We start from the raw sequence: 70,026 nt of genomic DNA, 5'->3' as shown, positions 1-70,026 counted from the left end.
CTGCCATTGTGGGGCTCCCGCTACCCAGCTGTTGACAGAGCCACTGCTTACCCCAGGTATAGACCATGTGGAGGGTGGAATCCCATGTGTGGGTCCAGTACCCACATGTCCTGACCTCAGGAGCACATGACTGTCTTGGGCCCCCAGCATCCAAGAGACACCTGGATAAGGGCCAGGAGGTGCATGGCACGGGCTCCCTGGGAGGCATTTGGTTTTCATTAGTAAAGAGCAGCCAGGAGGAACCTGGAGCTCCCACCGCAGTGGACTTCATGGCATTCTCTGCAGTGTCACGTGTCCTGGGGTGGGGAGCCCAGCTTGCCCCCTGCCCGCCTCAGCCCCGGGCTTGCAGCCGCAGCGCTCCTCTGATCTCCGCCTTCAGCTGCGCATGGCTTCTCCCTCATGTGTCTGTGTCTCTCTTCTCATGGGGACACCAGTCACATCGGGTCAGGGTTTATCCTATTCTAGTGTAAGCTCATCTTAATTTAACTATTTCCATCTGCAAAGACCCGACTTTCAAGTAAGGTCATGTTCACTGGTGCCAGAGTCAGGGCATCCACATATTTTTCTTGGGGGGAGGCAGGGGACCTGTAACAGACGGCAAGGCAGCCCCTCCCTTTAGGAGCAGGACTCAGCCGAAACGCAAGGGAGGCCATGAGGATGTGGAGGTACCGCCCCGACCAGTGACCATGGGGGTTTGTGGGAACCGTTTCTCACCAGCAGGCCCTGGGAACGTAAATGCAGGCCGTCTGGGAGATCGCCAGGCCTGCCCCCTCTGCATCTTTCTGAGGACAAAGGACATTTGCAGCCGTGGTGCTGGGGAGCCAAGGAGACGCCGGCCTGCAGCCACCCTGGGTCCTGCAGGGGTGTGCACGTGCCGCTTTGTGAGCGAGTGAAGAGGGGATGGGTGAGTCCACGCACAGCAAGGGGAGAAAGAAGTCCCCACTCACATGGACACCGAAAGACCCCGCCCAGTCACCACTGCCAGGCCAGGAGTGGGGACCTGCAGTGCCCAGGTCCCCGTCCAGTCCATAGGGCAGCTGGATGGGGTGGGGCAGGGAAACTGTCAAAGTACAGCAGTGCAAACCTGGCCAGAGCCCACCGTGCGAATGCCCATTGGGACTTCGTGGGCCTCTGTGGCCTGAGGCTCAGTGGAAGAGAATTAAGACTTTTCTCAAAGTAGAAAAAGAAGAGGAGAATTCCTTTCCTTTTCCTCCTCCGGGGGGTGGAGTCATAAAGGGACCTCCAGGCAGGCACGGCTGAGGGCCACGCATGCACCCTTCATTCCTCCACCAGCTGACGGTGTGTGCATGAGCGTGGATGGAGCGAGTGCCGTCCTCCATGTAGGGGAGCCCTCCCAAGAGAACCCCACCAGCCAGGGAGCCCCAACCAGCCCCCAGCGGAAGGGTCTGGGATCAGGTCCCGGGTGAGCATGCTGTGTCTCCCGGAGCATTTGTTTGGGGTGGCCTGACGGACAGGCATGGGGAAGAAGTGAGCCGATTCTCAGAACTATCCCCCATCGTCCAGAGGCGTGCAGGACAAGGCGCCCCTCCACCCCCACCAGCCCCACCCAGCAGCCCCCAAAGACAGTATCAGGCACCCCAAGGATGGGGTTGACTGCTGAATCTGCAGTGGTGACAGCTTGGTCTTCCAGCAAAATCTCCAGGTCCCAGGGAGTTCCAGCAGTGTCCTAAGACCCCTAGTGCAGCGTGCCTGCCCTTCCCCCGTGATGCCCTGCTTGTCAAGGGGGTGAGGCCAGCCCACTGTCACCCATGGCAGTGCCTCCATGGGAACACACTCATGGGGAATTAAAGACAGTTGTCACGTGCTCCCAGTCGGGCCAGGATGGAAAGGGTCTTCTCGTCTGTACAGTGGGTGCAAAGCCAGTCAATTTCGACAGGAGCAGGTGCTCAGGAAGCAAGAGCAGCGCCGGCCCAGGAGGGCCTGGTGATGTGTACGGTTATTATTGGAAGTGTGATGGCAGTTGGGAGTGCAGGGCCATGAGTCACACCCAAGGTGACCTTGAGTCATGCATCTACCCGGCTCCTGGGCCTCAGGCTAACCAGCTCCCCGCCTCCTCTCCACACAGGAGGCCACAGAGAGGTTTGCCGAGCCCGGCTGCCCAACCAAGTGTCTGGGGCCAGCGGCTCCCGGCGTTCTCCTAAGCCTGTGGCTTCCCTGGGGATCCCTGGGACTCGCTGTCCCAGACAGAGCCTCACCCACTTTGGAGCTGGTTCTCCCAAGTGCAGGGCCCGAGGGTATCGTGGCTGCCAGGGCGGGGCAGGAGCAGAAACTGAACAGGCTGTACCCAAGAATGCAAACGGCGTGAGAACAGGGAAGGGCGCTGGCCACAGCAACACTGGCAGCTGCGTCCTGCCCACACAGCTGGCATGGGAATTCCCTGCCTGGAGCCCGCGTTGCTCATGTCTTCGTTGAAGAAGGGATAAGGGGCTAAGTAGGGGGTGTCCCTGACCAATGGGACCTAGGGTCTAACTTGACCCACAGGATGGCTGCTCTGTCCACCCCAGCCCTGTGGATATCTCTTGCCCACCCAGCCACGGCAAAAATGAGGCGCCCCCCACCATGGTGACCCTGTCTGCCAGCCCCAAATTTAAGACTCAGAGTTGGACAGGCCAGAGTGCGGAGGAACACCAGCCCCCTGGAAGCCCCTGGAATACGAAGCCGTCACCGCTGAGATCATCCGTAAGTGCCTGCTGATCACCCCTTCCGCCTCCAGATGGAAGGAAATCCTACAAAGGAAACACACATATCAGACTTTCTAGACTCTCTCTCACCATGGGCTAACACCGCAGAATGACTTTACCGTTCTAGAAACATGGACATCCGCCCCGAGGCTTTGATTGGGGAACGGAGCCCCTGCTTTTCTAGAGTGAATTTTTTGAGCAGCTTGCAACCTCCGCCAGTAATTTGTCTGTTATTCCAGAGGGTGCCAGGCACGAGGAGACCGTGGGCTTCCTGCTGATCCAGGCCCACCCTCTGCGGATAAGATGAGGCCTTCCCTGCCAGTGGGAGCCAGGCTTATGGGGGTGGGGGACAGCCTGGGCCCTCCCAGGGACTCTAGAGGAGGAGGATGTGCTGGAAGGACCGCACCCCAGCCCGAAAGGACACCCCCAGGGCAGCCAGGCCTCCTGCTGCAGGTGACCCCTATGCCCCACACAGAAAGCACCCTGTTTATCAGGGCTTCTCATGGGCAGAGTAACCCCGGAGCCCCTGGAATAAAACTCATGCGTTTATGAAGTAAGACCAGGATTAAGGATCTAATGAGATTGTGTTGGTGGAAAAGGTCGGGAAAGAGGGCGTGAGCTTGGTGCTGTGCTGGTGAAGGAACGACCTGCCCAGAATTACTGGGGGCCACACAGGCCGGGTGAGCAAAGCCAGAGGCGTTTCCAGATCCCCTCCGGCTGGGTCCCTGTGGAGGGCGAGGGGTGGGAGGGACAGGGGGGCCTGCAGGGAGCGTCTCCGAGTGAGACGCTTGGCCAGGTCGCAGACCCAGGCAGCTGGCGCTTTTACTTTACTTATCTCTTCTCTCCTTTTTTTTTTTTTTCTGTTTAAAGTTTTTCTAACATTTTTCTGTTTACTTTCAACAAGTTAAAGAACTTCTTGCTTTATTTATTTATTTATTTTCCTGTGGTGAAATATGCATAAGATAACATTTACCATTTCAGCCACTTTTAGGTGTGCAATTCAGTGGCATGAAGCATATCCACATTGTTGTCAGTCATCGCCACCACCCATCCCCAGAACTTCCCATCCTCCCAGACTGAAAGCCCGTCCCCTTTGAACGCTGCCTCCCCACACCCCTCCTCAGTCCCCAGCACTCACCATTCCACCTCCTGTCTCTACGAACCGGACGCCGCTAGGGACCTCATACAAGTGGAACCACCCGGTGTCGGTCCCTGTGTGCCTGGCTTATTTCACTCAGCATCAGGTTCTCAAGGTCCGTCCATGTTGTGGCGCGTGTCAGGATGTCCTTGCTTTCTGAGGCCAGATCCTATGTGGCCTGCATAGACCATCTTTCACTTGCTCACGCCTCCATCCACGGGCGCTCCAGTGGCTTCCATCTGTCGGCTGCTGTGAATAAACCTGCTGTGAACACGAGTGTACAAATATCTCTTTGCATCTCTGCTTTCAATTCTTTTGGGTATATACCCAGAGAAGAAATTGCTGGATCACGTGGTAATTCGATGTTTAATTGTTTTGAGGAGCTGCCATACTTAATAATTTTTGAAGGTTTAGGATTTCTTTGGGAGTTTCCTTCATATTTTTTATAATAATGTCACAGAACTAATTTTGATGAAAAATGCTTATTCTCTATCTTCTCATTCTGGGGGAATAAACTAGTGTGATTTGAATATAATGTAATTGCGTACAAACCCAGCCACAAAACCGGGCGCTGTGCTCCAGCAGAGGTTCAGGAGTTATGCCACTTTGCTAGGGAGGGTATGTTTCCATGATATGCCAGTGGTGGGTCCTCTTAAAAGGGTGTGTATTCTCTTGCTGACTGTTTAGAATTGGCAGGATGTGGTAATAATAGTTGGTTTTACTATCATTTTTAGATTCTTTACAGGCATCACACTCCCAGTCGTCTTGTTCCCTCCTATTACACTACCCACCTGCTATACCACTGATCATAGCTGTAGGTGCCTAGGACTGTAATGCTGATACAGCAACAAAGCTACAAATGGCTCCAGGCCCAGACAATTCCACCACACTGTTAAGGAACTGATAATATTTAAATGGATGCAAAGCATAAATAAGGAAAGAAAATTTCCAAGTTCTCTTTATGAAGCTACCATAAGAATGATACCAAAACCCAAGGAGACAAGCACAGAAAGAAAATCATAAGCCAATCTTATGAATGAATAGCAATATAAAAATGTCAATTAAATTGTCTAAAAACTGTAAGCCATGACCTAGGAGACTTGAAGATGGTTTGATATTAGGAAATATCTTAAAATAGATCTTTGCATTCATAGAGCCTATAAAATTGCAGTAATTGGGACATGGACCCACTAGTCAGAGAGCAAAGAAATTAGGCAGAAGAACCAGAAATGGATCCAAACACACCCAGGTAGTTAGGAAAGGTGATTTTGTCTATCGGTGTGATGAATTCCAGTTGTTCAGAAGACCCCAACTGAACAACAACCAAACTACAACTAGTTTTCTAAAAAAAAAATAAAATCGCATTCCTACTTTACTCCCTAAGCCCTCCATATGTTATAGTTACAGCAGATATTTTTATAAAATTAGAAACCATAAACATACTAGAAGAAAGGAGAGAGCCATTTCCTTTAGTAGTTTTAGAAGGAGGAAGATCTTCTGAAATAGAACACAAACTCAGAAGTCACAAAAATGGATAAAAAGAAATAATAATAAAGTTAAAAATGTTTGCCTGGTGAAAAACAACCACCATAAACAAAGACAGGTGAGAAATGAGACAGAATCTGCAATGCAAGGCACAGGAAAAGCTTCATTTGGCTCCTACATAAAGAAGTTCTAGAAATCAATGCAATGAAGACCAGTCAAGTGATAGAAAATGGGCAAAGTACAAAAACAGTTCACAAAAGGGAAATATGAAAGCTGTTAAACGTATGGAAAGATACATGCACTAATGGGAAAAAAAAGAAATAATGCAAGTTAAAATTAGAATGTAAGACCGTTTTTAATCTATCCGATTGCCAATGACAAAATGTGAGAACCCTCCATCGGTGAGGAGTAGGAGAGAGGCATCCTAACCGATTACTGGTGTGAGCAACGTGCGATGCTTTCTTTGAAACAGGTATAGAAACGTACAGTGCACACACCCAGCAGGTCTGCAGATACATGCACACAAATGCTGAATGACATCTGCACCAGGCTACTGACACAGCTTTACCTGCAAGTAGTCAAAAGCTGGAAACTGCTCCAACGTGCCCGGATAAGAGCCTGGAGAAATAAATCATGCTACATGACAGTGGGATTCGTGACAGGCAGCCGTTAAAAAGCGGGAGGTGGCTTTATGTGCAGCAATGCACAAACTACTGCTGAAGGCAGGAAACCAGGTGTAGCGTGCGGAACGCTTCCTGGGCAGCAGCACCTCTGGAAAGGTGCGTGAGCGCCCGGGGCTGCCATAACCAAGCACCACAGACCGCCTGGCTTAAAACCTGTCTGTCCTCTCACAGTGCTGGGGCCAGAAGTCCAAAGTCATGGTGGCAGTCGCACTGCCCTTCCTCTGAGGCCTCCCAGGGAGAACCCTTTGCTTCTTCCAGCTCCTGGTGGCTCCAGTGGCCTCTGCCTGCATCTGCACGTGACTCCTCCCTATGTGTGTCTTCTCCCCGTCTCTTCTCTTCTGAGACCATTGTCATTGGATCCGGGCCCGCTCCAATTCAGGATGACCTCACCGGGAGGTCCTTAATGACATCTGCACAGATCTTTTCTCCAAATTCAGTCACATTTATAGATTCTGGGTGGACACATCTTTTAGGGGCTCACTATTGTCCCCCTAAAAGGAAGAAGCTGAGGCAGAATTAATCTAAGTGGAGAGTTTCTTTGGGCCAAGCTTGAGGATTGCCACAGATGCCAGTCGCCCTGGATCTACACGCCGATGGGCAGCAGTTCATATGGTTTGGAAGGAAAGTGGGGGTCAGGGAGGCAGCTGATACCACGTTTTCTATCAGGAATTCTCGTGAGTTTACAGAAATAGCATTGATGAGTGATCAGCTGTACAATGTTAAGCTATAGGGTGTGGGTTACAGGGGCCAGTGCGGCATTACTGGGTTAATCCATAGCTACTCATGGCAACTGCAAGCAGTTTCCAGACATGAACACACAGCTCAAAGCAGGGAGCGGGGTGCGAGCGCTGTCTCATTTGAAGGTCTCTCTGGGCCTGATAATGACAAGCACTCACATTCCTCAGACAAAGGGTTTTTTCTCACCATTTAAACCACCACTGCCGGAAACAGAGGTAAGGAAGATATCATGGCCTGCCCTCTGAGATTTTACACCATGCCTGGAATGACCTCTTATCAAAATAAGTATTTAGAGCTATTCCATGGCAGTGAGGAGGTCTGTGCATAAACTGTCTCCCAGTGGAGGACCGGCCACACCCAAACCCTCCCATGCTAAGGACAGGCCCAGAGCCCTTGAGGGGCAGCTTGATTGATATATATATATGTATAAATAAATTAATTGTCTTATTTCTATCAACACAAAATTCTTTATTAATGCCGACACTTTTCCACTTTATGGTAACTCACTCATCTATTGTTTTAGTTGGCCGCCCCACTCCATCAACACACACACAGGTGCGCTGGCCGGGTGGGGAAGCCACAGGCAGTAGCAGGTGTGGAGACAGGCAGCCAGAAGGTGGGGCAGGTGCCCTCCTCCCTCCGTAACAGGAACAGCCAGGCGAGTCCAGGAACAGCTATGCTTTTCTGGCTCCCACTCAACTCCCCCACCCCCCAGCGTCCCCAGCAAAGGCTTCTCCCTTCCCCACAGGGCCCCACAGATTTGCATGTGAGTGATCCAAAGCTAGGTCAGTCATAGGCAAACGGGCCTATGCAGATATTCTGTGTTAGCCAGATTGCTTCTGCCAACTCAGGGTTTTCCGGTGTAGCCGTCTCCTTCCTGTGCCTTCTGTGAACTCAGGGTTTTCTGGTGTAGCCGTCTCCTTCCTGGGCCCTTTGGTCTGCTCTCCATTTGTCCTGAGAACAAAACCTGCTGCCCCGCCCCCCACCCCCAGTGCCCCCCCTGCCCCCCAGCACCTCCTCCTGATTCACTGAAGTTGGTGTTGCACAAAGTTCTCTGCCTGTGAACCCGCATCCCTAAGCGTGCGGCCTTTGAACCTGCGTCCCTAAGCACACAGCCTGGGATGTGGAGGGGAACCTGGGGAAGTTTACACATTTTCCCAGCCAGACCCGCAGTATCAGTGGTTCTCAACCAGGAGTGGTCTAGACCCTGGGACATCCGGTGAGATCTGCACACACTCTGGGTTGCCACACTTAGCAGGGGAGGGGTGCCATTCAGCATCCTGCAGTCCACAGGACGGCCCCCACCAGAAGGAATTTTCCAGCCCCAGATGTGAGCCACACGAGCCAGGGTCTGAGTGTCGGGGCTGGTGGTAAAGGTATCCTGGGCAGAGAGGGTAAAATTCTTCCGGAGGAATCCAGAGGCTCCTGTGACTTCTCTGTGAGGAGCGTGTCCCTCTTCGAGACAACCCTCCCAAGAGACAGGCGGGGGTCCGTTCTTGTTGATCATCTCACAGAGTTGGAGAACTACAGTTATCCTGGAGGCCAGATTGGAGGTGTCTCTGCACCCAGGCAGTGGCCCGGCTCACCTGCTGCCCAGGGAGGGTGCTCTCATGCGTGGCCTTGGGGCCTGTTCTGCCGGGACCTTAACCCCATGGTGAGCCCATCTGGGTTTTCCTTGCCCTTCTCTGGACTCAGTGGTCCCAGCCCCTTTGAACTTCCCCTGTTATCTTCTTGGGACTTACCAGTTCCATTCTGAGTCCCACATGGTGGCTGGAGAGACTCGTATTGGGTGGAGCTTCAAAGCTGGTGTGACCCTGGGACTGAGGAGGGTTCTGAGGACTTTGCAGTTATGGAGACAGCCAGAAAGCCACAGTCCCTTCTCTCTACACACTGAGGAGGTGCCCACTTGGTGGAAGACATGGCCCTTCCTGCCAATGTGCACCTCCCCTGAGCTCCTGCAACACCAGCAGTGGTGAAGGTACCCCCTCCAGGAACCCTGGCCTGATGGCCTCGGGGCATCCATCACCAGTGAGGTCCTTTCCCCAGTTTTGAGAACACACATGACTTTACATCCAGCCCAGCAGCCCCCATATGCCCCCAGGAAGGATCCCCCATTGGAGCCTTCAGAGGGAGCACAGCCCTGCTGGCATCTTGGATTTCTGGTCTCTAAAACTGTGTGAGAATAAATTTATGTTGTTGGTTTTGTTTTGTTTTGTTTTGAAGCAGGACCTCACCCTGTAGCGCAGGCTGGAGTGCAGTGGTTCAATCACAGCTCATTGCAGCCTCCACCTCCCGGACTCAAGCAATCCTCCCACTTCAGCCTCCTGAGTACCTGCGACCACAAGCACACACCACCACACCCGGTTAGTTTGTGTGTATGTGTAGTTTTTGTAGAGATGGGGTCTTGCTATGTTGTCCAGGCTGGTCTCAAACTCCTGGATGCCAGGAGCAGCCATCCGCCCGCTTTGGCCTCCCGATGTGCTGGGATTACAGGCGGGAGCCACCGCACCCAGCCAATTTCTGTTGTGTTAAGCTGTGGGTGTGATAATATGTTAGGGTGGCCTCAGGAAACACCCACCTAATTTGGGAAGATGAGAACAGGGAAATATATATCAGCTTGTGGGTGAGAATTTTTAGGCACAATAATTACTCAGATGTTCTTTCACTGGCAATCAAAGCAGAAGACATTCGAATGTTCAGGTTTAGATGTAGGTTCTGTCCCTGAATGTACTGCAAATCCGAGACAAACGTGCAGGGCGATCTGGCCCAGCCAGAACAACAGCTGGTTCCTTGCGCTGCTCTATCATCAGCTCTCTGTGGACCCAGGTGGCTGCTTGGGCACTTCAGCCAGCAGGAAAGAGGAGGGGATGAAGGAAGGACGTCATTGGCCCCAGCTGCTGTAACAGAACACCGTAGGCGGTGGCTCGAGCCACAGGCATTTCTTTCTCCAGCTCTGGAGGCTAGAAGTCTGAGATCTGGGCCGGCGAGGTTGTATTCTGGGGAGGGTTCTCGAACTGGCTTGCAGATGGTCATTGTCTTGTGTATCCTCAGATGGCAGAGAGAGAGAGAGAGCCCTGGTGCCTCTTCCTCTTCTGAAAGGGCACTAATCTCATCACAAGGGCCCCCTCATGACCTCATCTAAATCTAATTATCTCCCAGAGGCCCCATCTCCAAATGACACCACATGGGAAGTTTGGGCTCCAATGTGAATTTACTGGGGACACAGTTCAGTGCACAGCAGAGGGCGTGGTCCTGCCCATTGAGGATGCTTTCTGGAGGTTGCACACAATACTTCTGCTTAAAATTCGGGTGCCAAAATTTAGGCACATGGTCACATCTGTCTGTGAGGCAGATGGGAATTGTATCCAGCCAAAATTAAGGATTTCATATTACAACGTGATCTGATGAGAGTGGGGACTCAGACTTTCTCCACGTCCCTTCATTGCTTCATGCCTCTTCACAGTCCTTCATATCGATCCTGCCATCTCATGGTCCAATGTGGCTGCTGGACTGCCTGTCATCACCTCTGCATTCCAGCCAACAGACTACACCTCACTTAGTCCTGATATAGCGTGAGGAATGCAGCCTTTTATCTGAATGCAGTGTGTCCAGTGAAAAGCTGGGGTTCTTGTTATTCAGGAAGAAGGATGGAAGGGCTGGGGGTAGTCAGCAGAATTTTGCCCACAGCCCTTATTGCCCCAAGGACCTTGGGTACAACACTGACATGTAAACCGCCCTCCTGTTTGATCATTAGCTGCTCAGATTCCATCCCTGCAAAGCCCACACCAGAAACTCCCCAAGTGCATGAGTCACGACTTTTCTTCTTCTTGTTCCTAGGGTCTAGGCTGCTGCCAGGCACGTCCCAGGAGGGTTAGCTGGGCATGCGCTGGCCAAGCTGAAGCTGGGCTGTACTGAGCAGAGCCTCGCGATGGGGAAGCAGCGCCTGCAGTGGCTGCTGACCTCCAGGTAACCCGCCGTGTGCCCGATGCTGGGAACCTCCCCAGAGCGCTCTCGGTTCAGGCTTTCTGCACCTGGCTTCCCCACCCCAGGTACTTTCCACCCGCACCCTCTGCAAGGCTTCAGAGCTCTTTCTAACAAACCCCAGGGGGAGGCAGCGTGTTTCCCTGCAGCCAGACACGCTCAGTGACATTCTAGAATCAAGGTCTGTTCAGCGCTTGGCAAAGGCCCATTCCATAAAGGACAGATGCCCAGCCTTGGGAGGTTACAGGAATGGGGAGCAGGGCGACAGGACTCTCAGCAAGTCTGTGCGCCCAGGGGTTCCAGCCAGCGTGGCTTGCCATGCTCCAGGCTGGGCTCAGAGGCTCCGGCTTCCCGTCCCTCTGAGAGCGTCTCTCTGCGCACACAGAGCGGGTGGGGGCCAGGCCTCTTGTCTGCTCCGGGCGATGTGACTCAGCTCGGACGATGACGACATGATCTTGAGCGTGACGGGGTGGGAAGCATTTCCTCCTTCTCCAGGGCCTGCAAACCCTGGAAACGCGTCCACGATGCAAATAGCGACAGGCATCATTAGCGGACGCATCCTTTCTGTTTGAGCTGGAAATGCTCAGGGCTGCAAGGCCCTTTTCTGGGAGGAGTGGTTCCTGCCGTCATCCTCCTCGGCACCGCGGCGTCTGATTCCCGGGAGGGACAGCCCTGCAGGTATAAAAGGCTCTTGCATGACAGGCCTAGAGGAATTAGAAATATAATTTTTCAGGCGCTTCCAAAAAATCAAGTAATTAGAGCTCATGCACGTAAAAAGGCCCGCCATGAGATTTGTGGATTGTTTTTTAAAGGAATCAATTTACATATTAAAACAATAAAATATGTCCAGGAGAGCACGAGCTTCTCAATGCTTTCAGTGTCCTCTCAGTGCGGTTCCAGAAAACTCTGCCCCAGAGGAAACCAAGGACGGTGTTCCCTGGGCCCTTCCTAGGGGTATGTGGGGGCTGCTGGGCTGGATGTAAAGTCATGTGTATTCTCAAGACCGGGGAAAGGACCTCACTGCTGCTGCTGACCCCAGCAATGTGTTCACTTGAATCAGTTCAGTGTAAAACAGAAAGAAAAAAACAACGTTCTTGTCCTTGCAGGTCCTAATGTAGAAAGCGAAATGGTAGAAAAGATTTGATGTTAAATTTCCAGCTCGTAAAAGCAGATGCAAGTTCATGCTTGTGTATGGCCGTGGGGAGGCCAAGGCTGGGAGGGTGGGGCCCATCCTGCAGGCGCAAGGTTAACCTCTCGCTGCCCACAGGGGCCTGCAGCTTCCCCCCCTCCCCTAGATGATGGCTTGAATGGTATTCCCCACAAAAGGTGCTGAAGTCCAATCCCCAATACCTGTGAGTGGGACCTTCATTGGAAACAGAGTCCTGGCAGATCAGGTTAAGATGAGGTCACAGGTTGGACCCAACAAGACTGGCTTTACTGAAAGGGGCGATTCGGACATAGAGAGACATGTCCAGGGAGGACAAACTGAAGACACAGGGAGAAGACGGTCATCTCCAGGAACACCTCAGGCCACCAGAAGCTGGCAGAGACCAGGACCAGAGGCTGCCTCACAGCCCCAGGAGGAGCCGGCCCTGACCACCCCTACATTGCAGACTTCTGGCTTCCAGGGCTGTGAGGTCAGGGATCAGACTTCTGGCTTCCAGGGCTGTGAGGTCAGGGATCAGACTTCTGGCTTCCAGGGCTGTGAGGTCAGGGATTTCTGAGGTTCGAGCCCCCCAGCATGGTGGTGCTTTGTCACGTAGGCTGAGCTGACTCATACACCCCGACGAATGAAATGTTTCACCATCAGTTTCAGTTGTGAGCTGGTCACCTGGCCCCAAGAGAGCCCAGGCACCACGGCCCACTGTCCACCCCGGGTTTCTGCACACACCGATGGCTCCTGCGTCACCATGGCCAGGTGGGGGCACTTCCTCCACTCAGCCCTGGGTCACATGACAATTCCCTGTTCTCACTGTCCCCGTGACCCCCTCAGGGTCAGCGCTCCCACAGCCCTGCTGCCCAGCATTTCTGATCCCTCTGTTGAGGATGGGGGCCCCTGGGTCCTGGAGCTCCCAGTACCCAATCCCAGCCGAGGCCACTGCCTGGGCTCCTTCCTCCCAGAGGCTGAGCTGGTCCTTGCCCCCCTGCCCTGGCACTGTGCTGGCTGTGCTCTCTGAGCTCATTTTTCTTGGTGGAGGCCAGGAGTTGGCTTCAGGGTACCCTTGTGGTTTCTCCTCCAAGGCCTGGGGACATGATCACAAATCCCTCCCAGGGGCCCTTCTGATGCCTGAATAGTGAGTCACGGAGGGCCCCCGAGCCTGGGGCCCAGGCCGGGTAAGACAGATTGTCCGCCGTCTCCTCTCCTCCCCTCACTGCCTTGAGAGAGGAGCGTCCTTCTCAGCTGTTTCTCTACATGGAGCACAGAGGCCACCAGGCCTCACCGTCCTGAGAGCCATCCCAGGCACCACCCTCAGAACTGGCCATGTGGCTCCAGCGTGGGTCCAGGCTTCAGTGGATTCGGGCCCATGAGGCCAGGGGAATGCCCAGTGGGAGGACTGTCCCTCCTTCCCAACCCTCCCCTGACCACATCTGGCCTCTGTGTGGGGGCTTCCGGGTTTGTCTCCTCTTCTGGAGCCTGAGGGGGCCCTGGGTGGAGCTCAGATGTGCCGCTGGGAGAGCCATGCAGGGCAACGCCCCTGGGTGGGAGATGGAGCTGGGTGGGCCAAAAGGGGGTGCCTGTGGGTGGGGCCTGCACCTGCACAGTGGCCTCAGCAGGTGTGACTCAGGCAACTGAACCTGGCTGAGGCTCAGGGACCCCCGAAACCTTGCTGTTGGATTGGAGACGTTTTCGAAACGAGCCCTTGGTGGCAACCCCAGGTTGGCTCCACAGAGCCCCACGATCTGTCTTCCGGGTGCTTCCAAAGCAGGGGCTGAGGCCGGTGGGGCACCTCGACCCTCGCTGGATGCTTCTACCACCCTCCCCTGGTCTGCTCCCTCTGGAGAGGGGCATGGGCCTGGAACCACAGCCTATGAGCCCATCCACAGACCTTGTTTCCACTCATGGCGGCATTTCTTATCAATGCTCATGGAAACCACGCGGGAGGTGGCTCTGCCCCCTGGCTCTACTCAAGGGGTCATAATACATCTCAGAGCCAGTCTTATCTCCACTGCTTTATAGGAGTCAAAAAATACAGTGTCTTCAATATAAGGACAGCCCGGCAGACCCACAAAGTCACAGGGCACAGAGCTGCCCAGCACCCTTTCTCCCCCAGCCCAGCCTGTGCCGGCCACGTTGCCCCGACAGGTGCCACATGAAGGCCTTCACCGTTGGAAATGGTGCTGTGTGGCAAGGGCACCTGGGCCGGTGATGACAGCCGAGAGTGGCGGGAGGACCCATCACCGAGGCTCCACGCGCAGCCCCATGCTGCAGGCAGAGCCCTGGGCCCAGCCAGAAACCAAGCGGTGTGGAGGCTGAAAGTTCTTGGAGACTGTCTGCCCGGCTTCCTCCTTTCTCCAGACAGCAAGACCCAGGATGGGCCTGGGGTTGTCCAAGGCCACAAAGCTGGTTTACGGAGGGCTGGCCTGGGGACCAGGCTCCTGGTGCCTGGTTCAGAGCCTTTCAATCTCCATGTTGCCACACCTGAGCCAGTGCGAAACTCAGCTGCAGTGGCCAGACTGTGAGCCCAGGGCCACTGAGAGGCAGATGCCAAGACAGGATGACGGGCAGGAGGATTTCATCGGGAGATCAGCAGTGTGGGAGGAAATGGGGAGGGAGCCAGGAGGCTGGGAAGGCCGCAGGACAGAAATAAGAGTCTGACTGCCAGAGAGGTGGGGAGGGGAGGGAGCAAAATGGCGGGTGCAGGCTGTAGGGAGCCCTGGAGACATGGCCGGGGCAGAGAGGTCCCAGTGGGGGACAGGAGTGTGGCTGATTCTCAGCTGTGTCCCCAGTACCTTGGACAGTGCCTGGCATATAGTAAATGCTCATTGTAGGTTTGATGAGTGAGTGAATGAATGCATGGCTGGCGATGGGCTAGTGGAGGAAACGGGAGAGACTTGCGCATGGGAAGGGCTCTTGGAGCCTTCTGCCAAGCAGAGCGGAGCCTGAAACAGTCCAGAGCGTCTAAGTCCTCTCCAGACCGTGACCCCTCGGCCGCCCCGACTCAGCCCTATCTGCTCCCTGCCATGGAGGTCTTAGACATGCCGTCCCGGGCTGCAACCTGCTGAGCAGGACCTTGAGAATGAATGTGCTGCCTGAAGTGCATGGCCGGCCTCCTTTGGCGCCAGCCCGCTGGCCCTGGTTGCGGGGAAATGCCTTCTGTATTGCTTCGTAATGGCCTGCTTTGTTCAGCCAGCTTTGCACTTGCAGCCAGCCAGCTTGGCAGCCGAACGGCCACATGTCGGTCATTCAGGCAGCAGGTCGGCCGTGGAGCTGGGTGGCTTCCAGCTGCCCGTGGGACCCGGCCTGAGACAAACCTCCTCCCTCCTTCTGAGAAGGGGCCGGGCACGCAGGATGCGGCCTGGCTGCATTTTCAGTCATTTCCCAGGTTATTTTCCTGGCTGCAATGACATACCAGCCACACTGCTGCCCATGTGGGCCTGGGTCTCCCTGGGCTCAGGAGGAGCCCCACAGGTGCTTTATGAGGACGGGCTGGGAAGAGTGGAGGAGGCATCCCCAGCCTGTCCCTGCAAGGTGCCCGGGTCCCTGCTGTGGCCTGCCCATGTCCCCAGGTGCCCGCATGGCACAGCCAGGCCACCTGCTGTGCATCTTCTGGCCCTGTGCTGGGAGGGTGGCACTCAGTGGATGCCAGCCGTGCTCCCACCTCGGCCTCCACATTCACTTTGCCACAGGGAAAAGGGGAGCATTGCGCTAGCCCAGTGACCTCAGACGCGCTGACCTCACGGGGAAAAGGGGAGCATTGCGCTGGCCCAGTGACCTCAGACGCGCTGACCTCACGGGGAAAAGGGGAGCATTGCGCTGGCCCAGTGACCTCAGACGCGCTGACCTCACGGGGAAAAGGGGAGCATTGCGCTGGCCCAGTGACCTCAGACGCGCTGACCTCACGGGGAAAAGGGGAGCACTGCGCTAGCCCAGTGACCTCAGACGTGATGACCTACTGGGAAAAGGGGAGCATTGCGCTGGCCCAGTGACCTCAGACGTGCTGACCTACCGGGAGGTGCCATGGGTCTGCCCTGCATCCGAGTCAGGCGGGAGCTGCTAAATGCACCCATCTGGGCTCTGTCCCAAAGCCGCTTGTGGGAGCCTGGAGATCTGCATTTCCACATAGTTCAGGTAACTCCCAGATGATGGATGTGTTGCGAGGCTGGGAATCCCTACATCACCTTCCCAGGGACAAGCTGATTGCACCCTCAGCTCCCCATCCCAGGCTCTGGCTTTGCTGGGGCCTTGCCGTTCCAGCCCCAGGTTCACGAGCTTGCTCCTACAGAGCAGACACCCCTCAGCCCCTCCCTAAGACCTCTTCTGCGTGCCGAGGGAGCAGGCGGATCTTTCAAAGCTTTCCCCGAATGCCCGGGGTCCACTCCTCTTGTCCTTGCTTGTGAGTCATTCAGGCGGCTCCAGCTCCATGCTTGCCGAGTTTCCTGGGCTTCCCTAGCAAAGTGCCCCAGAATGAGTGGCTTAAAACAACAGAAAGCTCTTCTCTCCCAGCTCTGGACACCAGAGGACCAAGATGGAGGCACACTCTCCATGAAGGCTGAGGGGCGTCCCTCCTGCCTCCTGCAGCTCCTGGCGGCTCTGGTGCTCCAGGGCTTGTTGGCCGCCTCTCCCCATCTGTGCCTCTGTCTTCCCCGAGGAGGGGAAGCACTGCCATCAGCCCCATGTCAGAGACAAAGAAACAGAACCGGGGCTTCTGCAGCCATACACACCTTGCCACCGGGGGAGAGGCTGCTGGGACCCCACTCCTGCCCCTCAGGCCTCCTACTCCCAGAGAGGACCCCTGGGAGACTCCGCCCCACCCCTGGCAGGGAGGAGCTGAAGGGTCCTTCTTTGAGCACCGTCACTCGGCAGGCCAGGTCACCCTGGTCTGACTGCAGCCTCCCGAGTCACTCTTAGCTCAGGGAGACACCACATGACCACGTCCCCGACGCGCCTTCTGGTTGGGGTGAGGCTCTGACACCGCGGAAGCCAACAGGGTTTAGATGTCCTGGTTCCCAATGTCTTGCAAGGCCTCAAGCCGTGTTGGGGGCATCCTGCGTGTGTGAGGGCCAGCAAGGGCTGGCACTGTCCGCTGCAGCTCTGCACGAGGAGGGCTGAGGTTGCTCCCTGAGCCTGGTGCAATTCTCAGGGTGCGCATGGGACACCCCCTACCCCTTGGCCCTCTCCTGATCAGCAGCAGACATTCTGGTCCAACCAAAGGAACTACCTCCCGAGGGCAGAACCAGGCTCCACGCTGGGGTGACTGCCTGCCCCCTGGGTGGGCAGGGCTCTCCCAGACCCTCTTGTCCCCAGGGCCTAAAGTTGGGTCAGAGCCTGGCTATGCATGGGAGGGAGCTAACCTCTGCATCCACCAGCTCTGAGTCAGCCCAGAGCCCTGTGCCCACAGGACCTCCTGGAAGCTGAGGCCACCACATGCAGGCCACTCTCCTGGGTGCTGGCCTCCATCTGCACATCCCTGGCTTCAAATGCTCCTTTTGCCTTCTGGTCACCACTGTGGTTGGTGCTCACAGGACTTCATCACGGACAAGCCTGTGTTCAGATCCTGCCTGGTCCTTGCACCCCATGTAACCCTGGCCAGGTCCGCACTCTAGGTCCTCTTATCTGTAAAGTGGGTGGTACAAGGAGACGGTGCATGGAAAGCACCCAGCGGGGCTCAGGGAGACCAAACATGTGATCCCCTCTCTAAAGTGTCTCTTATTTCCAGGGACCTAAGCAGAAGAAGCCAGTGCTTAACCAGAAGAGTGGGAGTCAGGTGGAAGATTCCAGGCACTGGCTCCCCAGGCTGGCTCCTCTCAGGGCCCAGCCAGGGCTGCAGCTGCCCCACCTCGAGGCTTACCCCAGGCATGCAGAGTGGAAGACTGGGATCCCCAACATCCATGGGCTCTGCTGGACTTGCTGAGGCTCGGGGCTGGCTGGGCACTCCCAGGAATGGCCCCCTGGCCTGGGCACTGTCAGGGCCCGAGGGGCACAAACCTCGCTCCTCACCCATGGAGCTGGGTATAGAGGAGCCGTTTCATGGTTAGAGCTCCCAACACCCAGACAAATCCCACTGGAAGCCTCAGGGTGGGGAAGCTGCATGTGCAGAGGTCCCCAAGCCACATGGTGCCTCTGGGGTGCTGTTGTTGCAGAGCCTCGGGCTGGGATCCTGACTCAGCTGCTCCCCAGATGGGCTGCCTTCATATTTAAATTTCAGTTTCCTCTTTTGCAAAGTGTCAATCGTAATACCCACGAGTCACCTGTATAGCTCTAGACAGGATTCCGAGAACAGCACCGGAGTGAGGGAGACGCGCTGTTAGTCGTGCAGTCATACAGGAAAGTCCTATGGAACACAGGTGACGATCGCCTTCCGTTCCACAGTCCGGCAGATGTCAGTTCTGACAAACGTTCGTGTCTTTTCTTCCAGCTTATTTTTCATAATAGAGTGTAATACAAATTGGAGCCATCCTGTACACCTGCTTCCCTTTCCAATTTAATGTATCAGAGCATTTTTCTGTGTCATTAAATATTCCTTTCTGACATGACATGGCCTTATTTCAGGGTTGCTTTAGGAAATGTGGGTTGTTTTTGACTCTTCGCTATTATAGATTTATGACACTTGCAGGGAATATTGTCATAAGGGAATCTGCACACTTGCAAGGTTATCTCCTAAACATCCGAGTGAAATGCATGGATGCCTCATGTCCCCTGTTGCTTTAAAATGTTGCTCTGTCCCCTCCCACCAGTGAGACAAGGTCAGGCTCCAAATCCCCGCACTAGGGAGGGGTGAGCCTTGGGGTGGGGCAGCTGCAGCCCTGACCAGGCCCTGAGATAGGCCAGCCCTGGGGGAGGCCAGCCCGGGGAGCCAGTGCCTGGGATCTCCCACCTGAATCTCATTCTTCTGGTTCAGCAGTGAAGCTGAGCCTCTCAGACCTTTAGATCTCAATTCCTGTTGGCAGGAAAACACTGGGAAAGAGAGAAGGACGACCAGTTAGACGTCACGGCCAGTCAGCAGATGAGACATCAGGAATGAGAGACGATTTGAGTCTCAGTGTGGGGGATGTCCAGGCGAGGTCAGTGGGGAAAATCCAGTTGGTGTTACCCCTCCCCCACACACCAGTGTACCAGCTTAGCTGCTGTTGGGCACGTCACCTGTCACCGGTGTGTGCACCTTGCGGGTACCACCCTTGGGCGTATCTCAGTGCAACTGGGGACACATGTGGGCGTTGCCTCCGTGTGGTGGGAGACACGCCCCTGACTCCAGGGACAAGCAAGCAGCGAGAGGAAGGCTGAGTTTCGTTCCCAGAGCACAGAGCCAGGGCACTCCTCCTGCCAGTGGCTTCTGAGGCCCTCCAGCCCCAGTGACCCCCGGCTGCACCTTCTCTTCCTCAACTCTCCCCTCCTTCATCAGGTTCTCTGAGTCAGCAAGGCTGGGCCAGGAGCTTTGATAAACACACTTCACCGGCGCCAAGCAGCTGGCAAGGGTGCAGGAAGGAGGGGAGGAAAAAGGCTGGGGCCATAACCAGAGTGAGACCTCGGGGATGGGGACGAGAGCTTCAGCAAACAAAGCAGGGATGCCGCAGGTGGGGACAGGGCCCCTCATTCCCTAGCCTTGCACACCCTCTGTTTATGATGACAATTTCCAAACATAGAAAATAGGAGAACTGTATGATATCTCTTATTTCCATAAAAAATTAACAGTGTCAGGTCTTTTGCTGTGAGTGCTTTGTTGCTGGTGTGCGGATGAAATTCTTTTTTCTTTTTTTTCTTTTTTTTTGAGACAGAGTCTCACTCCATTGCCCAGGCTGGAATGCAGTGGCGTGATCTCAGCTCACTGCAAGCTCCGCCTCCCGGGTTCATGCCATTCTCCTGCCTCAGCCTCCCGAGCAGCTGGGACTACAGGCACCCGCCACCATGGCCGGCTAAGATTTTGTATTTTTAGTAGAGACATGGTTTCACTGTGTTAGCCGGGATGGTCTTGATCTCCTGACCTCGTGATCCGCCCGCCTCGGCCTCCCAAAGTGCTGGGATTGCAGGTGTGAGCCACCGCACCTGGCCAATCCCAGCACTTTCATGAGATTAGCTGGGCTCAATGGCTCACGCCTGGAGTCCCAGCACTTTGAGAGGCTGAGGCGGGTGGATTGCTGGAGCTCAGGAGTTTTGAGACCAGCCTGGGCAACATGGTGAAACTCATCTCTACAAAAAACACAAAAATTAGCCAGGTGTATTGGCATACTTGTGGTCCCAAATACTCAAGACATTGAGGCTGGAGGATGGCTTGAGCCCGGGAGGTCAAGGCTGCAGTGAGCCAAGATCATGCCACTGCACTCCAGCCTGTGCAGCAGAGTAAGACCCTGTCTCAATCAATCAATCGTCAATCAGAATGAATAAATAAGTTATGAGATTACATTCACATTTCCAATTCAAATTTAAGATGACAGTGCTACTCTTAACCTATTGGATTTTGTATTTGTGTATTTTTTTCTCTTTCAGTAATAATAATTTTGGTTCCTTACATCATTCACATAATTACTTACTGGCTTTATCCTAGAAGAGGAAAAAATTTAAATAACGATGCCAAACTTAACACTAAGACCTACTGAACAATACATTTGATTTCCTTGCCATTAAAATACATGCCACCAGTTTAAAAAAAAGTCTAAATTCTGTACTCTAAAGCCACTTGAAATAATTTTGTGTTTGTTTCAGTTATGTCACAAACTCTATATAAATTTCCACTTTCATTGTTTTCATTTTCTAAGGATGTTCTCTTTTAAACTTAAATTTTAACACATTCAAATTGTTTTGAATATGGAAAACGTTCACATAGTTCTGGGTCAAACACTAAAGACAACTTATCTTCAGGGCAGCTTCCATTTCTAACTCCACACACACGTCAAGTCACCATTTTTATTAGTTTCTGATTTATCTTTCCAGTGCTTTTCTTTTGCATCTATAAATAAACACGCACATATGCATATTTTTACACTTTATTACGCACAAGACGGGTCACTGCGTACTGCTGCCTGCTTTTGCCACTTAACAATATATCTGGAAATGGCGTCTTATCAATCCCTGGAGAAGGTGGCTGGGCCTGGGTTGGAGGGAACCCAGCAGGCTGGGAAGGAGGGGTCTGGAGCATTTTCTTCTCCAGGCAGCAGGAGCACTGGTGGTGGGGATTGACCTGGGGTTTCCAGGAACAGACGTTACTGGCATGCTTGAAAGAATATCAGGAGAGAATGTGAGTGCTCAGTGTGGTCCAGGCTCTGATCCTAAGCAGCCTGATGCATCTCAGCTGAGACTGGATTCCTCAGCCATCCTGGGGTCTGTAGGAGGATGGCACTGGGCTACATAGCGGCCCCCCTAAACTTACATCTACCCAGAAATGGGGAACGTGACCTTATTTGGAAGAAGGACCTTTGCAGATGTGATTAAGTCAAGGTGAGGTCCTACTAGATTTGTGTGGACCCTAAACCCAGTAACTGGAGTCTTATAAGAGGAGGGGACACACAGCAAGGCCAGGGAGAAGGCCACGTGACTCCGGGGGCAGGGATGGGAGCAGTGCAGCCACAAGTCAAGAATGCCAATGGTTGCCAGCAACACCAGAAGCTGGGAAAGCGAGAAACGGATTCTCTTCTGGAGCTGACAGAGGAGGGCTGGCTCTCCTGACGCCTTGAGCTCGGGTTTCTGGCCTGAGAACCAAGAGGGAATACATTTCTGTTGGTCTCAGCTGCCCCTTTGGTGGCACTTTGCTTGGCAGCTGCAGGACACTCACAGAGATGGGATGGTCTCTGAGGCTGATCCCTGCCCTCACACCCCTGACCAGTAGCCTTGTTCTCATCCGAGTGTCCAGAGAATGGGCTGGAGGAGTGCAACGTGGAGAGGTGCAGGCATCCCACTGAGCCCAGGCCGGGTGGTGGCAAAGAGTGGCATTCCCACTGAGGAGCTGGTGACTGCCTGGCCAGCAGGGGAAACCGAGGCAACCAGGATGGCTTCACGGCCAGACTTGGGGAGAATGCACCCATCAGCAGAGCAAGTGTTGGGGGAGCCACCGGGAGCCCAGAAGAAGACGGGGGTGTGGGGTAATGGGGGCACTGGGAGGAAACATCCCACTAGACAAGTGGAGAGGCAGCTGGAGTGTTCCAGGGTCTGGGGCTCGCAGGACGGCTGAGTGTGGCGGTGCTGAGGACTCGGTGCCTGCACACTGGTGTCCAGGCGGCCCTCACTCAGCCAGCTCTCCGAGTCATTTCTACAAGGTTTATGGAAACACAGTTTTGCCCGGGAGGTGTGTGTGTCTCTGGAAGTCGTTGAATGTCTGTTTACAGTCGCCATTCCTGCTGGGGTGATTAAAAGCGCCATCGGAGTTGATTGTAGCCTGGGTGGTCTCTTGATCTGGGGGTCTTCTGGGTTGAGGGAGTGCTCTTGCCCTTCCCTTTCTGGTGTAGTGTGAGACTGAGCTGGAGGAGAGAGGCTCCCACACCCACCTGGCCAGAGACCACAAACCCAGACGACCCCTGTGAGGTGGAGTGCAAGGTCTCGCAAACCCAGGGACTCGGCTTGGACAGAATTTCCTGGCTGCTCCAGTCTTGAGGATTCCAGTGGGAGTGGTGGTCATCTACCCGGGTCTGTGGGCCTCACCTGGGGTCACCGTGCATCCTGGCCTGTCTCTCTTCCTCTCCGGATCCCCCACCCCAGGCCACATGCCTCAAGGGACATCTGGGATGGAGGAAGCCAAGGGTCAGGCTAGACCCTTCCTCACCAGATGCGAACACGATGCCTGGCACCCCCGCCGAGAGTGGTCTGTGGTCCCCTCCGGTGATGGCTACAGTGTCTCTGAGATATCACTGTCCCCATTTCCCAGATGGGAAAACTGAGGCTCCAAATGGCTGAGAAACGTGCCCAAGTGTCTGAACCTGCAGGCAGTGGGCTGGGGCTCAGGCCTGGGTTTGTGTGGCCTCCTCAGTCAGTGGGGAGTGTGTGTACGTGTGTGTGCATGTGTGCATGTGTGTGCTTGCGTGTGCGTGTGCATGTGTGTGTGGGAGTGATGGACAGAGAGGGAGAGTGTGCACACGTACTGGGTCTATGCCCCAAGGGCCATTCCCACCCCTGCCATGGGGATGTGGTGCCCTCAGGGGTCTGCCCTCTGTAACCCCCAGGCATGTGAATTTTCTAAAACTGGCTTTTCCCCTCTTGGCTCCTGTCCATCCCAGATCCAGCATCCACGTACGTTTGACGCCAATGGAAACTCTGCCTTGTGACTCGTGGAGTGGCCTCCGCGAGGGACACGTGACTGTGAGGGGGCCAGGCTGGGCTCGCTTGCGTGGAGGGGAGGGGCACGCTGTGGGGGTGGGGGGCGCCACCCCCATGAGGCCAGCCTCAGGGCAGCCGGGGCAGAACCTGTGGCTCTGGGGTAAACGCCGGGGCCGGCTTAAAGGAGTCAGCTCTCTGCAGCCTGCCTCGGCTGAGTGGGAACGAGTCCAGGCTTCCAGGCATTTGGAACCCGAGCAGCTGCAGGGACAAGCTGGGGCCTCAGCCTTCCCTCCCCCACCCCAGACCCTCTCTGGCCCCTCTTAACCCAGCCAGATGAGTTGCTTGGGAAACCTGGCCTGTCGCAGGCTGCGGAGAGATCTGAGGAGGAAGGAAACTGTTTCTTAGCACCTCCAGCAGTCCAAGCCCACCTCGAGCCCTCCACGTCCGGGCTTTATCCTCCTTTGCAAGTCTGCTCCTGTTTCTGCACTTCCAGGAGCCTGGCTGGGGCTGGAAATAGAAATGCATTCCATGCATTCATTCTCTCAACAAATATTTACTAAGCACCTCCTCTGAGCCGCCGGGGCTGGGCACTGCGTCATCCTGCGCCTCCTCGTCCTCCTCCACCTCCTCGTTCTCCTCCTCACCATTGAGCAAAACAGACAAAGCCTGCACCTACGCAGAGTAGATGCCCTAGTCAGGGAGCAAAGGGAGGGGAAGAAGTGCATCTCACAGTACGTGGGCGGCCTGAGAGCTTTGACAGGGCAGCTGGGAGCCGGGGTTGCAGTTCCACCTGGCTGCTGGCAGCCCTTGCTCAGACAGTCGCCGGAGGCTGTGAGCCCAGCAGCGTGGAGCTCCCTCGACTGCTGCGTGGAGCACAGACGGCGGCGGGGGTGGATGGGAAACCGTAGGAGTCTCGTGCAGTCATCCAGGCCAGAGAGGCGGGGAAGTGGGCAGAATCCGGATGCTCTCCGATGACAGAGCCCGTGGGGTTCCTGGAAACCAGGAGAATGTGGCTCACTCTGAGCAACTGGAAGGATGGATCTGTCACCCCCCGAGAGGGGGATGGCCGTGTGCAGGGATGGGAGGCGGGAGCGGCTGTGCGCTCAGGCAGGAGGGATGTGTCTCCCGTGAGACGTTTGCTGGACGTCCGCTTGAAGGAAGCAGTTGGGGACACAGTCCGGAGGCCAGGGGCAAGCGGGGCTGCAAAGACACCCAGGAGTCACAGAGAGTCCTCACTGCCATGACAAATCTCTTTTTAATTCCTGAGACCCAGGAAAAGCCTTGCAAATGTTTATCTGGCATCTCCCCCCACTGTCCCCACCCTGTAGGGAAATGTCCCTCAGGACTCCGGGGCTGATTTTGAGTCCTCCCAAGGATTCAAAATCCTCCTCGGTCTCCCGAGACTGGAGACACGCTGGTCACGGGTAAGCCTGCACGTCCCTCTCTCTGTCAGCAGAAGCCTTGCCACCCCCCAGGAACCCTGACCATCACAGGGGGCCGCAGTCTGATGGTGAGGCTGCTCCTGTGGCCCAGGTCCTGAAATCAGGAAGAAATTAGATGAGATGGCTCCTATCCCCCAGTTTCCAGCATGGACACTGGCACCCCACCCTCAGCGTGATGCAAAAACGCCGGGGGTTGTGTCTGTGTGTATGGATGTTTGTGCGTTTGAGAGTATGCGTACGTGTGTTGTTTGTATGTGCTTGTGAGCATGGTGCATGCATGTGTGATTTGTGTGTGCTGTGTGTATATGCATGAGCATTGTGTGCATGCGTGTGTATCTGTGTGTGGTTCAGCATATGTGTGTGTTTGTATGTTATGTACATGTGCTCTGTGTTGTGTGAGTGCATATTTTATATGTTTGTGCATGAGAGTTCACACGTGTGTGTATGTTTTTTTGTGTGTGTATGTGTGTGTGTATGTGTGTATGTCTGTGGAGTGTGCAGCCTGCATGTATATTTGTGTGTGTGTGTGTGTGTGTGTGTGTGTACTTAAGTCTGGTGTAGGCCGGGTGCAGTGACTCATGCCTGTAATCCCAGCACTTTGGGAGGCCGAGGCAGGTGGATCACTTGAGGTCAGGAGTTCAAAACCAGCCTGGCCAACATGTTGAAACCCCTTCTCTACTAAAAATACAAAACTTAGTGGGGCGCGGTGGCAGGCGCCTCTAATTCTAGCTACTTGGGAGGCTGAGGCAGGAGAATCACTTGAACCCGGGAGGCAGAAGTTGCAGTGAGCCGAGATTGCCTTTAGCCTGGGCGACAGACTGCGACGCTGTCTCAAGAGTGATCGAGTTGGCCGGGCGCGGTGGCTCAAGCCTGTAATCCCAGCACTTTGGGAGGCCGAGACGGGCGGATCACGAGGTCAGGAGATCGAGACCATCCTGGCTAACACAGTGAAACCCCGTCTCTACTAAAAAAATACAAAAAATAGCCGGGCGAAGTGGCGGGCGCCTGTAGTCCCAGCTACTTGGGAGGCTGAGGCAGGAGAATGGCGTGAACCCGGGAGGCGGAGCTTGCAGTGAGCTGAGATCCGGCCACTGCACTCCAGCCTGGGCGACAGCGCGAGACTTCGTCTCAAAAAAAAAAAAAAAAAAAAAGAGTGATCGAGTGACCTCACACAGAGCCCTCTGGGGCCGCACTCCTCAGAGGCAGGGAACAGTGAGTGCGTGTGTGCAGGCTGGGCAGTTGTGGGTGCTCCATCAGCAGCAGGCAAGCATCCCCCGACCGCGGGGACACCAGATATGTCAAGAGAGACTCACCCTCTACCTCCTGGCTGTGGGCAGAGAAGCTACTCCTTAGGCCAGGTTGTGCCTCTAGGGGAGGGGAGGGAGGTCTGAGAGGGTCTGAGGGGCAAGAAGAGGAAGTGAACATCCTCAGGTGAACCACGGCTGGGGTAGGAGAGGGCAGGAGGGGGTCTGGGAGGGCAGCTCCACCAGAGACAACTTCCTGTGAGTGCTTATCAAGGCCTTGGCACATAAGGAACCCAAATGCCAATGGGTTAGCAGTGGGCACAGAGCTGGTCACAGGGTGTGTGGCCTGTGGTCAACAGTTTGGGGAAAGACCAGGATGCAGTGACAGAAGTGTGGGCCATGGCTGGGCAGTGAGCTGAGGACTCATCCTGGCCTGTGCTGACTTCCTGGGGTCCAGTGCACCCTGATCATGCAGGCAGCCTCATCAGGATGGGAATGGGGAGCACAGCGGATGATTTCTGCAGGTGGTTGGAAAGCAGATAGCAAATGTCATGAGCTTTCTCTAGAAAATGGCCAGCTTTATTTCCAGCAGTGGGAACATTACCAACACCACCACTGCCACCACCACCATCACCACTATCATCAGCATCACCACCACTGCAATCACCACCATCACCATCATCACCACCATCACTACAATCACCACCACCACCATCACCATCACTACAATCACGGCCATCACCATCACCATCACTACAATCACCACCACCGCCATCATCACCACCATCACCACCATCACCATCACTATCACTACAATCACCACCATCACCACCACCACGACCATCACCATCACCATCATCACCACCACCACCATCACCAGCACCATCACCACCACCACCATCACTACCATCACCATCACCACCACCACCATCATCACCTTCACCACCATCACCACCATCACCACCACCACCACCATCACTACCACCACCATCACCACCACCACCATCATCACCTTCACCACCATCACCACCACCACCATCACCACCACCATCATCACCACCATCACCACCATCACCACCATCACCATCACCACCATTACCATCACCACCACCATCACCATCACCACCACCACCATCACCACCATCACCACCATCACCATCACCACCATCACCACCACCATCATCATCACCACCATCACCACCATCACCATCACCACCACCACCATCACCACCACCATCACCACCATCACCATCACCACCACCATCACCACCACCATCACCACCACCATCACCAGCATCACCACCACCACCATCACCACCACCATCATCATCACCACCACCACCATCACTACCACCACCATCACCACCACCATCATCATCATCACCACCATTACCACCATCACCATCACCACCATCACCATCACCACCACCATCACCACATCACCATCACCACCACCACCACCACCACCACCATCACCCCCACCAACACCACCACCAACACCAACACCACCACCATCACCATCACCACCACCACTACCATCACCACCATCACCACCACCACCATCACCACCATCACCACCACCATCACCATCACCACCACCACCATCACTACCATCACCATCACCACCATCATCACCATCACCACAATTACCACCATCACCATCACCACCATCACCATCACCACCATCACCAGCACCACCACCATCACCATCACCAGCACCACCATCACCACCACCACCGTCATCACCACCATCACCATCACTACTACCACCATCACCACCATCATCATCACCATCACCACCATCACCACTATCACCATCACCACCATCACCGTCACTGTCATCACCATCACCATCACCGTCACTGTCATCACCATCACCATCACCACCACCACCACCACCTAGCTACTACTCTCAGAGGTAAGGACTGGATATTTCTGGTTGCCCCACATCCTCTCTCCATCCCTCTTCTTGCCACCGGTACTGCACTTCAGAAAGCTGCCTGCCAGGCAGGTGACTTCTCCCACTAGGCTCCTTCACCTTTGGGCTTCTGTTTGGGGCTTCAGCCAATCGAAGATGGTAGCAGGACATCAGATTCAGGAAGGACAGACAGGACAGGAGGGGCCTTCTGACCACATCCCTCCAGGAGCACACCCTCCTGCCAGGTGGTCCCTCCCCGGGGCTCTGACCCCAGCTCTGGCAGCAACTCTCTTTCCTTTGCTTCTTTGGTCCTGGGGGTGGTCACACCTTCCACTACCACAGGCCCCTTGGTGTTTTTCCCTCAACCTGCCAACATCTCTGAAAATGCTCTTTTCATGAACAAATCTCTTCAAACACCCCCAATGAGTGGGCCATCTGTTTCCTGCCCAGACTCTGAGAGATGCCTGTCTTGCAGCATGCCAGGATGGCACACACAGCCAGGGAATCCCAGCAGCACCTGTGCAAGGCCAGCACCACGGCAAAGCGTCTGGCATCACCCGTGCCCGCAGCGTCCAGGCTGAGCTCAGGGCCAGGGCCTGTCTCAGGGCTCTTCAGGAGAGCCAGGCCTCACACCGACGGGGCCCGGGCAAGCTCCAGAACCCAGGAGTGGTGAGAAGGCAGGAAAGATCCTGGGAATCAGACTGGCCAGGTGCTATGCTGGAGGGGTGAGCTGCTGCAGGCCCCAGAACCTGTCCTGACTGCCCCAGGCTGTGATGACCTGGCTGAGCTCTGGTGTCCGAGAGCCTTGGAGAGAGGGCAAAGAAAGCCCCTGGTCACGAGGACCCACCACGCCATGCTGTGCCATGCCACGCCAGGGCAGGTGGGGAACTTCCAGGCTGGCACCTCTCTCCTGTACATTGCCCGCCTCCCTCCCTCCATCCCCTCCTGATTCCCATCCTGTCCTTCCCCTGCTCCCATCCCATCTGTTTTCACCAAAGGAGCTCCCTGGTTTCCCAGCTCAGAAGCCTCTGATGGGATAGGCGTGAGTGGTGCCAGTCCCTGCTGTCCATTGGTCATGACCTCCAAAGAAAGCAACCCCCAGAGCCAGGGGACAAGGAGGCACCTCACTGCATCCTGGGCTGGCCTCTCCTGTTCCCTTGACTCCAGGACTGGAGCCCAGAGTGGCTGCTTGTCCCCGGGAGGGTCTGCAGAAGCAGGCGGGTGGGACTCTGTCATTTCTCTGCCAGCTCCTTCCGGAAAGTCCACCACTCCTGAGCCTCAGGGGTGCCCGGACAAACCCCAGCCGCGGCCGTAGGCTCTGGTGGGGGGCGCTGTCCCGGGCAGGAGGAAACTGGCTTTACTGCACAGGTGTGGCTGGAAAGGAAGCCTGAGTTTCTGGGGTGGGTGGAGCCCAACCGGGGCTGAGACTCCACTTTCCCTCCCCTGGGACCCCAGCTCCTTCCAGGGTCTGTGTGACCCTGTTTCCTTCCAGGTCTGGATCCTTGGCGTGCCAGCAGCCTCCGTCACTCTTCCTTCCTGCGGCCTCCGCGGGTCTCTCCCGTGGCCTCCTTCCTCTTTCTCTCCTGTTCTTCTCTGCAGTAACACGGGCAGCTGCCACCCCCAGCCCCTGCTTGCCACGGCTGTGAGAACCATCTGGGGGCAGGTCACCCTTTCCTGGAGCACACTCTCATCTTGGGACTGTGAACTACCCCCAACGATCTGGGAGGTGTCCCAGGTGCCCCTGACAAAGCCCCCGTTTTTTGGAATCTCATATTTTTATGTGAACAATCCCAGTGTGTCCTCCTCCACTGCCCTATCAACACTGGCGCTCACGGGTCGTGCAGCCTCCTGTCAGCCTCTGTCTATGAGGATAGTGCTCTAGGAACCAGGCGTCTCCAGCCTGTGGCTCTGCCTACCCCTCCTGGCCCATCAGGATGGACATGCATGTGCATCCCCAGAGCTCAGTCGAGCATGACCCGCAGCGTAGTGGCCCCAAAGATGACCACGCCCTAATCCTGGGACCTGTGAAACTGTCTCACCTTACATGGCAGAGGGGAGCTGGGGCAGGTCCCTACCCGGCTGGCAGTGGAGAGGCACCTGGATTCCCCAGCTGGCCCAGTGTGAGCACAGAGGGCAGGGGAGGGCGGACACCCAGCATCAGACGCAGTACGAGGGCCCCGCCCCCGACGGCTGGCTTGAAACTGAGGAAGAGGCCATGAGCCAGGGAATGCAGGTGGCCTTGGGAAGCAGGAAAAGGCAGGGAAGGGGCTTCTCCCTGAGCCCGCAGGAGGAAGGCTGCGCGGCCCATACTCTCATCTCCATCAGTGAGAGCTGGGTCGGGACATCGACCTCCAGAAGCCTGAGGATGGATCCGCATGTTCCAGCCACTGAGTGTCTGGCCGTCTGTTACCACAGGGGCAGGGAGACATGGACTGAGCAACAAGCCCCACGGGAATCTCAGTTCTGCCCCCATGAGTGTGTGACCAGGAGTGGCCACAGCCTCCCTGAGCCCGGAATTCTTCACCTGGAACAAGGTCCGTGAAGAGCCAGACTGGCTTAGGGAGACAGCACGATCGCACCTGGTAGGACGGCCTCCTCCATCAGGGCGGCACCTCTGTCCCGGGACATCACCAGGTATGGGTGGGCTGCAGGGGCTGAGGAAAAGGGACAGGTTGGGAGCCCTGAGGAGGGACAGGTGTCCTCCAAAGATGACCAAGGCATGAGCATCTGCCTCTAGGCAGGGCTCCCAACCTCGCACCCCAAGGGGGCTACAGGTCAGTGGAGCTGTTGGTCCCACCTGGCCTGGGACTGGACAGAGCCCCAGCAAGGAACCTCAGGGGCACCCAGCTCTCCTTGTGGCTGGGAACGGGATCCAGTGAGCAGGCTCTGCCCAGGGTCTTTAAACACAAGTGAGTCTGTCCTCAATGTTTAAAGCCAGCCCTGATCACCAGCAGAGTCCCCTCCCCAGACTGGGAGCTGTGGCCCAGGCATGACCCCTCCAGCCTGGGGAGAGGGGCCGTCTTGGAGCTCAGCCGTCAGCCGAGGTGGGGTGTCTGAGCTGAGGAGCAGAGGGCGTCTGCAGAGGTGAGCTGAGGGAGGCAGGTCAGGCTGTCGGGGGCAGTTGCTGCCAGGAGTTGGGGGCAACCTGCTGGCGGGGGCACCTGGACGGTGCCTGGGCTGTTGACTGACTCAGGGTAGGTTGGCGGGGTGTGGGGAGCTGCCTTCGTGGGAGGCCTTTGCAAGGATAAAGCGTGGAATGTCGGAGATGACTCACGTCTTCTGTTCCTGGGTGGGCGGGGTCAGTGACGAAGGGAGGGCGGGAGGGGACACATGTGGTGTTACATAGCGGGACTCAAACCTGGCTCTTTCCCAGGTAAGTGCTGCACTCACGCCTGGGGCTCCCTGGAGCGCCCGTAGGGACCCCAGAAGTGAGCATTCTTCCCGCCCCTCCTGGCCGCCGCGTTTCTCAGGAGGATCCTTTGAGGACCCTTTCATCTCAGTGAAATTGCAGGTTTCCAGCTGTGACCAGAGCTCCTGCCAAGCCCCTCAATTAGCTGGAGCTGGAGTCCTTTGGTGGCCACGCGGTGGCTGGTCCACTGCTGGGGGGCGTCAGGGCAGCCCGTCGTGGGAGACAGTTCTGGCTTCCACCTCCTCTCGGGGGACTGACCTGGTGCTTGTATTGTGGAAACTACTTTTAAAAACCCAGCTCCTGGGGAGACATGGGTGTGGGCACAGCACTGGGCTGCGTGCAGCCTCCCCTGTCTTCCTGCAGGACCCTGACTGCACCCCCAGAGCTGTGATGTCACCGTGACTCCCGGTGGCTGCTGAGCACCCGGCGTGAGCCCCTCCTGGCCAGCTCAGCACTGACGCACATCAAAAGCTCCCAGCTCCCCGGGCAGCTGCCGCCGTCCCAGCTGGCAGCCCTAGGCTGCCCGGCGGGGAAGGGGGGGCTCTGGTGTGAGGCCTGCCATTCGAGGTCGTCAGCTGCTCTTCAGGGGGCAGCCAGCATGGCTTGTGGGGCTCCTGTGAGGTCAGGGAGAGGCAGATACTCTGAAGCTCCTGGTGGGGACAGTGGCCCCATGAAGCCACAGATTCCGCCTGCCAGGCCAGCTCCTGCTCGTCTCCCTGTTCCCCGGTGGATGGTGGCCCCTTGACTCTGGTCACTGGCTGTTTGGTCCAGGTGGCACTTGAAGCATGGCAGGAATTCAGGCCAGGGTGCCCACAGGCTGTGAGGCAGGCGCCATGCCTGCCCAGGGGTGTGAAGGTGACACATGGGGTCATGCAGGGTGGCCTCTGCATGGGGGTGAGCGGCATGTGGGCCGTGTCCTATTTCCTCCGGGTCCCTTTATACCTGGGCTTCTTAACAGCTCCTCCAAGGAATGAGCCCTCTGAGAGCCACGTGGGAGCCAGGCTGCATAACGGGAGGCCTGGCGAGCCCTTTAGGCCCCACCAGACTGGAGCCACCATGGAGATCTCAGCTGCCCTGGCGAGCGCCTCCCACCGCTCCACGGACACACGCTGCCAGCCTGCCGGAGCAACTTGTGCACCCTTAAATAGGCACATGCACATGTGCACACACACACGCACACGTGCACACAGACACGCACACGTGCACACACATGCACACACACACATGCACACACACGCACACACATGCACACACGCACACACACGCACACATATGCACACACACACGCACACGTGCACACACATGCACACACGTGCACACACATGCACACGTGCACACACATGCACACACACGCACACACATGCACACACTCACACATGCACATGTGCACACACATGCACATGCGCACACACATGCACACATGCACACACACGCATACACACATGCACACATGCACACACACATACACACACATACACATGGGCTTACACATACATTGCCATGCACACCCACACAACACACTCGCTTGCACATACATATGCACACACACACATCAAGCACATGTACAGGACATGTACACACACGTGTGCAAAACGTGTGCACACACGTACACAGCACATATGTGTGTGTGCAATGCAAGCACACGTTCACACGCATAACAGCAGAGAGTGTGTCTCAGGATTTTGACCGTTTCTCTGTCCCCCTCCACGACACACACACACTGTGCATCTGGGGCTGAGACCCTCTGCCCTGTACTCAGTGGGCATGAAAGAGCAGGTGTCCAGGGGCTAAGAATGGCCACCTGGGGGCTGACAATGGGGCAGCTGTTCAGGGTCAGGGTGTGTCCAGGTGGGCGGGACAAGACGGGTTGAGGACAATGATGTGAGGCCCCTCCAGGGCACCTTTGCCCCCGACAGGCAGCCCGAGGTGAGAACTGGCTCCAGCCACCTTTCTCCGATACGTGAGGCAGACAGTCACGGGACACGGTGGACATGACGCTCTGCTGTGTGGAGACACCCCTCTGTGTGCACAGCCCAAGTTCACCAGGCGGTCAGAGCTGTGTAAGGATGGGGAATGCAGCAGCCTGTGACCTCTCAGCCACTGAAGAGACCACCTGTGTGGGTGGCCTTCAGAGGGCAGAACCCTCCGTGGGGAACGCACCTGCCTGGGGCGCGGCCTGTGCATTCTTGCCTGGAGACAGGAGCGACCAGCCCCCAGCGCTGTTTACCTTCCGTCTGGTGGCCTAGCAGGGAGCCACCGCCCTCCCCTCTCCTGGCCTATAAGGCCTTGTCCTGGCTTTGCCCTGGGCGGGAACACTGCTGTACTGTGCTGACCCTCTGCTCCCAGCAACCCAGGGCCACCGGCAGCTTCAGGGACAACCCTGCTTCTGAACTGGGGCCACAGACACGCGGGTTACTTACAAAGCAGGTGTCCTTTTCCATGCAGATAGCTGAAGTGCAGACCCAGAGCTCACGGGATTGCTGGTGGAAACTTCCAGAAGCGTGCAGCAGGATTGCCATGGGGTTAGGAAGCCAAGCCACCAGCAGACAGGCAGGTGCACCTCGGCAGGACCCCCCCATCTGGGGAGGTCCCTGAACTGCATCTCCTGCTGGGGTCAGGGCCAGCCTGCTCCCCAGAGAGCCCCACGTGCTCCCACAGCAGGGCTGGGCTGGCACTCCTGGGCAGAGCACTCCTGGGCAGGGCTGGTGTCAGAGGGCCCCAAAGGCAGATCCTGGGCTTGGGCGAACCCAGGGGCTCCGGCTGCAGCTCACCCCCCAGGAAGTGGGTGCTGGGGATCCTTAGGAGGCTCCATTCTCTCCGTGGGCTCCCCCGCAGCTCCTCCCGCTGCCTCCCCGCTGCACTAGCCTTGGAGGGTGTGTGTGTTTACCTTTAATAACCTGACCCTTTGACCCAGGCTGCATTTACTGACGCACAGCAGGCTGGCAGTCATGCTCCCCACATGGCCGGGCTGGTGGCCGTCACCTGCAAGTGTGGACAGGTCTGGAGGGGGGACCACGCAAGGGTTTCTGCCCTCAGGCACAGCAAAAGCCAGAGAGAAGGAAGGACCCACCGCCCCCGCTGCGGAAGGTGGTGGTCAGGAGGGGTTGGTCGAGGGTTGCTCAGTCACCCCAAGGTGAGGAGTCGTCGCCGGCACAGCCGACTCGGCCCTCCTTTTCTCTCTGCAGGTGGATAGAGGCCCAGGTGGCCCCTAGACTGAGGGAGACGTCTCCGCTCGTTTGGGCTGAGTGAGGCCAAAGACAGCCAAGGGTTTGTTTCCCTGCCCACCCCCAGTTGAGAGTCAATATCCCACACACGCCAAACTGCCCTTTAGTTCCTAAGACATAAATATTTGCTCTTCTGTTAAGAAAATACTCAGCGGTCCTCCTTTAAGTGCAGCGTACACCCCGGTGCCCTTCAAAAGCAAACATCGCTGTTTCCAAACGAGGAATGTGAGAAGAAAGCCTGGGTGGGGGCTTCTGGGGGTGCACGCCGACCCTGCGGGCTCTGCCCCAACCTGCCTGAATGTTCTCCAAGCCCAGGGCACCCAGGAAGGAAGCCGAGTTTGGAGAGAGGGAGGCTGGCAGGAGCCCAGGGCCCTGAGACCAAGGCTGGGAGGAAGAGCGGGCTGCTCCCGGCCACTTGGTGTTGCACGGCAGTCCCCAGGTCCCGACCCCGGGGCAGCAGGCTGGAACTTCTGCTGGGAGTGAGCCAGTCTCCAGGACCCCAGCCCCCATCCAACCTTGCCAGAGCAGCAGAGGGCAGAGAGAGGCAGGGACCTTCAGTTGCACAGGAAGGTCTGCATCTGGGTCCGTTCTGCTTCTCACTATACATGTCGCCTTGCGCAGCCTGTCCGCCTCTCGAGGTCTCAATATTCTCACTTGCAAACTAGGGGAACGCAGCTTCCTTGCACCACCGCTGAACTCCCTGGGCTGCAGCAAAGCTGTGGCTGGTGGTTGGGAGCCCCAGTTTATGGACTAGGGTGTCTCGTCCCGACGGTGTCTCGTGACCTCACGTCGGGAGCTTGGAATTGGCCATGCTGGGAGTGTTTGCACCATGGGAACTGGCAAATGCTGCACACCAAAGCCAGGTCATCGCCCACCGACAGCCCTGGTCTCCCGGGGCCTCTCTTGCCTCATCTTGGGGGCTGCATTATGGACTGGAAAGGCTGCTTGTGAGCATGGTGCATGGTGGACCCTTGCTACAGGAGTCACACGAATATACGAGAAAACCAAGGAACAACTGAATAAACAGCTGGGGCCACGCTCTCTCATGTCTCCACGTCTGCTGGGTGTCAGAACTTCCCAGGGCAGGGGAGTAGCCCCTTCCCACAGGCATCTCTCCCCGCAGAGAAGACACCCCAGAAACCCACACTGCAGCGAGGGCCAGCGTGACCGTCCGCCTCCCTGATGACATCACAAGGGCCTCCATGCAAGTCTCAAGCCGTCCGTTCAAAGTGCAGGGAAGCCAGGTGCCCGCACTCTCTGACTGCTTCCTGTAGATACGTATGGAGCTGTCCGGGAGCCTCTTCGACCTGGGTGGGCGCGTCCCTGTGCCCCAGCCCCCTCCGGAGACGCTCCTCACTCCGTGGGCGCGTCCCTGTGCCCCAGCCCCCTCCGAAAAGGCTCCTCACTCCCAGCTCAAGCAGCTCCTGGAAGTTGTCTCTGATCTGGACCCCGCTCCAGACCACACTCTGGCTGGGAGCCGGGTTTGGGGTGTGAGAACTCCCACAGACGTGGGTTAGCGTCTGCTCCAGGGCTGGGGGAGAAGGAAGCGTGCCTGGCCGCCCAGACTGCATCATCTCATCTGGGTCTGAGACATTGGCCTGCAGAGCCCCAGTTACCCATCGCCGAGAGGGTATGAAAAGCGTGTGCCCAACTGGAGCTCAGCGAGGACAAGCTCTGGCTTCCTTCATTTTAATCACATCTTTCCAGGGGCCTCTGGACCTGATGCAGAGGTTCCCTGGGCCTCTCTGGGGGGAGGGTGTTACTGGCTTATTTTCTGCCAACAGGAGCAAAAGATTAGGGAACTCATCAGCTTGAGTTGGGCGGGGTGGAGGGTCGCGGTCAATCCCGTATCCACCACGTGACCCATGAGAACAGGCGAGGCCCAGGAGCTGTAAGAAAGCGCCCAGGCCGAGTCACGTGCAGCTGAGCGGGGGCCTGTCCTCCCTGTGCTCCTGGATGGAGGCCCTCCCTGCGGGTTCCTCTGCTCTTTCCTGCCCCACTCCTTCCTTCATGAATCAGCCCCCCGGCCCCGACCCTGGCGTGACCCTGTTTAAACCCACGCTTCTTCCTCCTCTGGATCTCTGGCTGTCGGGGAGGCCCTTCTCAAGGACCTGCTGAGGCTCCACCACCCCCTCCTCCTACAGAAGACACTTCTTTCACCTGCCCCAAAGACCAGGCAGCTTCCCACCGGGCCTCCCCCTGCATCCCCTCATTCCAGAGGGCTCCCAAGGGGCAGATTGCAGTGAGCGTCTGTGGACAGCAGGCCTGCCTCAGGGGAAGCCCACACAGCCTCTGCTGCACTCGGAGGCTTCTAGTCAGCCATGGACGGCCGCCATTCCCCGGCTTGGGGCCCACTGAGCAGGGCTGGGAGATGGTGCAGTGGGAGGCCCAGAAGAGGTTCTAGGCCTACCCAATACCTGGCCTGGCTGCTTGGGGAGGGGCAGCCACTGCCCCTGGAGGGCCTCTTCTGTGCCGGTGCCCCCACGGCACGCACCATCCAGGAATCCCAAGTCTCCGGTCAGGAGTGTGACCACCGCCTGCCTGCAGCAGGCTGAGGAGTGAGGTCTGTGAGCCTTTGCTTCCTGGCCCGCTGCTGACTGACCGCTCTGCCAGGAATGACCACGCTGGACTCTGCAGCTTGGGCCAAGATAGCAGTCCCAGAGGAATGTTTCTGAGATACGATCTTCATGATCCGGCAGCTCCCAGACCACAATGAGGGGGTCAGACACCACCCAGGTCTCCGTACCCCTTGGGGAGCTCTGGTGTCGCCCCCATCTGTCTGTTTTGGGTGTAAAGTAGAGTCCACAGGCCCTGGAGCCCACCAGCAGCTTTAGGTGGCTGGGCCTGACCTTCCAGTTGGTACTGAGAGGCCCTCAGCCCTCACCCCCCACAGCCACCAAGGAACCCTGTGGTTACCTCAACCCCAGGCCATGTGGCTCAGACCCCAGGGCCTGCCTTTCCCACCAGGCCCACTTGCAAAGGCAGAGGTGAACCCCCAACCCTACAGAAAGCAGGCACCTGCACCTTCCAGATGGTTCCCCCACTGCCCCAAAGCACAATTGACTGGTCAGACCGTGGGCCTGAGAAACAGATGCCCCATCATGACCCGTGCACAAACTCCCAGGAAACAAGCCAGCGGCCCGTCTGTTCCTCTGAGGAGCGCACGAAGAGCCTGGACCTTTTTTAATTCCTTTCTTCCAGAGCATGTGATGGAACAACTCGCTGTTCAGGGCCGACCGAGGGAGGGCAGATGTGCCTGGCAGCTTCCTTCCCTGTCCACAGTGCCGGCCCCCAGCCTGGCTCTGGCCCAGCTAGCCTGGTGACCGTCACAGCCCAGGCAGGGAAGGGACATCAGGACCCAGGGACCCCAGGACACCCAGTGGGAAGAGGCCTCAAATCAGGCCGGGCCTTAGGATGCTTGCAGCGGAATGTGATTTTAGCATCTACTTTTGAACGGTCATAGATTGGTTTTCTTGCATATTAGAAAAAAATGTAGGGCCTAAAAACCACAACGAAGGATTCTGGAGTTTTTGACGGAGGCTGAATTCCTAGTCAGCCCGAGCCGGCGGAGTGATAAACACCCGTCTCTCGGAGGGGCCTCCGGTCGGCACCCTGTCTCTGGGAGGGGCCTCTGGTCAGCACCCCGTCTCTGGAAGGGGCCTCGTGGTCTCTGCCCTCAAAGTCCAGAAGCATCCACAGATGTGGAAGAGTGGGTGTGGCTTGTGCCAATTACACTGTGTTTACGGACCCGGAAATGGGAATTCTGTTTAACTTTCACGTGTCACAAAGCCTTCTCTTTTCCCCCAATCATTTATAAATGTTAGAATCATTCCTAGCCTGTGGTCAGACACGGGCAGGCTGAATTTGGCCACGGCTGCAGGTGCTGCCCTGCAGCTGCCTCATGTTCCCGTCCTGTGGCTGAAGGACAGACCCACGACGCTGAAGGGGCTCGCCGGGCGCATGTGGCACTGGGCATCAGGGCCTGGGCTGGAACTCCTGTCCCCACCTCGGGGCCCCACCTGGGGGTCTTGGGGGTGCGGTGGACGCTGGATATGGTTGCCGCCGGCTGTATCCCGCCCCTTCCTGCCTCCGCAGCATCAGTGGGGGACCTCTTGCCACTGGGGCTGGAGGTATCCCGGCTGGGCCACCATGCAGGCTGTGGGGTGCTGTATGGCCAGGCCAGGCCCAGAAGGAGTCCCATCCATCAGAGGAGAGAAAGAGGCCCTACCCAGAGGGAAACAGGGTGGACAGTAGGAGGGGACTGGGTCGCTGAAGTCCCCGAGGCCAGCTCCTCCAGGGACTCTCCACAAACTTCCTTTGTGTCTTAAAGTTATTTTGAGTTCAGGTCTTGTTTCCTGCAACTCTCAAAATCCTGCAGCTCCACGAGTTTGCCCTTGTCGCCCAGAAGAGACCCCAGAGGACCCAGCCAGGCTCAGAGTGAAACAGCCCCTCCGAGCTCAGGACCCTACAGGACAGGGCTCCAGCTGCAGCGAGGAAGCAGGGCCCAGGGTTTCCAAGGGCGGTGCCCGCACACACACCGGGGAGAGCAAATGACACACCCAGAAACCCACCAGCCCGCTTGGACCCACCTTGGACCTGCCCTGGGCAGCCCCGAGACATGGTCATGGCGATGCAGACTGCGTTTCCCTGCGAGAAGCCCTCCCCTTGCCGCTGCGAACCCTGTCCCGATCCGCTCTTGACCTGTCCAGGGCACCACGGCCTTGCCCAGGATCTTGTGGCTGAGTCAAGATGAGCTCAAGGAGCCGGCAGTCGTGCCGGAATATTCCAAAGGCCCAGAGGTTGTCACAGACAGTGACGTGTAATAAAAATCCCCAGATGTTCCAGGAGAGGAAGCCAGTTGAACCCTTCCCGTTTTGCCTGCGGCTGCTGTGGAAACACAATCATTTCATAGTCAGAAATCTACCCGTGTCCTGCTGGAAGCCATCAGTGTGTCTGACAAGAGCCTGAAACAGCAGTTGGCAGAGACATGAATAAAAGGCCAGTGTCTTGGATTCAATCACCCGGCTCTAAGGTGGCGCTGGCTTTTTAAAGGATGCCGGGGCTGAAGCTGGAGGAGGAGGCAGCCAGCACCCAGGGGGAGGGCAGCCAGCACAACCCCCTGGAGGCCTTGTCTGACCTCAGCTTAGGAGGCTGAAGGGGCAGCCTCCGCCCACCGCGCCACCCTTGGGAAGGGGCTCCCACAGAAGGGTTGGCTCTGCCCTCTAGGAGCTAGTCCTGCCGCTCACTTCCATGGCCCTGGTGGCCTTCATGGAGACAGCCATTGTGTACAAAGGAAGGAAAGTAAGAGGCCCCCCGCCTTCTCTCACCCTTTCCGGGGAAACCGAGGCAAGTGACACCTTAAGTCCCAGGGTGCTCCATGGAGCAGCTGAGACTCTGCTTCTGTCTTCTGACTGCCATGGAGCTGTCTTTCTGGGTCCCTGGGAGGGAGGCTGGAAAGGGCTGGTTTCCGAATGCGGTTGGGCATGTTTGTTTTTCTCAATTCTGCATTTAAATCGTCTCGAGTCATGGTTCTGATGACACACGAACGTGTGTGTAGATTGTGCGTATGTGCAGTGGAGCCAATCGATGAGCAAAAGGGTATTTTGCCATAATTTCTTTCTTTTTTTTTTTGAGATGGAGTCTCGCTCTGTCCCCCAGGCTGGAGGGCAGCGGTGTGATCTCGGCTCACTGCAAGCTCCGCCTCCCGGGTTCACGCCATTCTCCTGCCTCAGCCTCCTGAGTAGCTGAGTAGTGGCGCCCGCCACCACACCCGGCTAATTTTTTGTATTTTTAGTAGAGACATGGTTTCACAGTGTCAGCCAGGATGGTCTCGATCTCCTGACCTCGTGATCCACCCACCTCGGCCTCCCAAAGTGCTGGGATTACAGGCGTGAGCCACCACGCGCGGCCCATAATTTCTAACCAATGCTTCCTACGTAATGACTGCGGTTGAAAGAAAATGTTAATAAAAGGTATGAGTTCTCTGGCAATCTGGCTGCCCTCTTGAAGGCCACGACTGAACCAAGGTATGTTCCGGAGGAGGAACTATCTGGGTCACCTCAGTATAAAATCCCAAGGTAATTCTCTTCCTCCCCAAACTCACTCTTTCCCACCCCACACCCCATCTTCTCTCCCACACCTCGGCTCTCTCACACACCCTTTCCAGACGGAGCTAACGGTGAAGTCCCTCCGCCCCCATCACAGGTGGCCCAGCATCTGTCAGGAGGGGCGGGCCCTAGGTCCCCTAGGACCTTTGGGGAGGACAGCCCCTAGCGCAGGGGTGCAGTTAAGCCCTCTGACACCTGTCCCACCCCCAGGTAGCTGGGAGCTGTGGATCCCAGGGAACCGTGACTGTCACAGACCACTGGGACTGCAGGATTGACTCCCACTCAGACCAGATCTAGGGTGAGAGGGGGTCGAGACGTGGGGATGTGGGGGATCCTGCATGGCTCAGGGCTCTGAGGTCACCTAACTCTCCCCATTTGGCCTGGACTAGCAGGGTATGGGGCTTTTAGTGCTGAAACCAAGGAAGTCCCGGGCAGATCAGGACCCTGGCCCCCCACTGGGGTGGAAGTCTGGGAGATCTGTGAGGCGGTGGGTGTGCAGGTGAAGGCTGAGGCCCCAAAGCCCCACCATCCCAACAGTGTGCCTGCCACTTGGGTCCCGCCCCCTTGGTGAGGACAGTATTGAGTCCTGGCCGGTTCCCCCTGCCCGGGCTTAGGTGGCAGCTGAGAGGGGTGCAGAGGACTCCTGGCCCGTCACGCTGAGCCTGCTGTCCTCGGGACAGGCTCCGCAGAGCCCAAGACACCATCTGTGGAATGGCTGATAGTCACCAACATGCCCTGGGCCCCGTCTCACTGCTGGCATCACCACACATGCTTCTCCGACACACCTCCCTCCCAGCTCTTCGAGAGCCCAGCAGAAGGAGACACGGTGCCCCAGTGACGTGCAGCAGTACAGTCCCCCAGCCCGGTAGGTGAGGGAACGGGGCCGACTGGGTTCAGGGCACCCCCGGCTGAGGCCTCCTGTCCAGGCAGCTGGTAAATAGTTTAAATCCTTTTTTCCTGACTATAAAAATAATACATATTCATTGACAGAGAATTTGAAAATTAAGAGCATTACAAGAAACAGAAGGAGAAAAACCCACCATATATTCACAACACAAAGAGAACACCATCAACATTTTGGAATATTTCCTTCCAGTGTTGACTGTTTCTGTGCATTTCAAAAGCATAGTTAAATAATGTGTGTGTGCGCGTGTGTGTGCGCGCGCATGTGTGTTCTAGCTGGGTTTTCTGAGATTCTGCGTTTGTCTTTTTGGCATCCATTTGTCACAGGGCCAATTGCATTCACTATAATTTTCTTGTTTTCTGTATTCTTGATGCTCTGGCTTTCAGAGACTCTTGCAGACTGTCCCTCCCAGAGCGGGCTGATCTCAGAGCCAACATAGGGCTTGGCCTAGAGCAGCCAGTCCTGACTATACTCCAACCACCCGCTTCATCTCACTGGTACACCAAGCCAGCATTTTCCTTGCCCTAGGTGACCCCAGAGCCAGGCAAGCAGGGACAGCCCCTACGCCCCAAAGTCCACCAGAATTGTTCAGGCCAGCCAGTCCTGAGCTGTCTACCCACCTGTCCTGCCTTTCCCGAGGAAACGCCAAGAAAGGCTGGTGCCTGCTCCTCCCCAACCTAACTGGCATTTCCTGGCCCTGCGAGGTGTGGCAGGCCCCCTCTTCTTGTAAATATAAAAGTCTCCTTTCTGGGACATGGCCTGTTCGCATTGACACTCAGTCATACCTCTATAAACTCACTCCCAGGTACGATTTTAATCCAACGTGTGTGTGTGTAGGGGGTGTACACTGTAACCATGGGGGTCTCCAGTACCTTTAGTATCCCTTTTCAATGTAATTTGTAATGATTGTACGACATTCTCTCTTATGGATATGCCCAAATCTCTCCTTTTGCTATATTGGATTTGCTTCTGTGCATTTTTTAATTACCCTGAGATGAATCTTTTTCTGCATCAATATTTTCCCATAGCTTGGGATCTTTCCTTATGTTCGAGGATCAGAAATAGAAGCCCAGGATTGAAGGAACGTTTTCAGGTTGCAGATCCACGTTGACAACATCCTCTAAAAGTCTACCTGCATTTACGCCGCACTGAGGATGACCAGTTAAATACAATTTCTCCAGTTCAGCAGGGAAGCCGTAGTGTCTGGACGTAAATTCTTTTGCCGATTGATGAGGTCGAACCTTCTTCCCGGCGTTTAGCGGCCCCTTATGTTTACATCCTTGAGAACTCCCTACTCCTGTTCTCGGCCTGCCTTTCAAGTTGAGGTCTGTTTTAAAAAGGTAAACTGAGGCATAGTACACTTTTTAGAGAGTTGACTTGAGCAAACCACCATTCATGAATCGGGGAGCCCCACAGCAGAGTGGATAGGGAGCTCCACCAAGGGAACACGGGGGCAGCTCTGCTAGGACAGGTGCAGACAGAGAAAGTATCTGATTGGTCGCAGGTACGCAGTTGTCTAACGCACACCAGAGAGGGTATCCGATTGGCCACAGGCACGCAGTTGCCGCTTGTAAAGCAGAGAAATATCTGATTGGCCGCAGGCAGACAGAGAAGGTATCTGATTGGCTGCAGGTATGCAGTTGCCTAACACACACCAGAGAGGTTATCTGATTGGTCACAGATACGGCAGTTGCCAGAGGTGAAGCAGAGAAAGAACCTGATTGGCTGCAGGTATGCAGTTTCTTTATTGGGTCCATCCCATTGGAAAGTCCCTGGTTACGTAAGTTTGTTGGCTGCTTCTGATTGGTGGAGCTTAAGTTCTGTTTCTCTTTCATGTAGGCATTTACAATAAATAGCTCAGTTTTGCTTACCTCTGCAACTCAAGTAAGGGTGAGGTCACTTGCGAGGCCTGCCTGGCACCGTCTGCTTGGGCCTCTTGGGGCCTAGTCTCCAGTTTAATGTAACAGGCCGCTGAGGCTTCTTTATTTCCGTTTGGAGAAGTTCTTTGCTTATGAGGGGATTGTTGTGGGTAGAATTACGTCTGTCTCCATTCCACTACCCCATGTGTATGCCGAAGTCCTGACCCCCAGTACCTCAGAATGTGACTTATTTGGAAATAGGCTTTTTGCAGATGGAATTCATTAAAAGGAGGCCATGCTGGAGCAGGCTGGGCCCCTAAGCCAATGACCACTGTCCTTCTGAGAAGGGGAGATTTGGGCACAGACAGGCGCTGCAGAACGTGTGTGAAGAGGCAGACAGGGAGCGGGATGATGCTCCCACCAGCCAGGGAATGCCAAGGGTCCCAGAGGCACGGAGAGATGCCAGGACAGACGCTGTCCCCTAGCCCCAGAAGGAACCAGCCCTGCCAACACCTTCATTTTGGGCGTCCAGCCTCCAGCACCGCAAGAGAGTATCTGTTGTCTGGACCCCTGTTTGTGGTGCTTTGTGCAACAGCCACGGGACACCCGGGGGTCGAGCCTGACCAGCTGGATGGCTGCCAGCATGGTCTCGATTTTCTCCGTGGGGGATGGAAGGCAGCTCCACTCCCCATTCCTGCAAAGGCCGCCTCGGGGCTAGCCCTGCACGGTTCATGTCACAGAGGGGCCCGGTCCCCCTTTTCCCCCCCAGAGAGGAGCTCTAGGCTGTTCCCGACAGCCCAGGATGACATGACGCAAGCAGCCCTCCCTCCCAAGTCCCCTCTGTGACACCTGCTGCAGGCGCCAGGCAGCTGTTGGAGAGCCGGCCTGAGGGGCTTCCAGTCACAGCAGATGAGGGTCCCTTGGTCCTCAGGGATGTGTCCTGGATAGGAGTCCAGGACTGCAGCTCCTGCTCACCTGGTTGCATGAACTGAGTATTGAATGAGCGCCCCAGCACCAGGAAGGGCCCCCAGCACAGAGGATGTGGGACGAGAGTGGTACTGGGAGTAGCAGAGTTTCAACAGACAGAGGTGGAGGCCTCGGGCCAGCACAGTTCTGGCAGCCTCAGGGGCCCCCAGCGATGCTGGGTCAGCGCCAAGAGGACAGCCTGGCCTCACGTTGAGGCCACAGCAGGGCAGGCAGGGGGCTCACTCCCTGCACATTGCTTGCACCTCTGCTCTTGGCCCCATACTTTGTTTCTAAGGGCTTGGAAGCTGCACACTCACTTCCAGAACTCCCGTGCCTACGGGTGCCTCGGCCAGCTCTGCCGCAGGAGGAGGGGGCAACGCTTCTTGCTTCCAGTGGCCACTAGGGTGAGGGCAGGTGTCCTCACCTTGCTGCAGGTGGCCCCTCGGGTCAGGGCAGGTGTCCTCACCCTGCTGGGGGCAGCCCCTCTGGTCAGGGCAGGTGTCCCCACCCTGCTGGAGGTGGCCCCAGGGATCAGGGCTGGTGTCCTCGCCCTGCTGGAGGCACCTCCTGGGGTCAGGGCAGGTGTCCCTACCCTGCTGGAAGTGGCCCCTCACCAGCACATCCAGAGCCAGCTGCAGCTCTAACAGCTCGGCAGCACAGGCTCCGTGGGCAAGAGCAGCTCCCATCGCCGGGAGCACGCTCCTGCCCTGGCCTTCCCCAAGCCTGCTTCTCCTTTCTGCTCTTCTGGCACCTCGGTAGCTAATTCCTGGAATTAAAGCTCTTCTGTTGGAACATCTAGACCAGCTGGTTTTCCTCACAGGACCCTGACTATCAGACCTACTGCCCTTTAGTGAAGTCAAGAATGAAAGAGCACCCCCAGGCCAGGTATAGGCCAGATTTACTTCTATAACACGTCCCACGCAGATCCACCTGAGTATGACCACCCCGTCCTACTGCAAATACAGGTGAAAGCCCCAATGCAAATACAAACACAAATACAAGCACAGATGCAAATGCAATTGCAAGTTCTGATGCAAATGCAATTTGCAGCTGCACCCCTGAGACTACCCCCTCCCCACCACAGATGCACACGCACACATACTGACATATTCACACACACACACTGGTGCAGCCCTGCAGCTGCACCCCTGAGACCACCCCTCCTCATCGCAGACACACATGCACTCATACTGGCACATTGCAGAGCACTGTGTGATAGCGTTGTTTTTAACTGCAAATGCCTGAACTCAATCTAGATTTCCATGCATAGTTATGAAACTTCCAATGGGCTGCTACTCAGCCGCGGGAAAGGCTGGGGCTGTGTGGCGGTGGAGAAGGAGCTCTGACGCACGGCATTTGCTGAAAAAAGCGGAAGTGCACAAGAGCAGGAGCAGTGAGCCCCACCTCTGCACACAGGCGTAGACAGTGCTTGTGCCTATCTGCTCATTAACGCACAGAAGGATGCACACCACGGTTGGCCATGCTGCTTGTCTTGATGGGCGGGTGGGGACTGGGTAGAAGGAAGGCTTCACAGAATAGATACCCCGTGGGGCCTTTAGAACTTTGCAGCATATGCCACGCTATAAAATACATGCAAAAATGTGCTATTTATTCAAGGATTGAACTTGAGTAACATGATTATTTCACAGAAGACCCTGGCACTCGAGGCAGGCTGTGGTGGGCAGGCAGCCCCCTCGGGGGACACAGCTGGCCCCGGCAGCATGCAGCAGCAGTAGGAAGACTCCCTGCTCACTGCAGACCTGAGCTCAAGCCAGAGGAGCCAGGCTTCCGAGCACCGGGGGCCCTGAGGCCACTGGAGAGGGTGGCTGTCCCACCCCTGGAGGCCCCAAGAGACCTCGTCTGGGGCTGGCACCTATGCCTACTTATTTGGCCATAATGAATGGGCACTCCCGGGAGCGGATGTGCCCAATAACAGTCCAGCAAGATTGCCTGGAGAGTCACCTCTGGCACACACTTTAAAGCCACACTGGCCACGAGGGACGCTGGTGAGCCGGTGGTCTGCAGAGCTACCTGCTCGGTGTATTTATGTCACCTCACTCCCAGCCAGCCAGGGGAGGCCAGGTAGCCCCTCGATGGAACCACTAATGTCACAGCCCACAGCCCCCACCAGGGACAGGCCCTGCAGCAGCCTGGAGGCTGATGTGACCACACCATCAATGGTCGTCAGCAGGGGCTCTGTGGAAGGACAGAGCTGCTGGTGCCTTGGGGAGACGAGAGACTGGCTGCTGCCTGTAACTGCTGGCCCGGCTGTGGGCTCTCGGGTGAGGTCTGCAGCCATGCACTGGACCACCGTGTTGTACAGGAAGAGGACTTCTCATTGGTTTCCACAGTCTGTGCACCCTGACAGCGGGTTGTCTACAGGAACCTGGTTCAATATCTCTTAGTTGAAACGTTGGTGGTGCCAGGGCTTGAAAGCCCCTACCCGGGAGGGCTCCCCTGCTGGTTCTGACTTGCTGTCCTCGGCAGGTGAGGCTTCCTGCCCATCCCGTCAGCTCGAGGCCCATAGCCCGTCTCCCCTCTTCCTAGGAGCACCCTGACGCAGTCACACAGAGACCTGCACGACTGATTTACGGACAGAGAAACCCGCTTTGCTGACTCTGAACACAGGTGGCCTGGCTCCTGCACAGACCCCCCAAGTCTCTGGGCACACACTTCAAAGAGCGTCCCAGAGTCAATGCTACTTCAAGAAACCGGTGGCCTGGGAGTCTAGAATCTTCTGGCTATCAGTCAGCAGTGCCTGCCTGTGGGAGCCCAGGCCCTTAACAAACTCCTAGGCTCGGTGCTTTCCCGCAGCGAATCTTCAGCACGAAGATTTGGCTTCCAGCTTTCATCGGTTATCTATGTCTTTCCTGGTCCAAATAACATCGTGGTGGTACACTAGATAGGAGCCTGTCCCCAGATAAATGAGTTACAACAGTAACTAGTCACTAGTAATTAAACACACAGAGACAGACTATTATTTTTATTATTTTGAGATGGAATCTCGCTCTGTCACCGAGGCTGGAGTGCAGTGGCGCAATCTCTGCTCACTGCAACCTCTGTCTCCCAGGTTCAAGCGATTCTCCTGCCTCAGACTCTGGAGTAGCTGGGACTACAGGTGTGCACCACCAGGCCCGGCTAATTTTTCTGTTTTAATAGAGACGGGGTTTCACTGGATGATTTACCCCTTTTAAAAATAATGCAGTTGGCTGGGCACAGTGGCTCATGCCTGTAATCCCAGCACTTTGGGAGGCTGAGGTGGGTGAATCACCTGAGGTCAGGAGCTGGAGACCAGCCTGACCAACATGGTGAAAACTCGTCTCAAAATAACAATTTTGATTCTCGCTCATCAGAGCGAGATTCTGTCTCAAAAGAATAATAATAATAGTAATAATAAAATGCACTTACAAGGAAATTAGCAACGCTAGACCCCCACCTACTCCCACCCCAACACCTTTGAGAAGAAAAATGCCCTCAAAGAAGGGGGGTGTCCAAAAAGGGCAGGACAAGAGCTCCCCAGGCCACATGGCTTTGGGACGTGGGGCGGGGGCTGCAGGCTCTACACAGCTTTGGGTTCCTCAGGGCTCCACCATACATTGATTCCGACGGCCTCTCTGCACAAGGAGATCATCTCCTGAATGTATGAGTTCTCTCCTTGCTTGCCTAACAGGGTATTATAGCTTTGCTGTCTTTCATCGCTGGCAGAGAGGTTTCTAAAAACAGATGCATCCATCTTCGTGGCCTCCCGGTCTGGTGGCAAGCATCCCAAACTCTGCTTCACAGATGGAAAAAGCTGAGAGGTTAACTAAACCGTTTGTTGTCCCACGCGGAGTCAGCTTTGGGGCTGGAAGCCACCGCAAGACCTGGCTCCCCACGACACTGGCTGACCCCGCAAGCAGCTGAAGGTTCCAGGACCCTCGGGGCAGCTTCCAGGCCAGCAAGGAAAAAGCCAGAGTAAAATTTGCAGAATGGATTTGTTTCCACTCTTGGAATTTGTGATCACTTTGCTCCTCTGAGTCTCCAGGAATTAGCAATTGTGCCTATCGACCAAATTAAGGTGCACATTATTTGTGTTGTTAAACGACTCCAATTATTACTTGGAGAAAATTTTGCACTTCAATTAACAAAAAGACACATGGGGCAGTTTCTGAGCAAAGCCAGATTTTATAATACTCAGGAAAATGAGGTCCAGCCCCGGGCCTCACCGCCCTCCTCCTGGCTTTCGGCCCAGCCTGTTCCCTGGCAGTGCCAGCAACTTATCCGCAGGTCCCCAAGGCCACCTGTTCACTTCTCACTGGGGCTCTCCCCTCTGTTCTTTGAGAAGCAGGAAGCTGGATGGATCCATGTCAGGGGTGGTCCCCCAGAAGCAAAGGCTGAGGGGAGAGCTCTCGTGAGAGTGATTTACTGCGGGAATGGTCCAGGTTTTGTGGGGTGAATTGCATCCCTCAAATTCCCATGTTAAAGGCCTAACCCTCAGGACCCAGAATGTGGCTGCTGTTGAGACAAGGTCTTTCAAGGTGATTAAGGTAAATGAGGTCATTAGGGTGGGCCCGGATCCAGTATGACTGGTGTCCTTATAAGAACAGGAGGAGAGGGCACATGGGGATGCCAGGGGCCTGCTTGCCCAGAGGGACAGTCCTGAGACAGGGCAGCAAGAGGGTGGAGTCTGCACGTCATGGAGGGAGGGTGTGGGAGTCGGGGAGAAAGCAGCCCTGGGGGCCTGGATCCTGGACCTCCAGCCTCCAGATGGTGAGAAATCGGGTCTGCTGTTGAAGGCCTCAGGGTGTGCTGTTTCAGTTGAGTGGCCCAAGCCAGCTAAGACCAGGGGAAGGGGCTGGCATCCAGGGAAGACAGCTAAGCCGAGATGTGGGCGGGAGGGGAGCGGCGGCCGGGTCCTGGAGCTGGGACCCTGAGTTGCATGCCCGGTGGCACCCCTCCCAGACTCACAGCTGTGAGCCCCTAGCAGCTTACGGTTGCGGTGGGTGATGAGTCCTGGGGAGAGGGATGGGAGTGGAGACCCTAACAGCACCTGCCCCTCCGCATTGGACGCTCAGCCAGCAAGATCAATGCGGAACTCATGGAATAGCCAACCACCAATCACCGATCAGCCAACACCCTGGCAGAATTATCTCAGCATCTGGATGTTGGCGCCATGGGGACCTCAGGCTGCAGAGGACAGGCCGGCCTGTGAATGGAGATGGTGCCCAAGCTCTTGGCTGCAGAGGACAGGCCAGCCTGCGAGTGGAGATGGCACCCGATCTTATGGCAATGTTACGGCGAAGCCAAGACCTACCCCTGCCCGTGCCTGACTTTCCCGAGGTGCCAAGTCCTCGGAGCACGTCTCGTGGCTCCGGGCTCACTGGCTTCTAAATCTCCTCCTTCTGTCCTTCCGTCTCAGTCTCAGCCTTCACTCTTCCTTCTCTCAGGGAGAAAAATAAACCTCCGTGGCTGGCATTTGCAAAAAGGATAGACTCTTCCTGAGGAAATAAAATAGATTTCAGTCAATGAATATGCAAATTTGAGGCAGGTCAACACCCAGGAGTCAGGGCTGGGAGACATTGGAGCCCAGCAGCCTCCTGGCCGGACGCTCACACGAAACCCATTTCAGCCAAAGGTATCAGGTTGTTCACCGTGTAAACACACCACACACACACACACACACACACACGATAAGCAACCATTTTGGGGTGCAAGTACTGTAACTCAAAACTTGCTAGCTTTCAAGACCTGAATTCGGCACAAGAGGCGTGTCCTGGCCTTTACATTGCAGCATGGTTTTTATTTTTTACATTTTTTAAAAATCAGGCAGCCTCCAGAATCACAGCAGATTCAGAGACAACAGCATGATATTTTAAAGCAAGAGACGGGCCTTGGCACTTTTTCGACAAAATGGAGTCCTGAGCGGGTGGTGGCCATCACGCTGGGCACAGACCAGAGAGCAGAACCCGGGGTCTGCAGAAAAGCTCAGCCAGCACCCAGAGCGGCGGGGGAGGCTGTGCGAGGACAGCCAGCCTTCCGCAGAGCTTGGGGAGGCTGGTGTCACGGGGGAAATGAAAACAGGATTTCCAAGAGGGAGCGGGCGGAAGCCCCTGCAGAGAATTTTCTAGTTCCTAACCTGGAACAGGCACCGGCTCCGAGGCACACGGCACACGGCCTCTGCCTTCACCATGTGCTGTCCACACGTCCCGAGCCCCAGGCTCCCGAAAAGGGAGTCACCTGCCCGGCTAAACCCCCACCCCCCCATCCCTGTCACCGGCTGCTGCCAGGGGTCCATTCACCCCAACCCCATTCTGAGCAGAGACCACCCTGGGCCCCTGTAATGGATCCTCATGGCGGCCACTGTGTGAGAACCTTTCCCTGCGGGTTTATCCCAGTCACGTGAATCAGGTTCTGAGTGAACGCGTGTATTCCTTGGGTGCCTACTTAGAGCAGAAGGAAAGAAAAGATGCTCACCGGATAGCCGGGAGTGCTGCTTCCCTGCCCACGCGCCATGGTGTGTGTGTGAGCTCGGGGCACGTGGGCACACACGTGTCTGTGGCTCCCACAGGAGAAGCAGGACACGTGTCCGTGGCTCCCACAGGAGGAGCAGGCCCCTCCTGAAACCCAAGGCCCACATCCCCAGGAGTCTCAGGCAGATGAGTGGAAGGCACCTGGGAGCCGGGGACAGGGCCGCCCCCTCGAATACAGGCTTTCCCGCCTCGCTTCTGTCTTAGCGGCATTGATGCCACAGGCGTTCACCTCTCTGTGCCTTGGTTTGCTCACCCATAAAGTGGGGGCTCGCTCTGCCTGCCCAGTTGCCGTGCAGATTGAGCCAGGCCTGTACAAGTCCATGTGGGGACCCCTGGGTGAATCCCACCTCCCTCCGACCCTTCCCACTGTAGGACTTGAGCACGCCAGGCCCACCGTCATCCCCTGCTCTCAGTATCCACGCACAGCCAGGTGTGGGCGGTGCACGGTGGGCCCAACGGTGGACCGCGGCAAAGGTGGTTCCCAGGGCCCTGTGTAGTGGGGGTCCCGTACCCCCATGGACTGGGGGTCTTGGCTGGGCCAAGGCCATAGCGCAGCGTGGCTCGCACTCGTGTTCCATCCTCTGCATCTCTGCGTCAATTGCAAACAACAGCCACAGTTCACATCTGGATCTGTGTGGTGCCCTTTGGTTTAAAACCCCTGCCCAGAGGCCATCTCCTTTGAAACTTCCCAGGCAGGTGTCCAAACGATCCTCCCTCCACATGTCAAAGAAACGCAACCGTGAGAAGCTGGAGGCCTCCAGGAGGAGCTGCGGGCCGGCCCCACCCACCAGCAGCTGCGGGCTCCCAGTCACCGTCCTCTGAGGACAGGCTTCTGTTTCCCACTCCTTGGTGAGCGGGCATCATGGATGTCCGTGCCAATGACAGGCCTTTGTCCTTTGGATAAACTCCACGTGGAGTGGAAGGAAAGATGGGAGCACTCTAGAACCTGAGCATTTTATAGCAAGAGTACTGTTCTCACCACTGATTTCCAGTGTCCAGGGCAGAAAGATGAAGAGAGATCGTTTTCCCTTAAATGGGAGTGAAGGACAGAGGCAGCGTGGCGGCCGGTGATGGACAGACCCGTGTCTGCTGGCAGGACACCCCGGCTGCCTCCGTCTCACACAGATGGAGCAAGCAGTTTTCTCTACAATGTGGCTTCTTTAGGAGGCAGCTCGGCTGCCCAGATCCCTCCTTATGTTTTAGTTCTCAAGCCCTGTAGGGTGTTTTCAGTCACAGTTGTTGGGGTGACAACAACTGTGTTTGTGGTCCTGACCCTCCTGAGTTCCAGTGGCCCTGTTCTGGAGAGCTGCCTGGGGCCGGGACTTCTGGAACAGACACTGAGCCACAGGCCGGCCGGGCGGCTTGGGTTCACCTCAGCCTCTTCGTGTGTGATGTCCTGGGATCGGCCCATGCACGTTCAGATGACACTGTACATATAAATAACTTGTAGCCGAGAATAGGATGGGGTGGGGACGAGGGGAGGGTGGAATGTACCACAGCAGCAGAAGCCACTGTGGATGCCTTTGCCAGTTGCACGGAAGGTTTTTAAACCCAGCCCTGCGGAGTAGCCCTCTCCTGGGCCGGGAGAACGATGGGGAGAGAGCTGACATTCAGCCTTCATCACTGGAGCCATTCCTTCTTCTGGCCCCTCAAGGGCCTGTTCATGATCACACCTTGTCTTGCTGGGGGAGTGGCCCCTGTGACCCCTTAGAGGTGCAAATCCAAGGCAGCAGAAGCCACCTGCCATACCAGTGCCCACCACTGCTTAATTCAGGCGGAATCATGGCTCGGAAGGTTCCATCCACTTTCCAAGGGAAACATGTCCACGGGGAATCTCTTCCTGCGTATTTTCTCATGACCTTTCCTTACATCCCAGGTCACAGCTCTCGACATGTTATCCCCGCTCTGCCGTCACACATGGCATAATCCGCGCCCCCCACCCCCCACATCAGCTGCTCCGTGAGCCACACTCACAGTCACAGGCCGTGCCGGCGGCCACCCCACCTCCTCCCGCCCCGGCAGGAAACGCTCAGCTGCACCACCACCATCTGCTCAGCTCCTCAGCCAGCCGAGCTCCAGGAGCCCCGGGGGCGAGGCGGCCGCGGCGTCCTCCACGTCTGTGTCTCCCCGCGCATCAGCCGCCCCATGCTGTCTCTGGAAGCTTCCGGAGCACCCAGGCCTTCTGCACTCCACGTACTGCATGTGCTCCTGAGCCGCCGTCTCGACTTTACAAAACGGAATCTCGCGGTCCATGCGCTCAGGGAGGCGGCTGGCAGGATTTTCTGGCAAACTAAGGGTGTTCTTTCCTGGCCAAAAGAGAAGTCTTTTGGAAAATGAATAATCTCTTCCTAATTTGCTTGACGAAGAAGATGGGTTTTTGCACGGTGGGTTTTTTGAAGGGAGGCAGCTCTTGAGATTCTGTTCATAATCCAACATGACAAGGGTGACCCTATAATTTATCCACCCATCTGAGCCCCTTGAGAAGAAACGAGAAGGTTGTTAATACACACGCCGGGACCACAGCCATCACTGGGCCTGTCCTGGGCAAACCGATTTGTGATGGACGCCGTCGACCTTCACCGTGGTCAGCCTAAGTGACCTCGGCGTGTGCCTGCCATGATTTCCTGGAATCACTCTCTGGGTTCCAGGCTTCTTGGCCTGTGGTTTTGGGGCTGGTTTCTCTCAGTTCTCAGACCCTGGCCACAAGTTTGTGGGCAGATCGGTGTCTCTGATGAATGAGGGCCACTCATTCAAGAAACTAGCATAGCAAATGGGAGGTGGCGCGGGGTCTCCCTGCGAAGCCCTCAAGCCCACTTCCCTGCCCCTATGTGTCCTGATTTTACTTTGAAATTTCCAGTGGATGCAACAGTGTCGACCATGTGCACTTGGGGTCAGGCTCTCCGGCCCGGCAGCTGGACTGCTGCGAGTACACATGGCCTCAGGGAAAAGTCCTCTGCAGGCCGTGGGGGACCTCGGCTCTCACAGTGCCTGTGCCTGAGAAAGCCCCTCCAGATTCGCCAACCTGGCCGTGTGTCCTGTCCGGAGGGCAGGGTGGGCCTGGTGCTGGTTACAGACGATCCTCCGAAGGTGCGACCGGGCACCCCTCCTGCAGCTGGGGCAGAGAGAGGCACAGGGAGCCTGGCTCCCTCCACCAGGGCCCCCCCGGCAACCTGCGGGAGAGGAAGGCAGGGGAGGAACGGCCCTGCTCCCGAGGGTGCGACGTGTAGGTGGCCCAAGGGGGTCATCTGCATCCTGGTTAAAGGGAAGCCCACCTGCCTCCCCCAGGTCAGGAACGCTCCCTGGAGTCCATGGTGTGGAGCGTCCACCCGGGCTTCATCCTCCAGCTCAGCTGCTGGGCCCTGGGAAGGGACAGGCCCAGCACCCGTTCAGCCAGGCTGAGCTGCAGGCAGAGCTCCCTGCCTGGGACAGACAAACCCATCGCTGAGAACACACTCTCAAGGTTCACCCTTCCCCACTTCTGTGTCACCCCTTAGCTCTAAGGTGCTAATTCCATCTCTAGTTTCAACAGGCTGATTGCTCTTAAGGGAAAACGGGATTGCGCAATCTGGCTGCGGTGGCCAGGGCTCTTGGTCTCCCCCCAGTAAGAGGATGGACTTTCCAGCCCTGCTGATGGTCAGCGGGGACCGCATGGAGGCTTTGGCAGATGAAATGGGGCACAGTGGCATAGCCCTGCCCCCGCGGAAGCCTCAGAGCCACGGCTGGGCTCCGCCAGGTCTGCTCCAACAGCCACGAGGACCTTGCCTCACAGGCAGGGGCTGCACCTCCTCCCTGGTTCCAGAAGGAAGAGGCACAGCCAACATGCCGCTGGAGCAGGAAACCCTGGGGGAGGTGGGACGCGAGGTCCTGTGTCTGATACTACCGTGTAACCAGCTAGAAACTGACTCAAAGGGGCACTTTTACAGCAGAAAGAGATGAAGCACACGTGCACCTGCCCCGTCTAGGCGTGGACGGCTCCATGGCCGTGTTCGAGCCCCACACCGGCCTGGGGGGTTATGCTACCCTGGAGGACAGCTGACCTCAGTTCTCCAAGCTTCCATTCCCCCTCATATGGGCACAGCACCCCAACCTTCTTTTGGCAGTCCCACGCCCCCCAGTGCTGGTGGGCTCTAGGGCGTGCAACCTGGTCCCTGATACTCAGAGGTACAGAGACAGCATCCATCAGGGGCCCTGACCCTCTGGCCCAGGTCAGGCTGTGGTGGGGCCTCAGGACCTTTCCAGAACCTTGGGAGTGGGCAGCACCCTCTGCTGGGACAGAGGTGCCTGGAGCTCTGCGCATCGGGCCACTGCTGAGATAAGCCCACGGCAGAACGAAGCCAGGCAGGCAGGGAGAGCTGCGGGCTGCCCGGCCACTCCTGTTTCCGTAAAGGGCCTGGCGTCTCATTTCCTACTTACTTTGGGCTTTGAGGGCCTCCCGCAGCCTTTGTCACACATTCTTCTTATTTTTTGTCCATGACAACCTTTTACGGTGGCACAAGCCATTGTTCTCAGGGCCAACGTGTGGGTCCTGCGGTGAGTTTCCTATTAGTGTGGCTCGAGAAGGTGCCCAGTGCTGATGAAGCCTGGAGAGGCAGGGCCACGCTGCAGAGCCTCAGGCCAAGGATGGCTGCGCTGGGGCAGAGCCCCTCACATTGGCCTCAGGAGCCCAGAGTTCACTGACCACCAGGCGGCATCAGCCTGCGGCTCTGGCACCCAGAACTCCTGACCAGCAGCAAAGTCTCCTGCTCCTGGCTGCTGGCCAGGAGAGCCCAGCTGGGCCCCACCTGATCGAGAGGAAACGCTCGTGTCCTCTATTCAGCAAATCAGGGACAGAGTCACCCGTGGGACAGCAAGTGGACTTTCAAGGACATCAGGTGGCTGGGTTCAGGCTGGTGCCAACACCACCCTCAGCTCTTACAGTCTGAGGAAGCCCCCTGAAAAGTCACCGGAGTGGGACCACAGGAACCCCATAAAGGCCTTTCCTGTTCCTGAATCATTCCCAAGCACCTAGGACTTCCCAGGCCTGGCTTCCCCGCCAGCCCAACCTCCGGACCTGAAGACCAAGCAGAGACCAGGTGTGAGGTCCCAGGAGAAGGAGGAAGAAGAGTGGAAGAGGGTAGAGGGTAATGTGCCCAGAGGAAGACACTGAGGGTCAGGCTGGCCCCGGGTCTGACCTGTCCTTGGGGTGGACAGACTGCTGCACTGTGGGGGTCGGGGGGCTCCTAGGCAATTAGCCGAGAGGTAACTGATGCAGAGAGAGGAATGCTGAGACCACGGCCCCTCCGGGCCTCCATGGCCGCAGCTCGTCAGCATCCACGGTTGCCAGCACGGAGGCCAGCTGGGCTCCAGCATTGGGAAGCTCAAGGAAGACCAGTCCCGTTTCCCCTGAGTAAGATGCTGCCCTGGGGTTTGTGGGGCCACAGACAGACACCATCCCTAGGGCTCTTTGGGTCAGGAGGGGTGGCCCAGGGTTGCACAGCCTGGAGAGACCCTGCGGAGAAGATGTCCTCACAGACCCCGGCCCACTCCCCCAGGGCCATCCCACAGACCCTTGCCTTTGTTTTTTGTTTTTTCTATTCTCAGCTTTTTTCATTTGCTTTCAGATCAACCGCTTCGTTAAAAAAACATCCGCCTAAACTGTGGAGACAGAGGACAGATCGGTGTTTGCCAAGGGCTGGGGGAGGAGGAACGGGCAGAGCACGGAGGGTTTCAGGGCAGCGCCGCTCTGCGTGACGCCATCACAGAGGGTCCAGGTCGTCATACTTCTCTCCAAACCCCTAGAACGCCCAACACTGACTCTGAAGCCTTATGTCAACAAGGGATCATCCGCTGTAAAGTCTGTACCAGTGTGGTGGGGGCGTGGATAGTGGGGGAGGCTGTGTATTGGGGGGGCAGGAAGTGTATGGGAAATCTCTGTACCTTCCGCTCAATTTGGCTGCAAACATAAACTGCTCTAAAAAAAAGTCTATTTTTGGCCGGGCGCGGTGTCTCACGCCTGCAATCCCAGCACTTTGGGAGGCCGAGGCAGGTGGATCACGAGGTCAGGAGATCGAGACCATCCTGGCTAACACGGTGAAACCCCGTCTCTACTAAAAATGCAAAAAAAAAATTAGCCGGGCATGGCGGCGGGCGCCTGTAGTCCCAGCTACTCGGGAGGCTGAGGCAGGAGAATGGCGTGAACCCTGGAGGCGGAGCTTGCAGTGAGCCGAGATCGCGCCACTGCACTCCAGCCTGGGCGACACAGCGAGACTCCGTCTCAAAAAAAAAAAAGTCTATTTTTAAAAAGCATAAGCCGGAAAGGTCCTTGAAAATGCATCTTTCCCCAAATATTCAAATTTATGTTCATTAATAAAATAACACAAATTTATTCTAATTTCTAAATCTTCACAAATATCAGTGATTGCATGATTTGTTCGCAAGAACATTTTCCCAAACTGTATCTAGAAGCCACATTTCTGTGGTCGGCTCGCCAGTGGTGGGCACGCGTCAGGTCAGAGGAGTGGGGTCTGGTGTCACCCTGGCTTTCTGCCCGCTGAGCACAACATGGAGGCTGGACTTGCGTCTCTGCAGCCCCTCGAAGCCATGCCACCATCCTGCCGAGGGCCGAAGCCTTGTCTCCACCTGCATGCCTTGAGTGTCCTCGCACGGAAATGGGCACAGCAGGGCCACGAAGGTGCCTGTGCTGACTTTCCGTGACTGTGAGAGCCAGGACCCAGCCAGGCACCCCACGCAGAGACCAGGCACAGATCCCCAGGTCCCTGAAGGAACGATCCCACAACAGGCAGAACCAGGGTGCGGCCCGGGGTTGCCTCCTGGGGATTCCAGGCCCTGGGCCTGGCACCAGCTGGGCACATTTCTCAGCCCATCAGAGGACACAAAGGGCAAATGGAGTGGGTTGAATTGTGTCCCCAAAATGATCTGTCGAAGGCCTCACCTCACATCCGTGAATGTGACCTTCTCTGGAAGCGGAGTCACTGCGGGTGTATTAAGATGTGAGTTAGGATGAGGTCACCCCAGAGAGAGGTGGGCCCTGATTCGGTGCGACTGGTGCCTGGTAAGCGGAGGAAAGACGCGGAGATGCACAGAGGGAAGCTGCGGTGAAGGCCCAGGAAAGAAGGCCTGAGAAGGTGGACGCGGAGGCTGGAGTGATGCCTCTGCATGCCAGGGGTGCCAAGGGCTGCAGGCAACAGAGAAGCCAGAAGAAGCAAGGAACAGATTCCTCCCTGCAGGTGTCCAGGGAGCACGGCTCGACACGCTGCACCGTGATTGCAGACATCTGGCCTCCAGCCGGAGCCGGGACACGTTCCTGCTGTTGTAAATGACCCCGTTTGTGGCCATCTGTTGCAGCAGCCGTGGGGAACTGGCACCAATTTCAGGGCCGGAAGCACAGCTGGGCACGGCTCTCCCCGGCTCCCTCGGCCACTGTCCCCTGTCACAAACTGTGCAGAACACCCTGAGGGGGTTCCTTGCTGCCCTCCAGGGCTGTGTCTGAGTGCTGAGCCAGCCCCGGAGGCTGGGGCCTCGGAGCCCAGGGGAGCCACAGGAAGGGACGTCTCCACCTGGCACTGGAGCAGGAGGGTCAAGGTCTTCCAGGCTGAGGACGGGAACAGGATCAGGGCCTCATCCCTTCAAGGTGGCCCCTGCCAGCTGCCCCTGGAGCTGCAAGGCTACAGGGACCTGGCCCCAGGTGGGGATCCTCTCACCACCCTGCAGGGAACCCACTCTCATCCCCAGCCTCTCCTGCCCCTCACACCACCACCCTGCATCCCACCCCAAACTGGGTGACCCCCCAGCAATCCCTCAGGGACACAGAGAGGAGTTTCTAGGGGATGACTGGGAGGAGGGCGGGGGGAGGAGTGCTGGAGGATGATGGGGAGGAGGGACAGGGAGGGGAGTGTCTAGGTGGTGACCAGGAGGAGGGCCGAGGAGAGGAGTGCCCGGGGGATGACTGGGGGGAGGTTGGCCAGGAGCACCTCAGTGGCTGCTCAGAAACGCTCAGCATCACTGGTGCTTGAGCACTTCCAGTGTGCCCAGAAAGAGGAGCACATTTACAAAGGCAACGACAGGGATGGTGGCTGCCTTTATCAGGGAGATGGGGTCCCGCCCAGGCCTCGTAAGGAGGTGCATGCTGGCAGTGACGACGGGAACAAGAGAAGCAGAGATGAGACACTGGGATGCAAGGATTGCATTTGAACCCGATGAAGAAGGAACTGTTGAGAGTGTCCCACAGTTACAGCCCCAGAGTGGGGGCATCCCCATGGCCCAGGGAACCCCAGCTTCAGAGACACACACAGCGTGCAAGCTACATGAGCGGGCCGGGGTACCCCTCCACCACGTGAGCCCAGCAGTCACCAGGGCGTTTAGGAAACAGCATGGCCTTGATTCTGAGCTGCAGTCACACAGATGTTCCCTGGGAAACTGAGTGAAAGGTACATGGAATCTCTGGATTGTTTGTTTTTTTGCAACCTCGGGTGAATATGCAATTGTTTCAAAATAAAATGTTAATCAGACCAGTATGGTCAGTGGTGTGACCATGTATGTGTATGCGAGTGTGTGCTGCATGTGTCTCTGTGCGTGTGTGTGCATGCATGTGTTTGCATGCGTGTGGTGTGTCTGTGCATGTGTGTGCATGTGTGTGCGCGCGCGTGTGCATGTATGCATGCATGTGTGTGCATGTGTGTGCATGTGCATGCATACGTGTGTGTCTGCATATGTGTGTGCAGGCGTGTGCATTTGTGCGTTTGTGCATGTGTGTGTGTGCATGCGTGTGTGCATGTGTGTGTGCATGTGTGTGGGCTGATGGCAGAATTTCAGGAGCATGGCTAATCTGACCCATTTCAATCAAGTCCATAAAGAGAATGATTCTGGAAAGACTCACTTCTATGGCAAATCACGAAAAGACAGTGACAGAACCACTCAGCCATGACACCAGGCTCATCCTGAGGACAGTGGTGACCCGTTTCCATTTGTGCCACTTGATGTGGATGGAGGCAGCACGGCAAGGCAAGCACTGGCCACACACACATGCGAGGGACGAGATGAGTCATCGACACACATCCCTGTTCCCATCACTGTCAGCCCAGAGCTGGAGCCCTGTGAGGCAAGATGAGGGGCAGATGAGAGCTGAGAGCAGAAGGGAAGAGCCGGACACCCTGGCAGAAAACACAGACCTGGGCGGGAGGGTGGCGGGAGCGCAGGGGAGAGGCAGGGGCCGCAGGATCTGGGCAGGGAGGAGGCTGTCAGGAAAGGCTGTCGTACTTTCTTGAATGCAGCCCTGTTGGCCAAGACACAGGAAAACACGGGGTTTTCTTTTAAAATGCTCTGTGTTGGCTGGAATGGGGGTCTTGGATGAAACCTGCGGGGATGGGATCTCACGGGGCAGCCAGCAGTCGGTGTCACAGCAGCTCCACGACAGTTGGAATACCAGGTTTCCTTGGTGGGCAAAGTTTACTTTCGGCTCCATCTCTGAGAGCACGAGCCCCTCTGACAGGGCAGACACCGATGGTCTCAGTACAGCCTTGGCACAGCTGCGTGGGGATCGTGCATGAAACCGCGACTTGACTTCTTCCAAAACCCTGGGATTCCCCCGGCATGGGAGGCTGGCGCTGTGCCGGTGGTCACCAGCCTCACTGCCCGCCCACTGCCCACTGCGTGGCCTCTTAGTGTCCCCTCCAGTGCACAGGACCCGGCTCAGTTGCTCAGAGAGAGATTTTTCCAGCAAGACATTTGCAGGCGGCCTGGCCGTGCTTCTGACCCACCCGCAGGTTTCTGAAGAGCCCCTGCAGGCTCTTTCCTGCAGGACATGAAGCCATAATTAGTTTTTCCTCCCTTGCCAAATTGGGAGCCTGCGGGTCTGGTAGCACTGAGGAAAATACAGCTCAGTGTATGGCTGAAGAGTGAGCCCAGGGCACACGCGTGTGCACGTGCATGAGAAAGAGAGAGGAGACTGAGAGGCAGGGAGCCTGTTCTCTGCGGATCTCACCTGTCTGTCCACACTGCACGTCCCCCAGCAGCACCCCTTTCAGCACCTCGTTTCGGAGCTAAACGAGTCATCCAATTCGCTTCAGCAAAAGAAACGTCAGCCTAGAAGCTTTAAGCATATTCCCACAATGGGCTTTAATTATCAGAGGAGGTTGGCAATACATTTGCATTTTAATTAAGATTAATGAATCATGCATGATTCATCAGGCCGTTCCCCTCCGTTGGCGGAGCAGTGATGAGAAGGCCACCATGTCGCTGAGGGGCCATCTGCAGGGACGGCATGTCAGATCTGAGAACCTCACTCAGTGGTCCCTCCCCTGGGGCCTCAGCAGCAATCTGTCCTCATACAGGCAGCCACTCCTCAGCCACATGGCCTGGGGGTTTCTGCCTCTCCAGAAAGGGCGTCCTGGGTGCAACTACATACACACTTACCCTGTAGGTGCCAATAAACACAACATTAAACAACAAGTCTGTGGTTAAGTAAGTTTGAGAAATGCCAGGTTACACGAAGGTGAGCAGAGTTGTGTGTGTTTCACTGCAGGACTTCTCAGAACCTTTAATACGCACATGTGCACGGTGAACCCCCAGATTCATTTGCACACAGAAGCTATCCTTCCAGAAATCACCTTTGAGATTAGTACAGTACTCCCTGTAAACCAAAAATAGAATTCTAAGCCCGCCGACTGCCTGAATGGCTCCCCTACTCTTGGCCAAGGGGATCCCAAAGGAACCTGATAAATTAGTTCAGGCCAGGATGGGAAGAGGTAGGGTTGGCCATGCCTCATAATACTCTCCTCCCTCTGGAGTTTAGGCACAGCTGACCAGCATTAACATGAAAACAGAGATCATAAGACTGGCAGAAAAACTATCTGTAGCAGTAAGACACCAAATTCCAACCTCCGTTTGGAATGCCCCATCTAGTGAGCATCACATGACGGATAGCAGGCCTGGAAAGAAAGAAAAGTATTTACCCCCAAAATATATTTCTCTGACATATTTTGAAATGGCCCTGCAAAGCTGTCTCTTAGGGGGGAAATTTGCATTCTGTAGAGAATTCCCTGCCCTTAATAGGTCTTTTACAGAGCGTCTGACACATTTTAACTTCCCATAAGAGACATTCACCATCTAGTCTCTCTGAAACGTGCTACCTGGAGGCTTCATCTACGTAACAGAAACCTTGGCTTCCATGATCCCCTTGTCTTAATTCAAGCATTTCTTTCTGCTGACCTCAAACATTTTAGGCAAAGCTCAGCTCTTTCAACCAGTTGCCAATCAGGAAATCTTTGAATCCACCTATGACCTGGAAGCCCCTCACTTTCTGAATCACACCAATGTATACCTTACATGTATTGATTGATATCTTTGCCTGCAACTTCTGTATCCCTAAAATGTATGAAAGGAAGCTGCAACCCAGCCACCTTGGGCACAAGTTCTCAGGACCTCCTGAGACTGTCACAGGCTATGGTCCTTAACCTTAGCAAAATAAACCTCTACATTGATTGATACCTGTTTCAGATATTCTTTGGGTTACGCCTCCAAACCGGGAACTGGTGATCCAGGAAAACACTCCACTGGGGGATGATTTGAGTGGGTGACGGCAGCCCCGGCCAACCCTCTGGGAATGGATGCACACTGGTACCAGGGATGCCTGCACAGAGGTGGGATGGGGGTCCTTCTGAACACTCCCACAATGACTGGACGCCAGCTTGCATCTTTGCTTGATGTAGCTGTCACCCAGCTGGTCAGTGAGTGCTGCATGGACCACTCCTGCATGTGGCTTGCTCACATGGGATCCCCAAAACTTCAGGAGGTGCCTGGAGCACAGTGGGTGTCCCCCAGATAGCCACAGAACACACAAGGGAATGTGCATTCAACCCTCGTCTCCTAAGGAGGCTGTGGCCCGCCCTGCTTGGGATGGCAACAGAGGTGCCAAGTGTATGAATAACCCCCCAAACCATTAAAACATCAGCGTTCCTCAAACAGCTTCTTGAGAGGGGGCGTGTGAGGCTCACTACACGTAAGAACCATAATGAATAAAACACAAAGGCCATTACAATCCACTTAGTGATTCAGGAACTGCGCAGATAGCTGGCGTCTGTGAATTGGAAAATAAGGGAACTCTCCTGGGTGTGGAAGCAGTGGAAAAGGTTTCTGTGTACTCACTGTGCCCCTGCACCTGAGTATCGATGGCACCGGGCTGGACGTCCGGGTCTCCGGGCTTGGGGAGCTGTTCCTGCACCTCTGCCTGTCCCCACCACCAGGCAATGAGGTCAGTGTGGCCCACCAGGGAACCACACCAGGGCCAGCAGCTCCACGGCCCGTCTCTCTGACCCCTGGTCAGACCTCGGGAGATGAGAGAGACCCAGGCCTAGCCAGGGTGGGAGATGGGGAGAGAGGTTGGGGGACCATTCAGGGCACAGGGGGAGGAAGACAGAGCATTCTGGGGACCGGGGTTGAGGGAGGGAACCAGAACAGAGAAGCATGGTGAGCGCTGGGGGTGAGTCTGGCAGGGACCCCTCAGAGGACAGCAGTGGGGCTCACCCCCAGGGTGCGGCAGCCTCTGGTGAAGGACAGTGGGGCTCACCCCCAGGGTGCGGCAGCCTCTGGTGAAGGACAGTGGGGCTCACCCCCAGGGTGCGGCAGCCTCTGGTGAAGGACAGTGGGGCTCACCCCCAGGGTGCGGCAGCCTCTGGTGAAGGACAGCAGTCAGTGGGGCTCACCCCCGGGGTGCAGCAGCCTCTGGTGAAGGACAGCAGTCAGTGGGGCTCACCCCCAGGGTGCAGCAGCCTCTGGTGAATGAGTGTGTATGGGCCTCCCTGGGGGGCTTCGGCTCCTGCTTCCCCGTTTCACCTTGTCCACCTGAGCCTGGGTAGGAAGGTGGCAATACCTCTGCTGAATTTCATCCTCTGAAAGGTGGAAACCAAACCTCAGAGCCAGGTGAAGTCAAAAAGAAGGGACCCCTGACGGCTCGGAAGAGCAGCCCCAGAGCCGCACCGTGGGATGAGCCAATGGCAGGTCCAGTCGCCGGCCGGGTGTGGTGCTGCCCGGAGTGCTGCCCGGAGCCGCAGAGCTGCCAGGGCTTGCGCACGTCTTTAGCCATGACGCACGTTTGGGTCAGGATCAGGACTGGAATTTGGCTCTCGCTTTACTGAGAAACCTGGCAGGCTCTCGGGCCAGCGCCCAGGTCACCTGCGCACCAGCAACGTGAACCACAGGAATGGAGGCCGTGCAGGAGGCAGCTCTGCTCTGCGCTGGGCCCCCTCCTCCTCCTCACTCACCGTCTTCAGCCCAAAAAAAATTAAATGGGGCCGCATAAGAGTCATGTGAAAGTCAATGTTTCTGGATTTCCAACTTTTCCAAACAGAACTGGAAACCTGGGTTTCACGTCAACTCTCCCATGTGGTCGAGAGTTGAAGCCTTGGCCCGGACACTCATCAGCCTGGGACAAGCTCCAGACTCGCTCCAATTTGGTTTAAGAGCCTTGACAAATGGTAGTGTTTGCTGGGGACGGGAGTGGTTGGGGGAGGAGGGGGTTTCATCGAGAATCTGGAGTTCCTGTGAGATATCCAAGGACCGATGTCCGTGAGATGCCAGGACCCTGGGGCTTTGTTCTCAGGCCTGCGCCCACAGGGCTCTGCACCAGACCTTAGAGCCCCTGGTCCAGCACACCCCACTAGCGAGACCCCTGCCCCTGCCCCACCCAGGCTCAGGACCCACTGACTGTCTGTGGGAGAGAAGCAGAGATGGACCTGGGCATTTGGGTTTTGCTGGGAGTGCACAGCCAGCTCCCTTCTTTCTGCTCTGTCCGTCTGTTCCCTCATGGGACACACAGGCACCTTCCGGATGCCTGGGGCAGAGGTGGCCAGGGTTTCAGCCAGGTCATGTGCCCATGGTGGCTGGTGAGGAGCGGTGGCTCACAGTGACCCTCCCATGCACCAAGGGCCCCGCTGTCTATGGTGGCACCTCCACAGTCATGCATCTGACCCCTGGCCTCAGCACACAGCCTGGCCATCCACATGTTCAGGGGTGCTGGGCCTCCCGCTCCGTCCCTGAGCCTAGAGCTCATGATTCTCTCAATAACGTGTGAATGGGAGGAGTGAATTGGAGCCGAGGCCGGCCCAGAAGCCAGGACTGACCACCTGGAGATCAGGTTATAAAGCCACCACACAGGGACGTCATCTGAGTGTCCACTGACTCCTGGTGAGTGTTCCCACTGCCCCCGAGGCACCCTTTGTGGTCCCTGTCACAGAGAATCCAGCCTGCTCGGGGGCGGTGCAGCTGAGTTTGGGGAATGCTGCAGCCATTGTGGGCTGTCCTGCGCTTCTGACTGGGCCCAGCGTCCTAAGCCCCATGCAGGGCACGTGACGTGCATTGGGTTGCGTCTTAGTCTGGTTCATGTGGCTATAAAGAAATACCTGAGATTGGGCAAGTAATAAAGAAAAGAGGTTTATTGCGCCCACAGGGCTGCAGGCTAAGTTCAAGGGTGTGGCTCTGGCTTCCGCTGAGGGCTTCCAAGCTGTGTCACACCACGGTGGAGAAGCTCAAAAGGGGAGAGGACACCTGCCAAGAGGTGAAACCCCAAGAGCCCAGGCCCCACGCACCCTCTGTCTTTAGGGTCACCCTTTTAGGCAGGCCGGGGACCCCTGGGGAGGGCCACCCACCGACCGTCCACCTTAGGGCCTGCCTCAGCCCCATGCACGATCCTCAGCATTGATTCGTACTGGGTTCAGTCGTGCCAGTGGCCTGGAGACTGCGCTTGCATCTAGTAAAGAGTCCTGTGTAGGCCGGGCTCGGTGGCTCAAGCCTGTAATCCCAGCACTTTGGGAGGCCGAGACGGGTGGATCACAAGGTCAAGAGATCGAGACCATCCTGGCTAACACGGTGAAACCCCGTCTCTACTAAAAAATACAAAAACTAGCCGGGCAAGGTGGCGGACGCCTGTAGTCCCAGCTACTCGGGAGGCTGAGGCAGGAGAATGGCGTAAACCCAGGAGGCGGAGCTTGCAGTGAGCTGAGATCCGGCCACTGCACTCCAGCCTGGGCGACAAAGCGAGACTCTGTCTCAACAACAACAACAACAACAACAACAAAAAGAGTCCTGTGTAGGCGGCAGCCTCCCAGCCCCGATGCCCAGCTGAGGTGAGGAATGGAGGCTGCCCTGAGTGTCTTCAGGGACTAGCACAGTCCTGTGCTTCCGGGACCAGCCTGGCAAACCTGCACACTGTGCCCACACGGCCCTCATAGCTCCCGGCACAGGCATCACCACCTCCCACAGAGGCGCCGAGGTCAGAGGGATTAGGCCCCGTCCAGGTCAGAGGGAAAGGAGCCAGAGGCAGCTGGAACCCCAGAGCCATGCCTCTCTAGGTCACGAGCCTTCAGTCCCCCACATAGAGAATAGAGGCCTCCCCCACTCATCCCCCATGCCAAAGGCCTCCGGGTGCTGGGAGAGTGACCGGGGTAAGCCCAGGTCCCTAAACTTCCTCACTATCATGGTTGGTCTGTGCCAAACCCTGGGTACCTGGCCTTGGTGCCAGCTAAGGGCAGGAAGCCCACGGGCCTTGCCCGGACTCTGAGGAGGGGTCCTCCGCATCAACGGCTCCCCAGCCCCACAAGCTTCACTGGCCCTCTGTAGCCCCCTGTTGTCTGCCCACGTCCTGCAGGGATCAGGCACCTGCGGGCCCTTCCCTCCGCTCTGTCACCCAGTCCCCATTGGAGCCCACCAGGCTCAGCCTGCCTGCCTCCACTGAGCTCTGCAGGCAGATCTGCCCCGCCCCGACTCCATCTGCATGCTCCCAGGGCCTCCTTGGGGAAGCCCCACCCGCAGCTCCCTGCACACCTCCTACATGGTGGGATTGTTGGGGTGCTTGTCTCTCCCTTTCCCTGAGGGCCTGGAATGTGTTTACATCATTTTGAGACTCCTGTCCCAGCAGGAGGTCAGGGACATACCCCAGGCCCCTGCAGGTGCTTCGAGCGAACACAGGAGGGGCTCAGGTCAGTAGGTTCCACACAGCAACCACCCCAGGATCACGGGGAGGGTGTCCATGGACTCCTTGCCTCTGTTTCCATGTGCATAAGGGACTGAGGGAGACAATGAATGCTCAGGGCCCCTTCACAATCCCACCAATGCAACAGGGCGATGAGTGTTATTCAAATCATCATCTCTGCGATGTAAAGGTCACCCACCACCCTCCCCTATTTCTAGAACCTCCCCTAGGTGGAAATCAGCCTTCCTCATCCCCACCCCTCCAGGATTCCTCAACTTCCAGACGGCCTCCAGGCCATGGTCCTTTCTGCAAGGGGGGACACCCTCCCTGATTAAGAGGAGGCCGCCTCCCTCCAGCAGCCCCGGGCAGAGATAGTCAGGGGTGCAGGGCCTGGCAGAGGCCGGCCCACTGGCTGAGAGGGCCCTTTCTTTTTTCTTTTTTTCTTTTTTTTTTGAGACAGTCCAGCTCTGTCACCAGGCTGGAGTGCAGTGGCGCAATCTCGGCTCACTGCAATCTCCACCTCCCGGGTCAAGAGATTCTCCTGCCTCAGCCTCCCAAGTAATTGGGTCTATGGGCACGTGCCCCTACGCCCAGCTAATTTTTGTATTTTTAGGAGAGATGAGGTTTCACCATGTTGGCCAGGATGGTCTCGATCTGTTGACCTCGTGATCTGCCCGCCTCGGACTCCCAAAGCGCTGGGATTACAGGGGTGAGCCACCACGCCCGGCCGAGAGCGCCCTTTCTTAGGATCATCGCTGCCAGAGGACACAGCCACGGCAGCCATCAGGCCTGCTGCAAACGGAGCCGGCACTGAAGGTTTCCAAGCCCTCCCATGACAGAGTGCACAGTGGTCAAGGGTTCAGGTCACCCCCACCAGCCTTGGGGCCCGACAGCCACTCCCAGACCTGACAGCAGGATCTCTGGCAGCAGCCTCTCCTCAGCGAAACCAGCAGAAGAGCCAAGGGCTGTCCCAGTCACCAGCATTTCTGGGTCCCATGCACACCTGTTGCTGGGGGGGCATGCACACCTGGGTTCTATGCACACCTAATTCCCATGCACACCTGGGTCCCATGCACACCTGGGTTCCATGCGCACCTAACTCCCATGCACACATGGGTCCCATGCACACCTGGGTCCCATGCACACCTGGGTCCCCATGCACACCTGGGTCCCCATGCACACCTGGGTTCCCATGCACACCTGGGTCCCATGCACACCTGGGTTCCATGCACACCTGAGTCCCATGCACACCTGGGTCCCATGCACACCTGGGTTCCCATGCACACCTGGGTTCCAGGCACACCTGGGCAAGCTGCTGGCTGCAGTGCAGGCAGTGATGACAATTCTCCTAACCAAAGACCCGCTGGCACCAGCCTCGTACTTGATCCTTCAACTCTTTGCTGAGCACGGCCCTCAGGGGAAAAGTCCCTGATGGAAGGGGTGGGTGCTAGAGACACAGGTGAGAAAGCCAAGCCTGTTCAGTAGTGATGGTGCTACAGGAAAAATAAAGCAGGAGCCCTGGTTTAAATAGGGAGGCCCTGCAGGAAGGTCCTGACGAGGTGCTTTTGGACAAAGACCTTCAGGCTTGGAGTGGCACGAGGCCCGGGGTCTGCACCTTGTGTGGCTGCAGCCTCTGAGACAGACCCCAAGCGGAATCAGATTCAGGGTCCCAGACCCCCACACCCACCACTGACGGTGACTCCCAGGCCAGGAGGGAAACCCACACCCTCATTGCCTTGGCTTCTCAGGGGGCTTCATGAATATTTTGGTGCCTGGGGCACCTGTGGACAGCGGAGGAGGGGTGAGGTGGAGTCCAGGAGAAACCTGTGGTTACGCAGCCGCCTCAGCCTGCCTGACAGTCAGGTTCCGCCTGAGGCCACACTGAGACTGGGCCCCTCGGCCTGCCCGATGGTCAGGTTCCACCTGAGGCCACACCGAGACTGGGGCCTGCCTGACAGTCAGGTTCCGCCTGAGGCCACACCGAGGTTGTGGTACGGGACCTTCCTACTCGGTGATCCTCTGGAGGTCAGCTAGGCATCCTCTAGAAAGTCCGGCAAGGCCCGGAGTCGCGTGGTCCTGGCTAGTGTCCCAGGACCGGCCCGGGCCCCTTGTGGAGGAAAGGGTGTCCAGGAGGGGAGTCAGGGCAAGGACGCACAGGGCTTCTCCGACCTGGAGGAGGTCCCCCCACTGCGGAGGTCTCTGGGGGTGAAAGTGGGTAGTCCCTGTCCTGACCACACCCAAACCCTACAGGAGGCTTCAAGGGCAGGTGGGCGGTGGGCCAAGGGGGTCCTGAGTCTTTGGCCTCTGAGGTGGTGCCCCATCTGTGCGGTGTTGGGGGGCTTTGGATGAGCCTCCTGGCAGCCCTCCCTGCTGAGCCCCCAAGGTTGTCCACCCTCAGGGGTGGGGGTCCCGAGCCCCTTTCTCTAGAAGCCTCCTGGCGCTTCCCGGACTGAGGAGTGTCTTGCGGCTCTCCCGGCCCAGCCCTGTGTGTGACAGGAGGGGGACTTTGCCTCAATTTTGTGCAGGATGGGTCACACCCGTGTCCGGAGAGAATGGGGCTGCGCTCTGCCCCGATGACAGTTATGCCCCAAAAGGACGCTGAGAATGTGCGAGCGCCTCTTCTAAAAGTGCTGCGTTTCCCTCGGCCGGGAGGCAGGGCAGCAGCCAGGACTCGGAGGTACCCTGCGGGTCAGAGGGCTGTTGTCATAGCTCCTGGGTGGCGGGAGCCGGGGAGCTGGAGCCCAGTAGGAAGCAGTTCCCAGGTTTCCACTGGCTGATTCTAGGGTGAGGGCGAATGGGCGCAGAGGACACGCCAGCCCTTCTGGGGAGCCCCCGAGGCCGCAGCAGGGCCAGCTGGAAACCACCCTCGGTGAACACACAGCCTGCGCCTTCTGGGGCGGGAAGTCAGGGCATCTCTGCCCAGAGGGCTCCTAAGCTGCCTGGGGAGACGCTTAGGTCACAAAACCCCAGGGAGCCCTGGGTCCCGCCCAGCAGGCACAGAGAGCGCTTTGCCACCCAAGACCGAGTCGTCTCCTTCTAACACCACAGTGCACCCCCAGAAGCTGCAGTTGGGAGGGGACAGGGCAAATGCATTGTCCCCAAGCACCCTCGCTCCACAGAGCTGGAAAAGAACAGAACTGCCTGGAGTTACTGGGAGTTGCCATGGGGGCGGCGATGAGGGAGGGAACATCACCTGCCCTGTGGGGTCCTGTGGCAGAGAAGAGGCAGGTGCCGGGGCCTTCTGGGAGGCTGTGCGTGTCTCTTAGCCCTCCCGGAAGCAGGCAGCCTTCCCACTGTGCAAGTACAGGCCCCCTGGACCTGCCAGAGGCACCAAGAGCACGGGTCTCCGCGTGTGT

At 56.7% G+C, this 70,026-nt stretch overlaps 1 protein-coding gene and 4 long non-coding RNA genes across 7 annotated transcripts; 3 read left to right on the top strand and 2 right to left on the bottom strand.

Annotated features, from left to right (window-relative positions):
• Positions 1 to 2,069: 2,069 nt before the first annotated feature.
• Positions 2,070 to 4,125, top strand: LOC141409989 (uncharacterized). Of its 2 annotated transcripts, none has more exons than XR_012433160.1 (2): positions 2,070 to 3,382; positions 3,694 to 4,125. It is a non-coding gene; the product is annotated as an uncharacterized lncRNA (long non-coding RNA). The 2 variants fall into 2 exon arrangements; XR_012433159.1 differs by having other exon boundaries at positions 2,377 to 2,700.
• A 16,726-nt stretch (positions 4,126 to 20,851) lies between these two features.
• On the bottom strand, positions 20,852 to 23,612 carry LOC102145494 (putative uncharacterized protein encoded by LINC00322). Its single transcript, XM_065541339.2, is given in 4 exon segments — positions 20,852 to 21,782; positions 21,784 to 21,821; positions 21,824 to 21,951; positions 21,953 to 23,612. Coding segments are annotated over 4 exon segments (903 nt in total). The 5' UTR covers positions 22,237 to 23,612; the 3' UTR covers positions 20,852 to 21,329.
• Positions 23,613 to 33,448: 9,836 nt separating this feature from the next.
• Positions 33,449 to 43,109, top strand: LOC123572432 (uncharacterized). 2 transcript variants are annotated; one of them, XR_012431956.1, is made up of 3 exons: positions 33,449 to 40,769; positions 41,152 to 41,336; positions 42,404 to 43,109. It is a non-coding gene; the product is annotated as an uncharacterized lncRNA (long non-coding RNA). The 2 variants fall into 2 exon arrangements; XR_006696996.3 differs by having other exon boundaries at positions 41,086 to 41,336.
• Positions 43,110 to 48,252: 5,143 nt separating this feature from the next.
• On the bottom strand, positions 48,253 to 52,940 carry LOC135969803 (uncharacterized). The gene is made up of 2 exons (XR_010585208.1): positions 51,095 to 52,940; positions 48,253 to 49,677 (listed from the first exon to the last, which is right to left on the bottom strand). It is a non-coding gene; the product is annotated as an uncharacterized lncRNA (long non-coding RNA).
• Positions 52,941 to 55,275: 2,335 nt separating this feature from the next.
• LOC141409789 (uncharacterized) lies at positions 55,276 to 57,087 on the top strand. The gene is made up of 2 exons (XR_012431955.1): positions 55,276 to 56,095; positions 56,310 to 57,087. It is a non-coding gene; the product is annotated as an uncharacterized lncRNA (long non-coding RNA).
• The last annotated feature ends 12,939 nt before the right edge of the window (positions 57,088 to 70,026 follow it).

Source organism: Macaca fascicularis, chromosome 3, assembly GCF_037993035.2.
Source record: "Macaca fascicularis isolate 582-1 chromosome 3, T2T-MFA8v1.1".
Taxonomy (NCBI): Eukaryota; Metazoa; Chordata; class Mammalia; order Primates; family Cercopithecidae; genus Macaca; species Macaca fascicularis.
The sequence above is the reverse complement of the archived record's forward strand: the minus strand, read 5'-3'. Positions and strand labels throughout refer to the sequence as shown.